The 72,089-nt window shown below is 37.7% G+C and overlaps 1 protein-coding gene across 1 annotated transcript; it reads left to right on the forward strand.

Annotated features, from left to right (window-relative positions):
• The first annotated feature begins 38,089 nt into the window (after positions 1-38,089).
• LOC125855859 (uncharacterized) lies at positions 38,090-38,476 on the forward strand. Its single transcript, XM_049535532.1, has one exon. It carries the CDS (start codon positions 38,090-38,092, stop codon positions 38,474-38,476), a length of 387 nt encoding a protein of 128 aa, XP_049391489.1.
• The last annotated feature ends 33,613 nt before the right edge of the window (positions 38,477-72,089 follow it).

Raw genomic sequence — 72,089 nt, forward strand, 5'->3', positions numbered from 1 at the left:
ACAGGTTTCACAGACCATGAAAGGTTCCATGGTCCGTTGATCGTAGTCCTCACTTGGACTCCACCAGGCCCAAGCGTCAGACCACGGTCACCTTAATGGGCCGTAGTCTTGACAACGGACCGTGGTGGCGTCCATGTAGAGTGAGGCAGTAGCCTCCCCAAGCCTAGCCCTCAGTCCCCCATTCCTAAGTGAGGACCACGAGGACCTTCACTGTCCGTGGTCCTCCATACGGGCCGTAGTGGCGTTCATGAAGGCCATCCACTAGGGCCCCTAGTCTTGCCTCAGACACCCCTTGCCCAAGTAAGGACCAAGGGGACCTTCACGATTGGTGGTCCTCACAACGGATCGTGGATGTCTGTGAAGGTTGGACCAGTGTGCCCCCTAGCCAGACTCCTCCAAACCACAGCCCAAGTGAAGATCATGGACACCTTCACGATTCGTGGTCCTTCACACGGGAAGTGGTAGTGCCCATGATCTCATACCCTCAGACCTACAGTCTAAGTGAAGACCACCACCGACTTCACGATCCGTGGTTTCTTTCACGGTCCATGAAAGTGGCCGTGGTAAGCCCGTCAGGTTTTTAAGTAAGGGTATTTCAATCTTTTCCTTTTTCATGGGACTTCTATATTATGTCGTTTTAGCCCTAAATTACATGGTTTTAGTCAGTTTAAGCCTAGAAAGATAACTAGAACTTACATAAGTCAAATCATTAATCAAAACCTAGAAAATTAGAAGCAAGAAAAGTGAAAAAGTTGACCAACCCTTGTTCAAGAACGCAGTAAGTTTTCATCGGTTTTAGCCCTGAAATAGAAATATTACTCCTTGGAATTCGTCACCAAGTATGTGGAATTTCAGTAATGGGTTCCTTTCACCCATTAGGTCTCTAGTTTTCAGTCAGATTCTTGATTCCCTTAATACTACCTAGACCTAGGGTTTCTTGAATGTTAGAATTGTTGGGTTTTAGTTGTTAGAACGATCCAAATTAGATTTGTATGTTATTACTCAGTTTATTGCATGAATTTCAGAACCCTGGCTATGCACTTCTTTAATTCTTGAATTACACATGCTAGGCTAGATATTTTAGTTATTTCAGATATAAATGCTCCAGTTTTGAATGTGTCATTATCAGTTATTACTGTGTATTCCCAGTCTGTATGTCATTTTGAGCTATCCAATATGTTACAAAAATTCAGTCATAATATGTTAATCACTTAATCTATTGGGTGTAACATAATATCGAGTTGGACTAGGGTTCAACGTACCCAAATAGTCCTAGAACTACTAGCCACGTAGGTTGTAAGTCCCCTTGTGGGCATCTTTTCAGTGATGATACCGGCATGCCTCTATACCTCTGGCAGGGTGTATTGGGTCCTCTCGATGGGGCATACACATCGGACTCCACATTTAGCTCATGTGGTTTTATTATCGATTATTAGTAGCTCCCACAATTCAGTCAGACTCTATTGCATTGACCATTTTCCGTACAGTCAGTATTCAGTCTCATCATGTTATAAATTGGTCATTGCATTTAGCTAGTTCAGTCTTCAGTAGCTATATCATGTTTAGATTATGCACTTGCTTTATTGCTTGTTTAGTTAGATGTTTATTTTTGCTTTACTCTATCCTGTATGTTCATTACCTTTCAAGTACTGACGCATATATTGTGGTACATCTTCTAGTGATGTAGGATCAAGTCCTCAGCAGTTAGATCACGCATAGATCGGTTCCTGATCTCCAGTTTAGCAACATCATTGGTGAGTCCTCATTCTTCGAGGACAACAGTCATGTTATCATTTCAGTATTTCAGTCTTTTAGTTTCAATTTTGCTAGATCTAGTTGGGTCCTGTCCCAACATTTCTAGTTAGTTAGAGTCTATTTTCAGATATAGTTAGATTCAACTTAGTATTTGAGTTTGATATTTCACTTGTATTAAACTCTCAAATTCCATATATTCAGTTATAGAATGGGTATTCCCCATCACTTTCATCTTCATGATTTATACGTTTTCGTGTCAGTTTTATTATTCATTTTGTCTCTAGTATGCTTATGATTATGCCAACAGAATTAGCTTGGAGTCACTCGTGATCCTAGGTCCCGTGTCTGTGTCTCGGGGGTAGCTCGGGGCATGATAGAAACATTCTTAACTGGAGCATGTATATCTGTTTAAACTGACCTAGCAAGTGTAATTTATAAACTAAACAAATCTACATAACTAGGGTTTTGTGTTTCATGCAAGGAACTAAGCAATGATTTCATGAAAACATGATAATCTGATTAGGAATACTCTAATAGCTAAATGACAACTAATATCTAATGTTTCAAAAACCCTAGGTCTATACACGATATATGAATCAAGATTTTGACTGAATTCTAGGGATCTAGTGGATGGAAGGATCCACCAGTGAAATCCCACATACCTGGTGATGAAATCTACAGAGAAATCCTTTGATTTTGGGGCTGAAACTTTGAAGAACATTGTTGCTTGTTCTTGGGAGTTTTGGTCAACTTTTCCTCTTCTTTTTACCTTAATTTTGGAAAATCTTAGGTGAATGAGGATTCTGGGTAAGTCTGACTAAGTTATTAGGCTTAGACTGAGTAAAACGACAAAGTTTAAGTGCCCAACGCATGGAAAAAAGACCTAAATGACCCAAACTTAAAAGATTCTGAAGGCCACCCACGTAGGGACATACTGGTTGTTGGTCGACCTACCAACCGTAGGTGGGGTCGTCAGTCAAGTCTGCCCGACAGATCTTTATTAAAAAGATCATATATTTTTACTTAGAGATGGGATTTTAGCAAACTCGGTGGCGTTGAACGGAGGATTCAATTATCTATCATTTGGTAGGTCATGAGCCACCTAATTCCTTTTGTGCTAAGGTTTATGGCCATTTGAAGTTGACCTAATATCACTTTCCCTCTAACTGGCTGCTGACCCTCACCTATGGTTCGTAGGTCTAACCACGGACCGTACTGGTCGACCGTAGGTGGGATCAGAGACCATAAATATTTGATCCTCAATGACGAACCCTACGTAAGGACCGTGTGTCAGACCACGAACCTCAGTGACTTTCGTGGTTCTTGAACCAGATCTTGAAAACTGCATTTTTTTATTTTCTCAAATCTAAGGTGTTACATTCCCTTATCGGAATCCAAGGTGTTACACATACCTCTTGTCACTCTTTCTAACTGGGTTGTGAGTTGATTAGATATTGTGGTTATTTCTGATTCAAGGTTGATGTTTACGATTTATGGATGTTATTTCTAGTTTGAGGTTGTTATTTCCACTTAAAGTTGATGCTTTTGGCTCGTGGCCATTACCTCTAGTTAGAGGCCATCACCTTGGGGTTTGAGGCCTAACATACACTTATTGGATCTGGATTGGAGGCATTTCACTCTTGTAGTCTTAGCTTTGTGTGTACCTATCGGGCTTATAGGGTTTGTTTGGGTTTTATTTAAACCCGCGCACGAGTCTACTTTATAGGATTATAGAGATCTAGTTAGGTTTAGTTTAGTGGTACTTATATTTTCATTTGGTATGCGTGTGTGCTCTCTTTCATATCCGCTTGGACCTCTGTTTGTGTCTATATTCTATCTTTTCATATTGTTTTTACCTTTCTTTCTTAGTCGACCTTTAATGCCTATTGAGTACCTTTATTTTGGTACTCATGCTACCCTCTGCATCTGTTTTGTGATGCAGATGCTAGTACCAACTACAAGCGGTCATTGTTCAAGCCATCTTTTACAACTTTTAGGGATTGAAGACGAGGGTGAACACTTGGTGTTCTGGATCAACTTGTCTCCTTCTGTATATATGTCTATCTAGTTTTTTTTCCTTTGAGATGACTTATTGTGGTCCACTTTTGGGACTTCTATTTTTCATATTAAACAACTTTGTACTTGTGATTTCCAAGGTTCTGGAGGGATTCTATTGTATATTGATTTTGTTTGCTTCCGCTTCTGTCTTTTTTATTATCTAGTGTTGGTTCTGCTTATTTCTACCATTGTACTCATTACTAGTCGCTCTAAGTACGAGTTTGATTAACTACTGGTGGGTTATAGTAGGTGCCATCATGACTTAAGGGATCAGATCGGATCCTAATAGTATTTTTCAGAACTTTTCTTAAACATCTCCATCTTAAATAGTCCCAGACCTGGAATTCAACTTCCAACCTTGAACAAAAGTATCAAGGAGTTTTTGCAGCATATTTTGATTGATAAGAACTCCACCTATTGTCCATTCAAGCTCTTTATAATTGCACCACGTTATAGACCCACTGAAACCTATTTCATTAAGTTCATTGTATCTTGCGGTCAAGGAATGACTTACTCTATTTTCTATAGGATTAGAAATACAATTAAATTCATCTATAGCCATTCAACAATGTCGCGTGTTGATAGAATAATTTTCAATTCATTTCAACTTATTGATAATATGAAGTAGTAATACATATGATGTTGCCAACATACAATTTATTTCTAACATTCTTAGGTCATTGTTAATCATCATACTTTAACATATGTAGGACACCCTACATGCATTTAAGATGATGTCTTACATACTGAAATACGTAAATTAAAAACTAAAATATCAATAGTCTATGATCTATTAAATGGACCAAAGATAAAGAAACTAGACAATTAAAAAAGATTATTTGTTATTGATTGATCAATCCAAGTTTCTGAATTCTTCCCCATTTAAAGCTTCATTGAGGAAAACATCATCTCATTCCCATGCATCATTCTCAAGTGTGTTTTCAACATGATATTCATTGTTTCCCATGGTATTCTCTTGATCATTGTGATAAAATATTTAAAATGAGTATTTGTGTGAATAATATAATAAAAATGAATTTATAAACAAACAAATAAAATTAATTACTCAATAATAATACAAATAGAGATTTGAACTAACCTCCATAGAATAGCTTAATTCATTAACATTCAGAGTTATTGCATCACTTTGAATTGAAGAGTGATCATTTTGTTGAATGATGTGATTGATGTTGTTGTTATTATTAAAGTTGTCATTCCAATTTGAATGGGCATACTCCAACCCTGATTGGAAGAGATTGTTCACTTGTGTACCCGTAGTGGACTCGAGTTAGGCCTGGAGATAGAAAGAGAAAGAGAGCGCGCTTAGCAATCATATAATGTTAAAAAAGAAAAATATCAACATACATAATAAAATATAATTCATTTGTCTCATTTTTTAGGATTATTACTATTTTAATAGTCTCTTTTTTATAACAATATGATCTCGTATAGAGTTTATAATTCTGATTTCATCATTCTTTTTAAATAGATAAAATATTATCTCTCAAATAATAAGATTATCTAATCAAAGCTTATCGAAAGAAACCTTGTAGCAGCGCAAATATTTTGCCAGGAGTTCATAATAGAGTTGTCACTACTTTCACCAAAAGTGACTTGTGCCTGAAAAATATATGACTTAACTAGTTTAGTACAAAGGATGGGAGAGGGGTGGGGGTAGTTTAACAAGGAATAATATTTCAAGAATATTAATCTACCTGTGGTTTTTCAAATGTTTCTGTCGAATTCTGCTGGACATCTATCACCATGTTTTTTTGTTGGCTCTATTGTGCAAATAAAAATAATTTTATAAAAAAATTAAAAAATATCTTGTTCTTTTTAAGAAGATCTTAGTTACTGCACATTAAAAAAAGTGTTACCTGAAATGGGCTATAAGGTGACAGGGACCTGTATGGATTAATCCAACTAGTAGTATCAAACTGCTAGAGAGTTGTTTGTTGGGCAGCAAATTGAACATCCATGTTTCCTTGTTTCTCCAATTCCATCTTATAAAAATTCATTTGACATTGATTAGGATTTTACGTAGTTTCTAAAAAACTAATTATTTTCTTAAAAAATGAGATTTCTCATTAATCTTTAATAATAAATCTAGAAAAAATTATTGGTGAAAGAACAAACTTTTCTAGCCTTGAGTTTTTGGAGAGATAGTTGCAAGTTCCTCTCACACCAAGAAAGTTGATGAAGAGAAGACCCTTGATCTGGTCCTGGTTCGTAATCCCTGCAGAAACATGTTGTTAGTGTTGAAGGAAGTCTGCAGACTGATGGAACATGTCGAAGGAATAGGTCCATCGAAGTAGGGTGACGAGTTAGAATTAGAGTCATACTAGGACTAGACTACTGAATCCTAAGTTATGTACGACTAAGCTACTATATCGTGTAGGAGTTTAAAGTCGACTAGGATATCATGTATATAATATATTTGTGTTGTAGTAGGATTCCTAATATAGCTAGAATAAGACTATTCTCCTATATAAGGAGCTTGTAACTCAACATTATTTTTTATCAATACAATCTTTGATTTCTCCATACTTACATGAGATTTCTACAGTTAGGCTGCATATATCGAAAACTTCTTTAACTTGTTAGTGTATTACATTTAGACAATTGAAATGGACTATAATCTAAATGTCTAAATGAATGTTGAAGGTAAAGTGGATATATTCAGCCAAGATGTTAGAATTAGGAAGAACTAAAAAGGAAAACATATGTGACACTAGATCAAATAACCTTATGTTAGCATCCACAATCTGCCATTCCAATGTGCTCTTCTTGATTTGTAGCACTAGATTCTGCATCAAAGAATTTCAAGTTAAAATGACTTTATCAACTTTCCTCATTGGCTCTAATAATAATAATAAATATTTCTTTATTAAGCTAAGACTATTCTTATTTTTTATTTCAATGTCTTCATTAACACAACACTAGCTAAAATAGAACGGATAGATTGAAAAGAGAAAAATGACTTATAATTCAATTTTAAACTTGACAATAAGAGAGACATCAAATTAAGTTTTGCTCACCTCAATCCTGTAGAAATTCAGGCACCAGCAACAACCATCCAAAGGCAACCATCATGAAAGAGTTTAATTCGTTAGTGAGAGTCAATTTTACTTAGTACAAAAGAAATCAAGTATGAGGTACTAGGTAGTATTTAACATTTTAATAAATTAAAATTGTGTAACGCTTATATAAATCTGTCCATGTCATGAGCTCGTTCACATTGCCGGTCTCAAGATAAGATAATGGAGGAGGATTGCCGATTATAAATAAGAAACAACTTCTATACACTACAAAAATAGGAATAATGTTACATACATCTTATTCTCCCGCGACTCTACTTTTAGAATTACACTCATGAGCTTGATTTTTTTATTGTTGGTGCAACACTTCTAGGTTAATGAACATTATACTAACGAATTAAAGCTAATGAACATAATACTAAATAATTAGTTTCTCGTCTATATTTTTCCCTAGTCAGAAAAGATTTTGTTAATTATGCTTTGGTTGACTTTCTAATCACTTTTCTTTATTATATTATGTAAGTGTAAAATACAAAGTATTATTATTATTATTATTATTATTATTTAATAATAATATGGATATGATTTTTAAGTTTATAGGCTCGCCAAATTAATTTATCTATATATTTGTAGTTAGTAGTCAAAGGCACTTATAAGCTAAGTGTCTATGAATCAAAATCAGCAAAAGTAATAAGTTGTCACCCACATTAATTTTTAAATTTTAATTTTAATAAGCACTTTTGATTTCAATAAGTATTTTATTCATTTTTCTGTAATAAATTTTTCTAATTCCCAAAGTAATCTTTTCAAATTTGAGCTCTTGATTCTCTCTTCATTTCATTTTTATCGTTTGTTAATCTCTTTATAAATATACTTTTAAAATCTACAAATTTTGATACAACTCTCTATCAATTATACACTTTTTGCCTTAAGTCAAACTTCTTGTCTTTAGTAAATTAAAATTAGTCATTTAATTTTGTGGTCATACATATCTTCCTCCCTTTAAGTTAGCTTTTGGTGTATGAGTTAAGTTCAAGACCTAACTTAACATATTTTTTTAAAAAGAGATTAAAAATAATTAAACAAACAATTTAAAATGGAAAGAGTATTGATTTTCTTTTCAAACTTTAGTTAGTTTCACATTCATTTAAAGATTAGTTGAATTAATTCACATTAATAGAAACAAGACATAATTTTAGAACATACAAATTCCTGCAAATATATATTGATATGAAATAGGTAAAAGTGTAACGTACCTGAACATTGGCCATGGGACTAACTGAAACACCTTGATTCCGTCGTTAGGGAAAAGCCAATGAGGAAAGAATTGGGGCTAGAAAACTTTTTCGTAGTAACTTGGAATTTCCCAACCTAGTCTAGATTTGGATGAAATCGGAGTCATTAAGGTGTAGGAAATCTGATAATTAATGAGAGATCTAATTATGATTTGGACCACGTAAGTAGATAGCTAAGACGTTAAGGAACCCGTACGACTTTACGAAATCGAATTTGGGCGAGTACAACTCCCGAAAATGATCTTTGCATGAACGAGTAACATTCTATCTCCATGTAGGTCGCAAGAGCGGGATTGGTGCCGCCAGAGCGGGGCCACTGTAGCGGGATAGGTTCGCCATGGCGGGCCAAACACAACTTAAGGTCGTTAATAAATCCCTAAACGGCTTTATTTGACACTTTTCGATTTTTAGAGCTAAAGAGCGAACACCAGGCTACTCCTACTTCTTTTTCACCATTCTTGAGGCTAAAGGTAGGCTCTTTACTCCCTGAATCCATTTTTCGCTTCGTAGAACGTAATATAATGGCTGAATATTGTTGGGGAAGAGTTTTCTTATACATTCTATGGTGGAAACAACCCTAATTTGGGTAATTGAGATCATGAGTTTGATCTAGGGTTCATAGAATTGTAAGTAATCTGGGTAATTAGTGATTGTTTTGATTGTTTGTAGACCAGGAACAAGCGGAATGAATCCGGAAAGGGAAGGATTAAGTTTCTTTGGTTTTCAAGCTTGTTTCGAGGTATGTGATTGTTGTGATTTCGTGTTGGTGTGATATATGTTTGTAATTGCTTCATTATAATGCATGTATGTATGCAAATGTTGCATTATTGATCACCCTAATCGTAAATGAGGATAATTGAATAATTGTATGACCTGAATTACCTCTTGTTGTATGATTGTGAGAATATACATTGTGATTGTGATTGTGGTTTGTTGAATGGGCGAGTGCCACGTTCCGGCACACTAATGGGATTGGTTGCTACGTTCCGGCATAAACATGGGATCGGTTGTCACGTTCCGACATAAACATGGGATCAACTGCCACGTTCTGTCACACTAACTTGGATCGGGTACCACGAATCGGTATGCTAACAGTTTGAGTTTGGGTTTCATCAGAGGACCATTGAATTGGGTTCCGTGAGAGGACCATTGAATTGTGTTGTGTATCTACTTGTGATGATTACGTTTATATCTAATAATGATTGATATTGGAAGACTATATGTTGCTCTAAATTGATAGGCAATGTGTATTATTGAGAATGTGGGATGCTACATTGATCTTGAAAAGATGACTAGTATTGTATATGTTCTGTATATGCCTGTTTTATAATGTTGTGGTTACTTGCATGTGTTTCACTTATTGGGATAACCGCGTGATCCTACCAGTACACTGTGGTTGTGTATTTATATTGCACTTGCTCTTTCTTTGTTGAGTACAAACATCTTCAGGTGGCTATTGATAGACTTTAGCTAGGTGACTAATGAGCGTGACCAGATTCAAGGGTTAGCCAGTTCTTTCAGGCTGTCATAGATCTTTCTTGTTTAAGTCCACTCTTTTTGGACTCAGACTATTTTTTAAGGGTGTTGTTCAGTTTCGGGGTTGTACCCTTTGCTCTTAGACTTTTCGTTAGTAGAGTTTTGCTACATTGACTTTCAGGTTTTAGGGGTTGAATTTCCGCATTAATTTGGTTAGTTAATTCTTTAAACCTTTGGAGTTTATGGGGACTCCATTTTTATTGTCATTTAAACCTGCTTCTATATCTTAAAATGCGTAATATTCGATTAATTTGTTTGTTTGGATTGTAGTAATGGTTCTCCCACTGGAGGGTTTGTGTGGGTCCCAATCACGACGGTCTGGGTCGTGACACTAACCTCAACAAAAGAAAAATAAAACTCATATGTTAGTGCTACATTATAAGTTACTAATAGCAAATTTTTTTTTAAAAAAATCAATTCAAGAAAATCTAGAAAAAGTTAATGTAACTCAATCTCCTCTCAACGGGAAGCTTAACATAGCATTGAAGAATGTCTTCAATTCGACAAAAGTAAAAAATTAGTTCAAAAATCAATAAAGCAAATTGTTTTATAGATTGTAACAGAATATTCATACGATATTTTTCAAAATCGTAAATGCAATACCTCTTTTGGCTACAAAATTTACTAAGTCGAGCAGCAGGCGAGAACGCGACAAACAACATGTTCACATAACAACAAATTGCAATCTCTTCCGCCTTCTTTAGTAAACTACTACGTCGCTTAGAAAATGTGACATGTCGTTCGTCATTTCTTCTATTTTTCTACCCATCTTGTAGATCTTTCAAGGGATTTCTTCTCTCCCTTGAAAGGAACAATAGCTTAGAGTGTTGTGTGAAGTGTATGAACAATGCAATGACCAGAAGAGAAAGCTCCAAAGAAGCTTATTTATAAGGTAAAAAAAGCTACAAGGGTCAAATAAGAAATAAATAAAAATTTGGTCAACCTCATCCAAACATGGTCGTGTGACTTTGTTGGTCAACCTCATCCAAACATGGTCGTGCGACTTTGTTGGTCAATCTCATCCAAACATGGTCGTGTGACTTTATTATTAAACGCTAAATTATCATCATGAATTTGAGATTTATCATCATCAATCTCATCCAAACATGGGAGTTCACCTTTCACAAATTGGAGCTCTTGTAGTATTTGATCCTGTACATTCTATTTTATCCCTCCAAAATAAACACGGATTTTGTCCACATTTGCCACCAGCCCTAATGCATTGGAAAAAAACATAAAGCACTTATATAAGCTTCTAACAAACTTGATATCACCCCTACAGAACATCAATAAATCATCTGCAAAACTCAGCTGGATAATTCTCTGTTTCTTACACCTTGGATGATAATGGAACTCATGATTTGTATGTAAGCTTGTTAGGTTCTTGGTGAGATAATCCATAGCCAATACAAATAGAAAAGAGGACATGGGGTCACCTTGTCTATCTCTGAGCTTTAAATGGTTTTGTTGTTCTTCCATTAACTTGAAATGAATAGGTTACTGTGGTGATACATTGCATTATCCACTTGATCACTTTAGCTTGAAACTTCAGTTCATATAATATTTCCTCCAAAAAACTCCATTCAATTGAGTCATATGCTTTCTTTATATCCACTTTTATCATGAATCTATTGGAAATACCTTTCCTATTATACCCTTTCAATATCTCATGGCTTAGGATAATGTTGTCATTTATAACGTTCCCTCGAACAAAAACTAATTGATTAGGATCAAGTAAAGAACTCATCACCTTCTAAAACCTTATAGTAATCACTTTTGAAATGATCTTGTACAATGTTCTGCAACATGAAATAGGTCTATACTCCCCAATTTTAGTAGGATTGGAAATCTTGGGAATAACAGTCACTAGTATACAGTAAATAGGCTGGTACATGTAACCTGTGTCAAAGAACTTCAAACTGCATTCAAGATGTTCTCTCCAACCACTGTCCAAGCCTTCTTAAAGAAGAAAGAATTGAAACCATCAATTCTCGGGGCCTTCATATCATGTATACTTTTGAGTCCTATTTCCACTTCCTCTCTTGTCACCCTAGCTGCTAGTAATACTTGTTGTTCTCTATTAAGGGCCTTACCATTCCTCATAGTCATAGCATTCACACTAGGTAACTTCTAAGCAACCTTACTAAGCAATTTTTTATAAAATGTACTCACTTCCAGCTCAATTTCTTCCTATGTCTAGCTATATTACCATTTGAAGTCTTGAGTTTTGTGATTGTGTTTTGAGCCACCCTATCTTCATGTGTGTATAGAAGTAAGCAGTGTTTGCAATCACCCAACCTCAACCACTAAATTCTGAACTTTTGCTGCATTGCACTATTCAATCATGCTCCATTTCTCTAATTGGATTTGCAGGTCCTTTTCTTGCTGTCTATTATGAGCTATTGCAGATGGATCCCTCATTATCTCCCGTATATTTTGCAATTTTCCCCAAATACGTTACAATATTCCTCACCCCTATGAATTCTTTGCTAGTACATTGCTTAAGGTTTTCTTTCACTTTCTTGAGCTTAAACCATACTTCTTGCAGATCCTTTATATGTCCACCTCTCTATGCTTCCTTCACCTTTGGTAAGAAATCTGGATGAGCAACAATACAATTGAAAAACTTGAAAGCCTTGTGATTACCTCTCATATTACTGTCCAACTCCAGATTCAATGGAGAATGATCAGATGTTTCTGGTTGCATAACACAAATCTCTACTTGGTTCATATTTAACATCCATTTTGCATTCACCATTGCTCTGTCAATCTTACTGCATATGCATCCATTTGACCAGGTATACCCTCTTCTTGTTGCCTTCAATTCTGTCAGCATCTATCATAAACTCATTAAACTCTCTTATTTCCATCACCTGAACTGGATTGCCATTAATTCTATCAGCACCCGTTAACACTGCATTGAAATCACCTATACAGATCAAGGGTTCTTGTGTATTGACTACTTTTTGCTTTAAATCTTCCCATATTTGTAGTCTATCATGAATAGTATGTAATCCATAGAGAACCACTAGACAAAACACCATGTTAATCCTTTTCACTACCACCCTTCTATGTATATATTGGTCTGATTTACTCAAAATCAAACAATCACTCACCTGAGGATTCCACATTAGCCAGATTCTACCATTATCAGTATGTTCATAATTTGCTTCCCATTTCCATCCATGTGCTATTTTTTTGTGATCTTTCCTGCTAAGTGTTCCTTTATTTTATGTTCTAAAATTGCCATAATTCCAACATTATTCTCCTTCATAAGCAATTTGAGTTCCTTTTGTTTATGAAGTTTATTTATTCCCCTTGTGTTCCATGTGACCAGCTTCATGTAACGATGTCTAGTAAATTTCCTCTATACCCTTCTCCTCCACTTTCATTACCCTCTATTACACTTGTTGAACCCTGTTCCATTCTTACTAATGTATCAAAGCCATTTGTCATCCTCACCTCTGGTGCATTTGTCTATGCACCTACGCTTCCTCTAGATATTATTATTGGACATACTTGTTGCCATGTTTCTACCTATTCACTTACTTGTTTCTTCCCCTTATCTTTTTCTCCATTTATTACTTGTGGAACTCTTGTCACATTGGTAATATCTTGCTTCTGAACCCATTTATTGACCATCTTAGGAGCTGCTTTATAATGAGGACTCTGTTTTGTAGTAGTTTTGTGCCCTACCTGCATATATTTAGAATAATATTCTAGGATCCATTCATACTTCACTTCTTGTTCAAAGCTCTCCCATTTGGATCTTCCACTTTGAGTTTCTTTGGCAATTCCCTTGCTACATCCATTTCGACTAGCACTCTTGCAAAAGAAATCTTGTCAACGTTAGTAGTGCATTCATCAACATACAATGGAACCCCTAGTCCACTACTAATTCTACTTAGCGAATCCATACTCCAGCAATTGAACGGTAGGTTGGGGTATTTCACCCAAATTGGCACTGTTTGCGAAACCTCCTTATTAAAGTTAAAATCAACACTCCAAACTTTAACTATAATAGGTTTGTTATTAAGCATATGAGGGCCAGGATACAACACTTCATTCCTATCATCCAAGCTAGCAAACCTAACTAAGAAGTAGCCATCATTATGGCAATATACTTTAGGTTTACTAACTGTATTCACCCGCAATGCAATATACCTCTCAATTGTAGCAATTCACATAGAGGATAAGAGCTTGCTTATATTCTGCTATTTCTTTTTCTACTTCTTCTTTCTTTAATTCAATGACCTGTTCTTCATTCCTCATTACTGGGTTAACATAGCTCAGGCTCATTCGTAGTTGGCTCAACATTCACGTCTAATTTCCTCTGTGTATCACCTTCTGTCTCACTTCCTTGCATCTCACCTGGTAGGTTCCCACTAATTTGAGCAGGAATTTCACTCCCCAAATTGCCTTCTGGCTAGTCTACTTCCTTAATGTTTGGTGTTGCCTCCCTTGATGGTAGAGGTGGCCACTGTTCCACTGAATCCTTCCCCTGGTTCAACTTTTTTTCCCCCAAAACTAATGACAAATTTTAATTATTTTTAGAACTTTAACCAAAATATTTTCTCTTACCATATATTTTAGAATTTCTTAATTTTTAAATTATATTTTCCTCTTACCATGTATTTTAAAACTTCTTAATTATTAGTTATTCTAATTGTCACACTCCTTTTTGCGCACGCGGGAGGCAGATAAGGTTTTTTCAATTTAAGTGATGGTATTGATTTAGGGATAATTTTTATTTTTCAGAGTCGCCACTTGGAATTGAGTTATGGTGTTCCAAGTCACCATTTTGTTTAATCCCTAATCAAAAGGATATGTCTCTTTGTTTGGTTTGCGAACTAGAAATTCGGGTAAGGAATTCTGTTGGCCGAGGGGAAGGTATTAGGCATCCCTCGAGTCTTGTGGTTCTAGCACGGTCGCTTTTATTGACTTATACTTGAAATTATTATTATTATTATTATTATTGGATAATTATGTTGTAGGCATGATTTGATTGCATTTTTTTTATTTGTTGAACTTTTATTTGGTCTCAACCTAGATGCGTAACCGCATTCTTGGACTTGACGTTTAGAGACATAGTTGTCTTCTTTGCATCACACTTATTAACTTTATCTAAAATATTTATTTTAAATTAATGAAATACAATTATATTTTTGGACAAGGTTCGTCACCGCATCCTTGAATTTATTTTAATGTCTTAAGAAAAAGATGTGTAACCACATTCTTAATTGAAACAAATATTTTTAATGGGGCATGTATCCATCCTAATGCTTAACTATTGATAGAAAAAGATGTCCTTTTCCTTTAATTTTTTGAGGAAATCTTCCACCTTTCTCAGAGTATCTTCTGACATAGTTTTTTCATCAGGTTGAGCTTCTTGGATATCATCGGTAGTGTCATCGCTTGTCTTACTTCTCATAGAAGTGTCAGATTATTCAATTTGAGTGAGATTTAGAAGCAATCTCCTCTTAACCTCTTCTAAATAGTTGTTGATAATCTCTTCTTTATCTCCCTCTTGAACAGAGATTTTCCTGCCAATATGCCTGACCGAGCTATCAACGATGATTCTCTTTTGGGGAGTAATACTATATTCGTGGATCCTTGTTGCAATAAGATCCAACAGTTCTTGCCCGTCTAACGTTTTTGTTTTGGGATCCTTTTTCATTAATTTATCCCAAAAATAATTGTAAAAAGTCCTATACAAACAAGGGATTTGTTCCTCGGTGAATCCCACTTCTGGGGTCCATTTGTGAATCCAAGGGATATAAAATTCAATGAAAAAATAAATCTGGTCTATTTTTTCCAGATAACAGATACGATCTGTATTGTATAACTCATTAAGATCTGGGGAGACTTTAACCCATGGTTTACATAATTTAAGAAAGGGATCCGACATAATTTTTGTAGTCAGGCCGTGGTATGACCACCAATTTAGAAACCAATTAGGAATTGGTCCTGCAAATATCTTTGCACATATTCTCATAAACCACATATGTTTATGTCTTTCGTTATTATAATAGAGGACTTTATCAAAGACTTGAGTATAGTCCCAGTATGTGAAACTCATAGCAATTTTGTTTAGGCTGATCTTCCTTTCTTTCATGGTGGAGATACCCCAATCTTCAACATATATAATATGCTTAATTATCATTTTCGAGAAGTTATAAACATTCTCACTTGTATTGTAGCCCGAAAAGTGTTGAAATTCAACACTACCCGTGCTTATCAGAATGGTTTCGTAATATGATCGGGTTTTGTATGACTCACCCGAGAAATATAAACCGTTTATTAGGTATTGCTGGAATATCTTCAAGGGTTCTTCTTTTCTCTGTATTTCAGAGTTTTCTAAAAAAATATCATTTATTTTTTGATACCTTTTCATAAGACTTGATATCATGAATGTCTTCTTTGGCTATTGATGCAAAAGTATCATTTTTCTTTTGTGACAGATAAGCTTGTAGTTGTGCATATAACGGGCTGTCTTCTGGAATATCTTCTAGATGTACTGAAGATGATGCTTCACTTTGGGAGATTCTTGAGTTTATCAAACTCCTTCTTCCCATTTGTATAACTGAGGCGTTAGAACAGGATCCATAGGATGATCTTCCCCTTCCTCTTGTATTATTTCCCCTTGCTCTGCCCTTGGTTACCCAAGGAGGGTCCATCCTGCAAACATAACACTTGACTTTATTCAGATGTATCATAATAGTCAATGTAACAATTCTCTTCATCGATATTGACAATTTCTTCATAATCATGTATAGAGAAATCTTCTCTAATAATATCGTTGATAATTTCACATAAAATTAGTTCCTGCAAATCTTTATTAAGAGGAATTATTTTTAAAATAGTAACTAAAGTTTTCTCTTCAATGAAAGTTGTAGAAAAACTCATTACGAATTTAAATATTATCTAGATAGAAAATCCGGAAGAGAGTTATCACTTCCCTTTTTATATTGGATCTCAAAATCAAAAGGAGCTAACTGGGCCTGTCACCTAGCAAAAATTAATTTTGATGCATCATGTTTAAAATCTTTGCTAAACATATGCTTAACAGATTGAGCATCAATTTTTATCAAAAACTTGTGATAATATAAATCATCTTGAAATTTTCACATGCATTTAACGACGGTTAACATTTCATGAGCCACCGTAGCATATTTCTTCTGTGCCTCGCTCCATTTCCCACAATGAAATCTGATCAAATATTCATTTTTGTTGTTGGGACTAATTTATTTTAATATCCCACCATAATCAATATTAGACGCATCTATCTCAACATTTCTTTGCCAAAAAGGGTTAGCAAGAGTTAAGCATGGTAAAGATTGAACACGAAGTTTAATATCTTTTGCCAAAGTGGTATGACTATCAGTCCAAGGTGATTTATGATCCTTTTTTAGCCTGTCGTATAAAGGGGTCAAATCATGAGATAATTTTTTATAAAAATGACTCAATTGCAAAGGATTTTAGGGAGTTTACATTACATATCCCTATCAGTGATAACATCAGGAAATTTTGATGGAAAGTCGATTGATCTTCGAATCGGAGTAACTTTTCCTTGACAAATATGATGTCCTAGAAATAGAACACCAGTTTGGGACAAATTCATTTTTTATTTAGAAATGACCAAACCATTTTGTATAACAATTTTCTTAAAGATATCAAGATGCTTAATATGCATTTCAAACGTTTTTGAGAATACTAAAATATCGTCAATATAAACAATGATGAAATCCAAATATGGATTGAAAATATCGTTCATGATTTTCTGAAATTCAGATGGAGTATTTTTCAAACCGAATGGCATAAAATTCCGTTCATATTGTCCAAATGGGACATTAAAAGATGTTCTATAAGCATGCTCTTTAAATATTTGGATCTGCCAATATCCTGATTTTAAATCAAATTTTGAAAATATATTGGCATCATGTAATCTAGACAATAAATATCTTTTATTGAGAATAGGATACCTAATCCATTTTAAATATTTATTTAAAGTTTTATAATTGATAACCAATCTAGGGACGCCACGTTCCCTTTCGGCAGCGTTATTAACATAAAATGTAGGACAAAACCAAGGTGACTTTGAAGGTTTTATCAAACCCTTTTGCAACAAATTATCAATTTCCTTTTTGTAGAATTACACCAATTCGGTGTTCATCTGACAAGGACGGGACTTAGTAGGAATATCATTCTCAGAAAAATCATCTTCAAAAGGAAGAGTAACAATATGCCTTTTTCGATTCCAAAAAGCACTAGGATGATCGGTACAAATATCAACTGTAATTTGTTCATAAATTAATTTCATTTTTCCTGTACTTTGGTGGATTTCAAAGTATCAAATATATTTATGCTAAACAATTCTAGTTGCAAATAGTCAACATGCTTTTGTTTCATATTAATCAAAGCATTAATATCACGAGAAATAGGGTCAGTGAATAATTTTTTCTCGAAGATCATTATCAGTGACCTCCTTTAAAAGTTCTATCACATTATCAGAAGTAATGGTATTTAAATTCAAATCTTGAAATTGAGATTATAATTTATAAAATTCATCATTTCACAAGAACAAATATCACCATGACAAGAATTGCAAACATTTATTTTATCATGTTGATTACCATCAGAAATATCAAGCAAATCAACTTCTTCTTCAGAACCTGAATCAGAATCATAATCAGACTCAGAACCAGAAATGTATAAGAAACTATAAACCTTATCATGAACTTCTTCATCAAGTTCTAGGGATTTCAAAATTTCAAGCTTACAATTCGGTGATATATGAACGAAATTTCCACATCTATAGCACTTGATTTTAACGAAATCTCACTTGGACCTATTCTTGGTAAATCTATTAGACTTACGAAAGGATTTTCTAGCGTTGTGTTCTTCCTTAGATCTATATCTAGACCTCTTTTTCCTATAAGGTTTATCAAGATTGGAGCCTCTAGAATCTCTATGTTTCTTCTTCTTGCTATTAGCAAAAGTATCAGGTAAACCGAACTGGGAACAAAAGTCTCCTAGCTGAGATCTTTCTTTAAGCTTATCTGTCTTAAGTTGTCTAGATAACTTCAATTCATTGCATAAATTTATTCCTTCTTGAGTGCAAACTCCTATCATCTTACCATAAGTATAATCCTTATAAGGAATTTTACCATGACCAGTCCTCAAAGCTTTTTCTACTCTTTTGGCAAACAAAGGGGGAAGGCCATTTATAAACTTAGCTTTCCAATGGTCATTACTATTTTCGGGTAATTCCATCACCCTACTCGTATAAGTATCTTTATACCATCTAAATTCTCCTAAGGTTCTACATCGTAGACCATTTAACAGGGTACGAACAGTCTCATACTGATTGGTAATTCTACCATTAACATGTTCTAAAATGGTTAAGACTAAAGTATAAACAACGTCTTCTCTATTTTTCACTAAAGCCATGCCCAAGTTATCAACACCTTCATTATCAACAATAACATTTATCACCACTGCTTTTTGCTCAATACTAATATAATTATCCCACCAACCTCTGAGTTGGCCAATAAAACTTGCAATAATCATTTTGCAAATATTTCTATCTGTATTTTAAACATTATTACAGATAGTTGAATACATAAGTATTTTATGAACAAGAATAGTTAACTGTCTATCAGTCAAACCATCAAGATTCCATTCATAAATTTTAGACCCACTATAAGAGGTATTAGTATGATTCCAGTCTCGTTCCTTTATTAACACATCTTGAGGAGTTGGTCTAGAATAATAATAGGTATGCATGCTAAGTTTATGGGCATACTTAGTACTACTTGTAAGATCCCGTACTATTTCTCTAATCGTGCATAATATATATAGCGTAGTATGACATGGTTATATGAGGTATATATGACTTTGTATCGTACATTGGAGATTATGATTGCAAGTAGGTGTCAATATCAAGGAACTAAACTAAAGTTTTAGGTCAAAGGGACCCCTCAAACAAATTTCATGATTAAAGAAATGACTCGGGTAGAACTTCGCCCGTTTGAAAGGTTTAACTTGTCCCATACCTTGTGGATAAGCCTATGATTGTAAAAAATTCTAATAATAGTGTGTTATGAGGTATTATAATAGCATAAGGGTCATATGCTAAGTTTGGAAGTGAAGAAAAATAGTGAAACTAAAGTCGGCAAAAGTTATCGAAGTTTCTCTAATAATATTTTCTTAACATTTGGTCAAATTTCTTGAATGTTTTCTCCCAATATATAAAGAGTTAAAAGTACTATCACCCATTAAATCCATGGCCTACGAGTCTAGTTTGGAACACATAAAACCCCGTATCCAACTGACATCTGAGTAAAAAGTTATGAGGGTTTTACTACGGACTGCCGGGGTAGAATCTGGGTAAAAAATGTGGTATGTCGGCTTACTCAACGTTTTAAGCCATGAAAACATTTCATTTTACTTCCAAACCAGAAATAAAGCTTAAGAGAGGGTTCCTATGGAGTACTTGCATGATGAAAGTCCATTTTTGACGATTTCTACCATTAAAGATTGACCCCGTGCCTAGAAACGTGATCTCTACACATGGCAATCATTTTCCCCTTCTATTAGCTGTGTTTGGAGCAAGTTTTTGAAGATATAAATTTGTACTTATTGGTGTTTCTTCAAGATTTACACTTGGTTAACTAAGGTAATCATCTCGGGACTCTTTTAAGATTTTTTTAATGAAGTTCTATGGAGATTTTGTCAAGTTGACGCCATTTGGCAAATCTGCCGATTTAAGAACAATTATCAACTGTTTATAGGTGTGTACCAGCTGTGTATATATAGTGTTTGCGAAGTTTAGGACGTAAGGAACAACTTTTGTCAAGAAGCTACGGCCATTCGAGCGTTCATTGAAAAGGTATGTTAAGGCAAAGCTACGTCCCTTATTTTAGCACCACTCCTGGGAAATTCCTAAAACGCCGAATGTGATATTTTGCTATTCTCTTGCTAGAAAGACCTTCAGTGAAAAGCATTGGGATCTCAGCTGAATTATTTTCATGATTATGTTATTTTGATATCTCACTAGTTCGGATAAATAGAGTGTTCGACATCTACATGTCATTTTATGAGTTTCCTTGATTATATGTCCGCACGTATGAATTCGTATTCTTCCTTGGGTGATGTGAATTAAAATGTCACGCGAGACCCTTACTACTTGTGACCAGCCCTCTTTCTCCACTAAGGTTATTATTAAAAATAATCTTTAAAGTAGCTCACAACCTTCAAAACTCTCAAATATAATTTAAATGTAAACTATTAGAACACTTGGTTTTTGAAATATTTCTTTTATAAATTATGTAGGAACAAAATTAGGAACTAAGTAAGTCACCTTAAACTTGTTATGAATATCAACAAGGTTAGGTNTGCGAAGTTTAGGACGTAAGGAACAACTTTTGTCAAGAAGCTACGGCCATTCGAGCGTTCATTGAAAAGGTATGTTAAGGCAAAGCTACGTCCCTTATTTTAGCACCACTCCTGGGAAATTCCTAAAACGCCGAATGTGATATTTTGCTATTCTCTTGCTAGAAAGACCTTCAGTGAAAAGCATTGGGATCTCAGCTGAATTATTTTCATGATTATGTTATTTTGATATCTCACTAGTTCGGATAAATAGAGTGTTCGACATCTACATGTCATTTTATGAGTTTCCTTGATTATATGTCCGCACGTATGAATTCGTATTCTTCCTTGGGTGATGTGAATTAAAATGTCACGCGAGACCCTTACTACTTGTGACCAGCCCTCTTTCTCCACTAAGGTTATTATTAAATAATCTTTAAAGTAGCTCACAACCTTCAAAACTCTCAAATATAATTTAAATGTAAACTATTAGAACACTTGGTTTTTGAAATATTTCTTTTATAAATTATCTAGGAACAAAATTAGGAACTAAGTCACCTTAAACTTGTTATGAATATCAACAAGGTTAGGTTATCCTTCTAAAATTCGAATTAACTTTTCAAGGATATTTGGAAGAACATATCAAGTTCCATGCGAATGTTATATGTTATACGAAAGTTTTTATGGGGTTATGAGAACAAGACTACAAACGGGCCAATATTGGCAACATGACAACAATAACTCATAGGTGTTATAAATCTATGACATGACATGCTATGCATTCTACTCCCGAGCTATAATCGGGAGGTATGGGGCCTATTGCCTAAATTTATACGTATGAGACACAAATGGCCACAAGTTGGCGAATATAATGCGTGTTCGCTACCGGAAAGCACCACAATTGCTAGAATTTGGTTGTGTATGTCATGCATTTGCATCTATATATACATGTATTCACGACATAAGATTATACGAGCATACCATGCATATTTAAGTAGTAGGGGGCTAAAGGTCAGCCATGGACATTATTTGGGTTTCAGTTTCAGGTGGTATTTCTATTACCCTTTTACAGTAAATGTCTATGATTTTACTTTTCACTTTACATACTAGTGCATTTTTATTCGTACTAACGTCCCTTTGCCTGGGGAAGCTACTTTTTGTTTTTGTTTTGTGCGAGCAGGTACAGGCAGGGACTCTAATCAACCCACCCGTTAAGATTCAGGTTCAGCTGTGAGTTGGTAAGCTCCATCTTATCCTGGGGCTATCAGAGGATGTTTACTTTTGTTGTACAGTTTGGATATAGTCGGGGCCTTCTCCTGACAGTGTGATACGCTCAAATTACACCTCCATACAGAAGTATAAGCGATCGTTATCAAGTAAAGAACCCAACTTGTAGGTTGGGGTCGATCCCACGAGGAAAATGGTTTAGACTTTACTTTAACCAACAATTATATTTAATTAGTCAAATTACTTCCAGAAGCAGATAATTAAAGGGGGGGTTCTGTTTGTGTGAAAGAAATAGTAAGAATTTAATAAGTAATCAGTAATCAAAACTCAACTTTGGTTGTTATCTAGATGGGAGAAATAACTAGGGTATAAGTGTTCCCCACAAGCTCATAACGCAATAATCTTAGTAACCACAATCCTTTCCTAGTGTATTACATGCAAAGTGATAAGTTAGGTATCTCTAAATCCTTGGTCCGGCATCTCGAGAATTTCACCCCGCACCTTGGTCCGGCTACGTATGTATAATTTACTAACACTTACCTTTACCTCATATATAGTAGACATTATAATCGATGTTTGACTTAGTTATTACTTCGCACCAATCGACTCTAGCCTATTAGATAGTATCACACTAAATCTATGTTGATAATTCTTTTCTTGTTAATTACCTCCTTGGTCCGGCAAGTAGTAACAAGGCAAGTTCTAACGTTGGCCACCGTTAAAAAGACTTCTAAACGAAAGAATTATCAATGCATGCAAAACATTACTCAGGAATTGCTTATTTACTATTCATACATTGTTAATCGCTCAGGGTTCCCACAACCCTAGTTGTGAATTTAGTTACCCATATTAGCAAGAGCACAATTCATAGTTTTAGATAAAGAAATCATGAACTTACGTAAAGAGAATAATAAACCAAAAAATTCAACTTGAATTGCAAAGCCAAAATTTTCAAAACGAACTTAGGAAATCAATAATTGTTAGGTTTTCCAATTAATCTCCCAAGTGACAAAGTAAAACTAGAATAATAATGTCTAACCCTTAAAAATGAGGTTTACATGCCATATTTATAGAAAACAAATCCTAAATTAAAAGGGAAACAAATTAAGGAAAGTTTGTTCAGGCACGCGTCTTCTTTCCACGAGACTGACTTACGGACCGTCAATGGATCTACGGTCCGTAAGTCCCTTCCGTCAGCCAGGACTTAGAAAATATTTCAGCTTCCAAAAATCAGCTTCTCTGAAGCAAACGACGAACTTACAGTACAAACCGTAGATTGATCTACAGTCCGTCAATCCCCTTCGTAGCTCCACACTTAGAATCATCAAAAATCAGGTACTGGAACCCTCGCAGTATCAATTTACGGATCAATCAGTACGGTCCGTAAATCAATCTACGGACCGTCAATGGCCACCGTGGTTCCACAGTTGGTCAGATTTCCCTAATTTGTCTTCCATACCTTGCCTGCGAATCTATGGTCATCACCTACAGACCATCAATGGACCTATGGTCCGTAGATCACCTCCATGAATGCCCTTTTTCTGCATTTCTTTCAGCTGACTATATACTTCAGCGCTTGAACATCTTTCCTGCAAAATACAATAAAAACACATAAAAACCAATACAAAAAGGCCCTAGACACACACAACTTGTAAGTGAAATGTATTAGAAATACCGTAAACTTATGGTGTATCAACACCATCAACTTAAATTCGTTGTTTGTCCTCAAGCGACGCACTACGACTCTAAACGACACTTGTATAGAAGCAAGCATTTCAGGCCCAAGCAATCAAATGGCTCTCTACCCCCTTCACTTTTCAGGTGCAACTTCGGTTTCTTAGACTCGACAAGCTAATCCATGCAGATCAAACCATGACACAGATCGACCAACTGACACACAACATACACCTCTCACTGTCAGCAAGGTACCAACTTTCCAACAATGTAACTAGTGCCCTTACTTCAAATGAAATCCCCTTTTCACAAAAAATGAATGTCATTCATGGTACAAGGATTTATTCAACACTCACGCTCAAAAGTAATTTCAAATGCACTTAGTGCTTAATGCCATAAGCTTGCCCTTATTTTCACTGCTTAGACTCTCCAAACTAGACTCTAGGATCACTATAGGACTTTATTGGCTTGTAACGTAGGCTCAGGGTCAGGTGTGGTACATTTGGGTACTGCTTAGTGACTTTCTTCCCTCCTTGACATTACACTAGGCTTTTAACCTCTTTTTGCCCTATTTTTGTCATACTATCGCTTTACCTTCTTTCCCATAATTTTCTTCAACCATGGATGTGACTTTAGACTTTGTAGCTCTTTTTACTTTTATTTTATTTTTCTTTTAACTTTCAACAAGTCACATCCTTTCCTCATGTTTTCTCTTTTTTTTTTCACATCACTCTTTTCATACCCATTTTTCTTTAAGTTTCCACTTTCATAGCCACCCTCAACTTATGGATTTTCCGTTAGTAGAGGTGCACAATACCCAATGTCGAGTCAGGGCCAAGATTGAAGTTACTTTTTACATTAGCCACCCTCAACTTAGACTTTTGGCCTAAGTCAAAGTGCAAATGTCCAAGGAGGGACCAGGGCCAACATAGTAGATTATGGGAAGGTGAGTTCGGGGTTTGGAAAGAAATGGTTTACTTTTAGGCTCAAAGTTGGATCAAAGAGAGCATTTATTTCATTTGGTTGGATCCTTCTTTTAGGCAATTTGTGGACTTTACAGAACAATGGCCTATGATCACTTCCTAACCTCTAGATTGAATTGTCTTAGCAGGACTAACCAGGCAAGTTCTAGTTTTGCACAAAAATTGTTTGAACACTCAACGATTCTCACCCACTCTTGGCACAAGTTTTAGCTCAAGTCATGCCATCGAGTTGATTCGTTATTATGTCATACTCTAAGCCAACAAATTCAACTAATCGTAGCCTACAACTTCTAGCATACATCCCAAAATCTGACGGGTATCATTTTTCATAGGCCATCATGCTTCTTTCTTTATCATGCTTCTACAAATACAATCCTAAGACATGCCGGTTCAACACAAATTAAACAGTCTCTTGGGGGAAAAGAACACAGGCAAGAAAACCCCAAGAGAGGATTCATGAGTTGGGCTATTCAAACTTCACCCTATCACTCACATTCCATTTACCCCACCCCCAACAAAAAATAGATGCACTTGTCCCCAATGAATATAAAAATAGTAAAAGAAGATGGATTGGGTGAAGCAAACCTGTGGCGCAAAGCGTCGGTGAATCATCAACAAACAGGGGGGTCCGATTTCCCGGAGCCCGCTGGAACAATAGTTGGGGCACCCTCAGTAGTGCCACATCAACAATCATAGCACCCTCAGTAGTGCTCTCTATCAATCTCACCGCGCCATCAGTGGTGCTCACAACGTCCCCCAAAATAGGCTGGACCTCTACAACTGGGGCAGAGCTCGATGCCCCTGCAAATCTCTCACTCACCCTTTGCTGGCGCAACTCTTCATCTAAAATCGAAGCCCTTCTTTCCTCCTTCTCCTACCTACGCTGTCTCTTGTGAGCTTTCTACTTCTCAGTGCGATGAGAACGGTGCTGCTTGCCTTTGGCATGTGTAGGCACAAGCCCTTCCTCGAAGGTCCCACTGAATAGAGCATCCAACACTGTATCATCAGCCAGTGTAGTAGGTGCAACCTGAGGCTCAACTGAAGGTGCGGCAAAAATGACATCAACGTCAGTACGGAGGCTGGCTAAGTCAGCCTGCAAAGAAAATAGATCTATGGTCGGGGCTGATCGCTCTATGACTCGCAATTCAAAGGCATTAAGATGCTTATTAACAGCCTGGACCTTTCGGTCCATCATCCCCTCCATCTTGCACTTCATTCTAGCCTCAGACTCGGCTATCGACTTTTGCATCCACGGCTGAATGAGATATAACAGGGTGGCCATCTAAGCTTCTAACTTCTGTACTCTGGCCAATGGGACAACAATAGCTCCTTACTGTGGTGTGGATGGGAAGAGCTAGGAGCCATACTACCTACCTGAGATGAGGAGCCCAGGATAGTATCAGTGTGATCTGGGATGCTGAGATCACCGCCATGTGCCTGCCCCATTGTGTCTGCAAGATCGGCACCCAAGGGAGGTACCTCAACCTGAGGCTCTTTGCGAGGTGCTGCCACATTTGCCTCATCTCGAATGAGGCCAATGTTCAATGCCCCTGTAGAGTGGACTAACTTGTCATAATGCCAGATCAGCACTCCAGAGTCCCTGCATAAATGAAAAATTAGTCATGGGAAAGGGTAAGTAGTGGAGGTCCTGAATGCCCTCTCGTGAAACTCTCCCAGCAGCATGCAGACAAAGTCAAGCTCCACTCCTGCTAATAATGCCGCAACCATGACCGCTCTATCCCACGTGACTTGGTTGTCAGCTTTTGTAGGCGACACTCTGTTACGCACCAGCAGCCAGAAGAACTTGGCCACTAAATTTAATGTGGCCTTTCGGATGCCCAACCGTGGAGCGGCGACCCATTCCACACGCTCGCCATCTGCAACAATGTACCTGGCCAACCATAGTAGAACAACCTCTCGCTACTCAGCGTTCCTCTGGAAAGTACCACTCCGCACGATATCCCATCTGTAATCAAACTCTGCTTTGTTGAGAGACCAAGAGTGACCCGTGGTAGGACCATAGAGAAAACGTCTGATCGTGGCAGGTGATATGTCCACCGGACAACCTTGAACCAAAGTGGAAGTGAGAGGATCTTGAGCTAGGGGCTTTGACCGCTTGGAAATCGAACCTCTGAGAGTGGCAGCATAGGAGGCATAGAATTCCCGCACAATCTCCTCGCTATACGTCCCTGAGTCTCGAGCCATCCAGTCACACTTGTGAAGGTTGAACAGCTGGTGAATGTCCAGAACAACGTGCAAGCTCCCCGTGAGGACTCTACGCTCCTCTGTTATTAGTCGGGCCATCTTTTGTTTGTCGTTTACCATCTTGGCATCCCGATAAATTTGCCATTGGCCTTATACACACCACATGTTTAGCTTGCTAGCTACTGGAGTGGGGTCATCATTGCGTGGTGCAGGTTTGAACTTTGAGCTAGTTGCCTCATAAGACGAGGCTGCTTGGTCATTCTCACCGGACCCTATGGCTGATTTAGCACTGGACCCTGCATTATGGGCATACTCGGATCCTGAAGAATGGGCAGACTCAGAGCTTGAAGCATGGGAAGACTCAGATTCGAACATAGACCCCTCTGAACTGGAAGCCACCCCAGTTGGTGATTCGATCAGTGTGTGCTCTTCATCAGACTGGGAGACAGTGACTACATCGGGAAACACCTTTCGGGAGGTGCCTCTGGTGACTCGAGGTGCAATGGGAGAAGTCCTAGTGTTGAGAGGAACATATGCTGGATCTGTGTCTGTGTCTGTGTCCGTGTCCTCATCGATTAACCTGAAACTAGGGGCAACAGATTTTGACTTGCCCTATTTTGAGTAGGTGACCAGCTTCTTGGGTGCCATCGTACCTGCGGAAGCGATATTAGTGCCCAAGACTAACCATAAATAAACAACAAAAACTTGTAGAACTATAAACGAACAGTGACAAAGTCCTAGGAAAATTTCAGACAGAGGGTACAGTGGTCATCCACGGAGGAGACCTACGGTCTGTAGACTGATCTACGGTCCGTGGATCTCTTTCGTGGATCAGGGAACCAACAATATAGGTCACAGATGAAAACAACGGATGTGCAAAACGGTTCGTAGATTAATCTACGGACTGTAGTCCACATCCGTGGTTTCACACTTGGTAAATTTTTTATGTGCATCCAGTTAGGAACCTCATCTACGGTCCGTAGATGGATCTACGTTCCGTAGATGGGGTATCGTGGATGCCATATGTGCCAGGTTTCAGCCATTCTTTACTTCTGATCATACATATTTGGCCTTATTTTTCAACATTAACGAAGTCTCATCATGCATTTGAACATTCAATTATGCTAGTTCTTCATTCTTAAGATTCCGAATGATCATTTTACCAAACAATTTATACAAGTTTTGGAACCCTAAGTCGAAACTTACATATAGACTTACAATCACATACAATAAGGCTACACAACCACTATCTATCGTTCCAAGGGCATTGTAACTTTCAAGTTTATCATGCAATTTCATCTAACAATTACCCAAGGTCAAGACCCAACTCCCGACTTTCTATATTCAATCTATGAATCAAAATTCAAAGTGAGGGGAAAGTCTATTATCTTACAAGCAACGAGGAGTGGGGGTGATTGCGTGACGACACTAAGCTTAGCAAGACCAAGGAATCGTCTTCTTCGTTACTAACCAAACACCGGACCCTTGTTGTGGAATATGGAATGAGTTGTATTTGAAATGGAAGGGAATTTGGGAATTATGGAAGGGATGATATTATGGGGGAGTTATGGAGTGATTTAGGGAGGTTATGGGATGGTGGAAACCATTTTGGGAGTAATGGAGGGAAGTGGAATGGTATAAAACATGGGGGTTTTTAAATAGGGGGGTCCGAGTCGGGTCAGATAGCCTTAGGGTTTGGACTCGCGAGACCCCGTCTACGGTCCGTTAATGAATCGACGGACCGTCGATGGGGTCCGTAGACCTCTGCAGCAGACCATTTTCTGAAGAATTTTCATGGTGTACGTACATACGTAGCAAACATTAGGCTATTCTTTTTACATTTTCTTGACACTTTTAGACACGGACCCTATACTAATTCTAGCTAACACTAAGAACTAACACACTAAGAAACCTACCTAAATTGATACAAGGAGGAATCTCAATAATATCCGCAATAGTCCACCAAATAGCTCGCTTGAACCTTTTTAACACAATCACCAAGCACTCTACTTGTCTCGCATTCAAATCTGCCGCTCTTTGCCCAAGTATACATACCTCAAATGCGGTGGTAGAGCCTTAAGCTCCAATTTCGGTGCCTCCACAATAGATGGTCTTGCGGGTGAGGACTCGCGATTCTTCATGTCTAATTCATACTTCTTTGGTTTGGGCCGGTATTCACACATATCGAGTACGGCTACCAATTCATCATACTTTTCAATGCTATCACTATCAAAATTCATCATAACTGCTGCTAGTACCTCAACACCTAGTCGCTCTTCAATTTGCACTTCTGTCCCACTCTCCACTCTGTAAGTTATAGCAGATACTGTTTGGAGCTCACCATTCTGCTTCATGGACCTACAGATATTGAAAGTTGCTTCTTCATTGTTCATTCTGAACTTCATCTACCCCTTTTCCATATCAACCAACGCACGCCCTGTGGCAAGAAATGGTGTCCCAAGGATGATGGGAACCTCAAAATCAACCTCACAGTCAAGAATCACAAAATCCGCCGGAAAGATGATAGATTCTACTTTCACTAGCACATCATGGAGTACACCAATGGGCCTCTTCACAGTTCGATCGGCCATTAGTAACCGCATTGCAGTGGGCTTTGGGTCCCATAGACCCAACTTCTTGTAAATAGACAAGGCCATGAGGTTGATGCTAGCATCAAGATCACGCAATGCCTTAGCAAAGTGTAACAACTCTATAGTACATGGGATCGTGAAAGCACCAGGGTCCTCCTTCCTCTGCACCAGAGATCTTGTAGCAATAGCGCTACAATGCTACAATGTATCATCATCTTCAAAACTCACAGACCTTTCCTTTGTCACCACATCTTTCATAAACTTTGCATACCCAGGCATTTGCTCCAAGGCTTCTATCAAGGGAACATTGATAGAAAGTTGCTTCAACATAGTAATAAACCTGCGATATTTACCATCTTCAGTCTTGTTCACTAACCTGTGTGGAAAAGGTGGTGGAGGTCTAGGTATGGGGACCACTTTCTGAGATATCTCCGTTTCTTGCTCTATCGCAGTCTTAGACTCTTCTCTAACTTCCAGCACATCATCTTCTCTTCTAATCTCAGCATCCACCACAGACGGCATAGGTGGATCTATAGTTTGCTTACCCCCTCGAGTAGTAATTGTCATACAATGACCATTATTCTTTGGATTTTGGATAGTGTTGCTAGGAAGAGTGCCAGGTTGACGCGAGTTCACTGTAGTAGACAAACTGAGTCATCTGCTGCTGTAGATGCTTTATTGACACTGCATGGGCATCAACCTTTTGACCAATACCACACAAGTTGTTTCTCATCTCCTTCATATTCTCATCAGTTGCATCAAACCTTCTCATTATCTTCTGCATCATATCTTCAATACGCGCCATATTACCTCCAACTTCCCTAGCACCTAATTCCCAATTTTGAGGAGGAGCATAGGGTCGAACCTGATCGTTTCTGTTGCCATAATTGTTCTTGTTGTAGTTGTTGTCGCGATTGGAGTTCCCATCTCGGACATATTGACCCTCTCTGTTGTAATTTCCATAGTTTCGACCTTGGTTTCCTTGACCTTGGTGCCAATTTTCCATGTTGGATCTTTGGGCATTTGGTCGAAAACCCCCCGTCTCATCATTCACACCATAAGCATCCTCTTCATAGTAACACTCTTCAACTGGTGGTGGAGTTTTAGTTAAGTAATTCACAACATTTACCTTTTCTACTCCTCCGCTCACATGCTTTAATACCAACCCCAATTCGGTCCTCATCTGGGACATCTCCTCACAAATATCATCTGTAAAACTGATATTTGTATTATGAATGGCAAATGTGTTTCTTCCAGTATCTGACCTCCTAGTGCTCCATGTTTTATTGTTGCGAGAGATCCTCTCCAGTTTCTCAGCAATCTGTGCATATGTACAATCACTATATGAACCTCTGGCAATAGGGTCAAGTACTTCTTTATTGTTATCATCCTGTCCTCGATAGAAATATTCCTTCAGCGACGCATCATCAATACGATGATTTGGGACACCTCTTACGAAGGAAGTGAATCTGTCCAACGAGCTACTCACAGACTCTCCAGGTAATGCCACAAAATTGTTGACCCTATCTTTCTGATTGATCTTCTTGGACACTGGATAGTACTTTTCTCGGAACACCTCTGCCAGTTAGTCCCATGTAAATATTGACTTATAAGAAAGCTCAGTGAACCATACTGCAACATCGCCTGTCAGTGACAGAGGGAATACTCGTAATCCAATGACATCCATATCCAAGTCTGGTCAACCTACACAACTTTTCCAAACCACCCTTAGCTTGGCTAAGTGAGCATGTGGATCCTTGGATGGCGATCATGAGAATAAGCTTCTTGCTGTAAGCATCTGCTTCAAGCTACTAGTCGCCACAAATGTGTGCCCTGGAGGTAGAGGAGGTAGGCTAATAGGTCCATCAGAGTATGCTATATTGATGTTACCCCGATAGTTGTCATGTTGTCGTGGGCCTGGTGGACCATGCACCCGCACTGCATCTCCCAATTGATTTTCAGCTAGACCTCGGTTTTCCTCACCAGCTACTCTTGGCTGTTGTAACTCAACCGCATCACCAAGATTTACTCCGATAGGATTAACTGGAAGTCCTTTATTGTTCATTCTTCGCAAAGTTCTGTTCAACTCTGGATCGTACGGAGTAAGTGGTTTGCCCTGGCTCCGTGTACTTGGCATAAACTAGAGTCAGAATCTGAGAGAGACAAAAATAAAAAGAAAAAGTAAAATTAGGAAATATTTGAATAACGTTCAATAATGTAGTTAAAATAAATCTAAAAGCCAAATTCCCCGGCAGCGGCGCCAAAATTTGATACGCTCAAATTACACCTCCCTACAGAAGTATAAGTGATCGTTATCAAGTAAAGAACCCAACTTGTAGGTTGGGGTCGATCCCACGAGGAAAATGGTTTAGACTTTACTTTAACCAAAAATTATATTCAGTTAGTCATATTACTTCCAGAAACAGGTAATTAAAAGGGAGGGGGGGATCTGTTTGTGTGAAACAAATAGTAAGAATATAATAAGTAATCGGTAATCAAAACTCAACTTTGGTTGTTATTAAGATGAGAGAAATAACTAGAGTATATGTGTTCCCCAAAAGCTCATAACGCAGTAATCCTAGTAACAACAATCCTTTCCTAGTGTATTACATGCAAAGTGATAAGTTAGGTATCTCTAAATCTGTGGTCCGGCATTTAGAGAATTTCACCCCGCACCTTGGTTCGGCTACATGTGTATAATTTACTAAACCTTACCTTTAGCTCATATTAGACATGATAATCGATGTTTGGCTTAGTTAATATTTTGCACCAATCGACAGTAGCCTATTAGATAGTATCACACTAAATCTATGTTGATAATTATTTTCTCGTTAATTACCTCCTTGGTTCGGCAAGTAGTAACAAGGCAAGTTCTAATGTTGGCCACCGTTAAAAAGACTTCTAAATGAAAGAATTATCAATGCATGCAAAACACTATTCAAGAATTGCTTATTTACTATTCATACATTGTTAATCGTTCATGGTTCCCACAACCCTACTGGAACCCTCGCAGTATCAATCTACGGATCAATCAGTACGGTCTGTAGATCAATCTATGGACTGTCAATGGCCATCGTGGTTCCACACTTGGTCAGATTTCCCTTATTTGTCTTCCATACCTTGCCTACTGATCTACGGGCATCACTTACGGACCGTCAATGGACCTACGGTCCGTAGATCAGCTCCGTGAATGCCCTTATTCTGCATTTCTTTCAGCTATCTCTATACTTCCGTGCCTGAACGTCTTTCCTGCAAAATACGATAAAAACACATAAAAACCAATACAAAATGGTGCTAGACACACACAACTTGTAAGTGAAATGTATTAGAAATACCGTAAACTCACGGTATACCACAGTGCTTATGTCACTCATAGAAGCTATTGCGGACACAATATTCTGGGTTTTCTTTTTTTATGTTTCAACCTCCAGCCAATAGTCTTGGCATGTGTATATATGTCTGTGTAAGTAGGTATGTTTTTGGTTGTGGCCTCGTCGGCTAGATAGTACATCTTTATTTTTTTTCGGTTTGTCTACCATTGTTTGTATGGTTATTCCCTTTTAGGTTATGACCTCTGGGTCCAGGCTTCACTTTTTAGAGGTTGTGCTGCCCAATAGTTTTGCCTCACAAGTTTGGTTTAGCTAGTATGTTTCAGTGGGTAACTCGATGTATTAGTTACACCCCCTATTTCAGGGCATGACAAACTCGGTATTAGAGCAAGTCGTATCCTAGGGGGTCCACAAGCCATGTCTAGTAGAGTCTTATTTATGGGTGTAATGTGCACCACACTTATAATCAAGAGGCTACAGGGCATTTAGGAATTGTTACATTTAATTAAACAGATAGATTGTTCTATAGTGGAAAAGTATAAGAACATTTGAAATCTAAATCGTTCTTTATGTTTCTTATCCAACAGGCTACACTTGCTCTGGATATGGCAGATCGAGAGATAGGTATGGATCCAAGGGAAGGTACTAGTCTTTCCCCACCGGGTCAAAGAGATAGATTTCCCTTGGAGGCACGAGGTGGATCTCTAGTACCCCAAGTACCAACCTCCCCTACACCTGTTAAAGCTCGAGGAGATGTTGTACCCCCATCCTCACCAGTTCCATTGGTACCTGAGAAAGCTACGGACACAGGACCTCCAGTACCTATTGTTCCTCCACCAGAGATCTCTGGGGAGCAGGGGGTGAGAGAGGTAGTTCAGTTACTGACTAGGATAGTTTCTATTCATGAACGACAACTGGAGTTAGGAGTAGATATTCAGAGAGACCGCTTGAAAAGTTCGAAGGTATGAGAGTTTCTTTATTTGGACCCTCCGTTATTTACAGGATCTAGTCTTATTGAGGATCCCCAACACTTTATAGACCATATATATAGAGTATTGAGAGTGATACATGCCTTCGTTATAGAGGCTGTGGAGTTGGCTTCTTTTCGGCTACGTGATGTAGCCATCCTTTGGTATGAGGCATGGGAGATATCTAGAGGACCTAATGCTCCGCCAGTAGAGTCGGAGAACTTCTCTGAGGTATTCCTTGCCCACTATTTGCCAAGGGAAGTTCGAGAGGCCCATCTTGACTAGTTTATCAATCTGAAGCAAGGAACCATGAGTGTGAGGGATTATAGCCACAGGTTTAATTCTTTGGCAAGATATGCACCAGATATTGTATGTACCATGAGAGCCAGAGTTCATCGTTATGTTGATGGTTTGGCAGATCATTTGGTCAGATATAGTAGGGTAGCATCCTTATCAGATGATGTAGATATTTCCCGTATACAGGCTTTCACTCAAACTACAATGGATTCGTGATACCCACAGGGATAGGGAGCAGAGTAAGACGGCCCATACTATGGGGTCTTATAGGGAGCCACATGGTGATTTTAGGCCCCCTTTCCATCGATATCCAACTCGGCCAGCGGGTAGTGTCTCACCACAAGTGCAGGGACCGCAGTTTGATCGTTATAGTTAGTCAGTACCAGGTCAGAGCTCAGGCTAGCCTGAATGTCGTCGATAGGATCGTTTCGTACAGATAAGATATCTCACTCCTCAGTGTACACAGTGCGGTAAGCCACACATTGGGCAGTGTAGACAGGGTTCAGATGTATGTTATCATTGTGGGCAGACAATACATTTTATTAGTCGGTGCCCGATGTTGAGTAGAGGTGATCTAGCTCAGCCTTCAGGATCCACAACAACGTATTCACCCTCAGTCCGTCCCCCATGATCAGGAACGCAGTCTACTAAGTGTCGTGGTATAGAGAGGTTAAGGAGATACAGGCTCGAACGGTAGTTAAAATCCCTTTTATGCACTCACAGGACGATAGGATTCAGAGGCATCCCCTGATGTTGTTACAGGTATATTGACGATATCTTCTCAAGCTGTTTACGCATTGATAGACCCTGGCTCTACATTTTCACATATTAGTCCATTTATTGCTTATAAGATTGACATGAAATCTGAGTTGTTTCCACAACCAGTTGAGGTGTCTACACCGGTTGGCGATTCTATTTTAGATAGTCATGTCTATCGGGGTTGTACGGTATTAATTAATGATCGTCCAACCTCCGCTCATTTATTTGTATTTATTATGCTAGATTTTGATGTTATCATGGGTATGGATTGGTTAGAAGCTTGTTATGCTAATATTGATTGTCGTGTAAAGATAGATTAATTTTACTTTCCAGGTGAGCCAGTCCTTAAGTGGAAGGGTAATGCAGCCAAACCTAAGGTCAAGTATATTTCATACCTTAGGTCTCAGAAGTTGATTGCTAAAGGTTGTATATACCATATGGTTCATGTACATGATATTGATAAGGAGCCCATGACTCTTCTGTCAATTCCTATCGTGAATGAATTTCCAATCGTATTCCATGATGATATTCCAGGAATTCCCCCCAGAAAAGGAAATTGATTTCTCTATAGACTTGCTTCTTGATACGCAACCTATATCCATTCCTCCCTATAGAATGGCACCTGCAGAACTACGAGATTTAAAGGAACAACTGAATGACTTGCTCGATAAAGGCTTTATTAGGCCAAGTACTTCCCCATGGGGTGCCCCAATGCTTATTGTTCGAAAGAAATATGGATCCTTGCAGATGTGTATTGACTATAGACTACTAAATAAAGTCACTATAAAGAATAAATATCCTCTTCCATGGATTGATGACTTATTCGACCATTTACAAGGTGCCAAATGCTTTTCCAAGATTGACCTGTGGTCTGGTTACCATGAATTGTGAGTCAGGGAAGTTGATATCCCAAAAACAACATTTAGGATGAGGTATGGCCATTTTGAGTTCCTTGTCATATCTTTCGGGCTTATAAATGCCCCAACAACCTTTATGGATCTTATGAATTGATTCTTCAAACCATTCTTGGATGAATTTGAGATTGTGTTTATTGATGATATTCTTATATATTCACGGTCGGAAGCAGAGCATGAAGACCACTTGCGAGCAGTATTGTAGACTCTCCAAGATTGCAAGTTATATGGTAAATTCTCTAAATGTGATTTTGGCTTACCTCAGTAGCTTTTCTTGGTCATGTTATTACAAGTGAGGGTATTAAGGTTGATGGACAAAAGATTGAAGCAGTGATGACTTGGCCGAGGCCTTTGCATCCGACGGAGGTTCACATCTTTTTAGGCTTGGCGGGGTATTACCGACAGTTTGTGGAGGGATTCTCATCTTTTTTTGCACCACTGACAAAATTGACACATAAGGCAACAAAGTTTCAGTGGACCGAGGCATGCGAGTAGAGCTTTCATGAACTAAAAAAAAGGATTACCACTGCACCTGTCCTAACTCTTCCATATGGTAATGAGGGCTATGTTATTTATTGTGATGCCTCAAGAATTGGCCTAGGTTGTGTTCTTATGCAACATGGTAAGGTTATTGCATACGCCTCTAGATAGTTGCGAAAGCATGAGCAAAATTGTCCTGCACACGATCTTCAATTGGCTATAGTTGTCTTTGCCCTAAAAATTTGGCAATATTATCTATACGGGGTTCATATAGATGTGTTCATCGATCACCAGAGCCTTCAATATTTATTTAAGCAGAGGGAGTTGAACCTATGACAAAGGAGATGGCTAGAATTATTAAAGGACTATGATGTTGACATTTTATATCATCCCGGCAAAGCTAATGTTGTTGCTGATGTGCTCAGCTGGAAGTCCATGGGTCTAAGTCACGTTGAAGCAATAAGGCAGGAATTACAAAAGACATATGCCAGCTGGTTAATTTGCCAGTACGCTTGGTAGATGTAGGAGGAGGATGTGTTGTCATTAAGAATATGGCAGAATCTTCCTTTGTGATTGAAGTGAAAAGGTGGCAACATAAAGATCCTAATCTTAGGAAATTAAGGGAAAAGATTCCAAAGCAGCAACACCCTTTATTTGAGCTAACTAGAGATGGAGTCCTTAGATACCAAGGTCGCTTATGTGTACCGGCAGTTTGGAAGCTCCGTACAAATATTCTTTTAGAGGCCCATTATTCTAGAGATGCATTTCACCCTGGAGTGACGAACACGTATCAGGACCTTCGACAGATCTATTGGTGGAATGGCATGAAAAAAGATATTGCGGAGATGGTAGCTGAATGTCCCAACTGTCAACAAGTTAAAGTAGAGCATCAGAGACCTGGAGGCCTAACCCAGTATATTGAGCTTCCGTTATGGAAATGGGATATGATAAATATGGACTTCATCACTGGTTTGCCTCGCACTTCATGAAGGTTTGATTCCATTTGGGTAATTATCGATAGGCTGACAAAATCTGCTCATTTCTTGCCAGTTAGGATGACATATTTAGTTGAAGATTATGCTAGGCTTTACATTCAGGAGATTGTTCACCTTCACGGAGTTCCATAATCTATTATCTCAGATTGAGAAACTCAATTTACAACACATTTTTGGAGATCATTTCAGAAAGGTCTATGCAATTAGGTAAATCTTAGCACCACTTTTCATCCACAAATTGATGGACAGGCAGAACGTACTATTCAGACGGTTGAGGATATGTTACATCTTTGTGTGTTGGATTTTAAAGAAAGTTGGGATCAACATCTACCTCTTATCGAGTTCGCTTATAATAACAACTTTCAAGCTAGTATTCAGGTGACCCCTTACAAAGCACTATATGGGCGGAAGTGTAGGCCCCCATCCGGTTGGTTTGAGCTCAGGGAAGCAAATTTGCTAGGTCCTAATCTAGTCCAACAAACGATTGAAAAGGTTAAGCTTATTAGAGATCAGCTTTATACAACACACTATCGATAGAAGTCTTATGCAGATGTTCGCCGACGGAACTTAGAGTTTGAGGTAGAAGATTGGGTTTTCTTGAAAGTATCGCCTATGAAGGGAATCATACGATTCGAAAAGAACGGGAAGCTCAGTCCTAGGTACGTTGGATCGTATAAGATTATTTGGAAGATTGGTACGGTGGCATACGAGCTTGATTTGCCTTTAGAATTGGAAGCCGTTCATCCTGTATTTCATGTTTCTATGTTGCGGAAGTGCATTAGAGATCCTTCACGTATTATGCCCATTGAAAATATTTGTATCACTGAGGATTTATCTTATACAGAGGTACCAATAGTGATTTTGGATCGGCAAGTAAGAAAGCTTCGAAATAACGATGTAGCTTTTGTGAAAGTGTCATGGAGAAATAACGTCGAGGAAATGACTTGGGAAGTGGAAGAGAAAATGAGGAAGGAGTACCCCCAACTGTTTACGACTTGAGGTGAGTCACATTTTAATTATTGGAAATTATTTCTTCACAACGACTTAGTTAGATTTTAAGTAGCTTGAAGGTGAAATTTGTATGTCTTCTTACGAGATAGCTATGCAAAATTTAGTAGTAAATTTTTTTAGAACTTGACTTCAGGTTTGCGACTTTAACAAATATAGAATCGTAAATAAAGTACTATGAGAAAACAAAACTAAAATACAACCAAGGAATTGTCTAGATCCATTCGCGGGAGAATGTTCATAAGGGGGGGGAGAATGTAAGATCCCATACTTTTCTCTAATCATGCATAATATATGTGGGGTAGTATGGCATGGTTATATGAGGTGTATATGACTTTGTATTGTACGTTGGAGAATAAGATTGCAAGTAGGTGGCAATATCAAGGAACTAAACTAAAGTTTTAGGTCAAAGGGACCCCTCAAACAAAGTTCATCCTCGGGTAGAACTTCGCCCTTTTGGAAGGTTTAACTTGTCCCATACCTTGTGGATAATCCTATGACTGTAAAACATGCTAAGAATAGTGTGTTCTGGGGTATTATAATAGCACAACGATCGTATGCTAAGTTTGGAAGTGAAGAAAAATAGTGAAACTAAAGTCGGCAAAATTTATCGAAGTTTCTCTAATAATATTTTCTTAACTTTGGGTAAAATGTCTTGGATGTTTTCTCCCAATATATAAAGAATTAGAAGGCCTATCACCCATTAAATCGAAGGACTGCAAGTCTAGTTTGCAATGCACAAAACCCCGTATCCAACCGACATCAGACTAAAAATTTATGAGGGTTTTACTACAGACTGCCGGGGAAGAATCCGGGTCGGATCCGGGTAAAAAATGTAGTATATCGGCTTACTCAACCTTTTAATCCATGAAAACATTTCATTTTACTTCCAAACTAGAAAAAAAGCTTAAGAGAGGGTTCCTATGGAGTACTTGCATGATGAAGGTCAGTTTTTGATGATTTCTACCATTAAAGATTACCCCGTGCCTAGAAACGTGATCTCTACACGCGGCAATCATTTTCCCCTTCTGTTAGCTGCGTTTGGAGCAAGTTTTTGAAGATATAAATTCATAGTTATTGGTGTTTCTTCAAGCTTTACACTTGGTTAACTAAGGTAATCATCTCGGGACTCTTTTATGATTGTTTTTATGAAGTTCTACGGACATTTCATCAAGTTGAGGCCATTTGGCAAATCTGCCGATTTAAGAACAATTATCAACTATTTATAGGTGTGTACCAGCTGTGTATATATAGTGTTTGCGAAGTTTAGGATGTAAGGAACCAATTTTGTGAAGAAGCTACGGCCATTCGAGCGTTCGTTGAAAAGGTATGTTAAGGCGAAGCTACGTCCCTCATTTTAGCACCACTCCTGGGAAATTCCTAAAACACCGAATGTGATATTTGGCTATTCTCTTGCTAGAAAGACCTTCAGTGAAAGGCATTGGGATCTCAGCTAAATTATTTCATGATTCTGTTATCTTGATATCTCACTCGTTCGGATAAATAGAGTGTTCGACATCTACATGTCATTTTATGAGTTTCCTTGATTATATGTCCAGACGTATGAATTCATATTCTTCCTTGGGTGATGTGAATTAAAATGTCACGCGAGACCCTTACTACTTGTGACCAGCCCTCTTTCTCAACTAGGTTATTATTAAAAAAAATCTTTAAAGTACCTCACGACCTTCAAAACTCTCAAATATAATTTAAATGTAAACTATTAGAACACTTGATTTTTGAAATATTTCTTTTATAAATTATGTAGGAACCAAGTTAGGAACTAAGTCATCTTAAACTTGCTATGAATATCAACAAGGTTAGGTTATCCTTCTAAAATTCCTTCTAAAATTCGAGTTAACTTTTCAAGCTTATTTGGAAGAACATATCAAGTTCCATGAGATTGTTATATGTTGTATGAAAGTTATTATGGGGTTATGAGAACAATACTACAAATGGGCCAAGATTGGCAACATGACAACAATAACTCATTCGTGTTATAAATCCATGACATGACATGCTATGCATTCTACTCCCGAGCTATAATCGGGAGGTATGGGGCCTATTGCCTATATTTATACGTATGAGATACAAATGGCCACAAGTTGGTGAATATGTGTCGGTTCGCTACCGAAAAGCACCACCATTGCTAGCATTTGGTTGGGTATGTCATGCATTTGCATCTATATATATATATGTATTCATGACATAAAATTATACGAGAATACCATGCATATTTAAGTAGTAGGGTGCTAAAGGTCAGCCATGGACATTATTTGGGTTTCAGTTTCAGGTGGTATCTCTATTACCCTTTTACAGTAAATGTATATGATTTTACTTTTCACTTTATATACCAGTACATTTTTATTCGTACTGACGTCCCTTTGTCTGGGGATGCTGCTTTTTGTTTTGTGCGGGTAGGTACAGGCAGAGACTCTAATCGACCCATCCGCTAGGATTCAGGTTCAGTTGTGAGTTGGTAAGCTCCATCTTATCCTGGGGCTATTAGAGGATGTTTACTTTTGTTGTACAGTTTGGGTATAGTCGGAGCCTTGTCGTGACAGTGCTTATTTCACTCATAGAGGCTATTGTGGACACAATATTCTGGGTTTTATTTTTGTATGTTTCAACCTCTAGCTAATAGTCTTGGCATGTATATATATGTGTGTGTAAGTAGGTATGTTTTCGATTGTGGCCTCGTCGGCTAGATAGTACATCTTTATTTTTCTTTTCAGTTTGTCTACAATTGTTTGTATGGTTATTCTCTTTTAGGTCATGACCTCTGGGTCCAGGCTTCACTTTTTATAGGTTGTGCTGCCCAATATTTTTGCCTCACAAGTTTGGTTTCGCTAGTATGTTTCAGTGGGTAACTCGATGTATTAGTGTATCGAGTGCCAGTTACGCCCCCTATTTCAGGGCGTGACATTACTATTCTTTTTGGGATAAGTATGGAGTTTATTAACTTCTAAGGAAACATGATTTTTCAAATCAAAAGTTTTTTCCATGTCATCTACAAAATTGTTTGACAAATCAATAGGCTTTGCACCAAATTCAGACAATTTTTAACCAAGAACTTCTTCAAATCATAAATTGATTTAAATTTAAAATCCCGAATCTCAGGGGGACTTTTGCATATGAGTAGCAACAATCTGAGCTTCCAAATTACTTTTAGAAGTAAAAGTCGTATCAGAAGTCTTTATCTAATTTTTAATCGAGAGAAGTAATATGTTCACCCAAAACTTTAACATAAAGTCCCAAATAATTATTTTGAGAAATTAAATTATTTATTTCATTAATGCTGACTGCAGTAACATCTTCTTCAACAAATTTTTGAAAGGTAGTAAAGGAGATACCTGTATTATTTGGTAAAATAAAATATGACTGAGGAGGATAAACAACCTTAATAATATTACCATATCCATCTTTATAAGATCGTTTAAGAATGTTGATGAATAAAGGTAAATAAGTGGTTATAAACCAGGGACAAAATACATAATTTGATTATGTAGAGAACAAGTTTCATAAAACTCTTGAGAAATATTATTCAAATCATTAGCACTATAACTGTCAAAAAATCATGTTTTAAACTAGTTCCATTTATCACCCAAAAATTCATTCTGAATGTACTTTCTTGCTAGTGAACCTGGACTAAAATCTATTTGGTGTACACTCATCATTAAGTTTTATTAGGATCAAAATCCATTTCGGATACATAAGGAATATCCTTATCAGAAATATCAGAAGAATTATCATTAGCTTGAACAACATTCGATCGAGGATCAATTTTTATTTGATTGACAAGTCTATTACGTTGATCCACAGATGGCTCTCGGGTNTCATCATTAAGTTTTATTAGGATCAAAATCCATTTCGGATACATAAGGAATATCCTTATCAGAAATATCAGAAGAATTATCATTAGTTTGAACAACATTCGATCGAGGATCAATTTTTATTTTATTGACAAGTCTATTACTTTGATCCACAGATGGCTCTCGGGTATCCAATCAATTAATCCCGCAAACCCCAGACAAAGAGCCAGTAATGGTCGCCTCTCCCTTATAAAGCTCTTTGTCTTGGGGTAGCCCGACGAGAAGGACCGAAATAGATCTCAACAAACCCCTGCTTCTGGATGACGACACCTGTCGAGGAGAACTCGAGTATAATAGAAGGTATGATATGTAAAGAAGCAACACGATTTCGAGCCAGGCCATACACAGGTCCAATTGGGGAAATATGATGAATAGCAAGCAATCTTCTATCAGAAAATGAATGTCTACTATAAGGAATATAATTAAACTTCATGCAAATCCTGTTATTAGGATTTTATGTAATATGAAAATCTCAGAATTAGTGACAACATTTGTAATTTGACTAGGGGTTATAACAGAATCTAATGTCCAAGTATCTTGGGGCTGTAATCCAAGGAAGTGGTGACATTGACGATGATGTTACATATCGCATAGGGGCTGCTTGGATGAAATGGAGGCTTGCTTCTGGAGTCTTGTGTGATAAGAAAGTTCCACCTAAACTTAAAGGTAAGTTCTACAGAGTGGTAGTTAGACCGGCCTTGTTGTACGGAGCGGAGTGTTGGCCAGTCAAGAACTCACATGTTCAAAAAATGCATGTGGCGGAGATGAGGATGTTGAGATGGATGTGTGGGCACACTAGGAGCGATAAGATTAGGAATGAGGTTTTTCGGGAGAAGGTGAGAGTGGCCCCTGTGGTGGACAAGCTGAGGGAAGCGAGACTGAGATGGTTTGGGCATGTGAAGAGGCGGTGCGCAGACGCTCCAGTGAGGAGGTGCGAGGGGCTGGTGGTAGAGGGTACGCGGAGGGGTAGAGGTAGGCCTAGGAAGTATTGGGGAGAGGTGATTAGACAGGACTTGGCTTAGCTTCACATCACCGAGGACATGACTCTAGATAGGAAGGAGTGGAGGTCGCGTATTAAGGTTGAAGGTTAGTAGGGTTAGCGTGTTGTCTTTCCTTGCGAGGGTATGGGTTGGTAGTGTTTGTAGTAGTCCTAGCCTGGCACTTGTAGTTCTTGTCTATGATCCTATAGCCACATGTTGTTTACTGCGATTCGCCTCTCACAGTATTTTCTTAATGTTATTGTCTCCGTTGTTGATTATGCACTAGTTTTCTTATTGGATGTTATGTTTTATATAATGTTTCCTCTTCTCTTACTTGGTTTGGATGTACTTGAGCCGAGGGTCCACCGGAAACAGCCTCTCTACCTCCACGAGGTAGTGGTAAGGTCTGCGTACACTTTACCCTCCCCAAGCCCCACTTTGTGGGATTTCACTGGGTATGTTGTTGTTTTTATAGTTTCTACTAAAATAGTCTGATCAACTGTATCATGTAACTTACATCTCGGGTTTAACGTCGATAGCAATTTTTAATAAATTCTATAAGATAAACAAATTAATTCAAATCCAGGTACATAATTATAACCATGCGTTTTAACATTTAAAGTTAAAGCATCAAGAATATTAGATCAGTTAAAGATAATTGCAAATTAGGCTGAGTATTAAAATATACCGGGCCATATACCACGGTGGAGTCAATCGAACCCATCAAAGAATGTCTAAAATTTAAATATCTAGCATCACGAAGAGCAGCTAAAAATGTCTCAGGTAACCTTTAAGAGTTAAAGGTTTAAAAGCAATTTGAACCATTCCAATATGCAATAAATTATATTATTTTTTTATATATCACAATATCTCATTTATTTAATAAACGAATAGTCTATTCAGATGAATTTAATGGCAATGATTGCTCAATTGTTTTTATTAATTGTTTATGAGATATTTCATCAAACCAACCATAATCATAAATGATTTTAATATCAATTTTTGGGAATTGATTATTTGTTTAACAAATCAAGGTTCTGAGGTATATCTACCACTTCCAATCTAGTACTTTTAGTACTTACTTCTCCTAGATCCATGTTGAAAATAACATATCTATGTCGTATACTTCTCATCAATCTCATATTTACCATGAAAGTTCTTTGGCTCTGATACCAATTTACAAGATCTCTGAAGACTGGCGATAATCCGCACGGTAAACTATAATATAATATAATATAATATAAATTAAATATTTTCAAACAAATAAAAATTAAGGAGCTAATAGAAAATTATAAAATGAAAATATTACTAAATTAAAATAAACATATATATTTGTTATTTTCAAATGTTTTAAAATAAACTTACTACAATAAGAAAAAATCAAAATATCTAACTTCTACATAAAAGAAATATTTAAGGAATAAAAATAGTATAAAATTTTATGTTTGGTCAAAAAGTACGTGTGTCACGACTTGAATCTACACACTGGACGTGGCCGGCACTCGAAGACCATTGCTGGTCCCCAAACGAACCCTCATCCTGGCTGACTATAAGTGGAAAACTAACTGTAGCATGAAAAAGCTTAAAAATTGAATAAAATTTATGAAACTTAAATAGAAAGATTTAACACAAAAGAAACTGAATAAAATAAACTATTCAACTCTCCATAAAATAGGCAACTTAAGTCTTTAAGACATTTAATAAAATAAATAATACAGACTTCTCATCTATGTTGACTATGTATGAAGCCTCTAACTGATCAAGATGGAAGTCGAGACCAGACCCATGACATTCTAACTAAACTAAAAAGTATATGAAATCCCCCGAAAACAAGGAGGCTCACCATAGCTAATTCGAACTCCCGGATGTATCAACGAGCTCCTGTTGATGATCCTAAATACCTGCGTCTGCATCATGAAAAGATGTAGGCCAAAGGGCTCAGTACGTGAAATGTACGAGCATGTAAAAGGAATTGTAAAGTATAAATATAAGCTTGAAACTTTATAAAAGGAAAAATACTTACCTCTTCTTAACTCACTCAACTCGACTCAACTCAGGAATAAGATACTCAACTCAAAGATAAAATATTCAACTCAATAATAAGACACTCGACTCTTGGTACTCAAACTCTGGATACTCAGCTCAACATAATTGAACTTATTTCAATAAAAAGTCATTTTAAAACAAATGCAATATAAAGAAAAGTTGTTTAAAACGTAAAGTCAACTCTGTGCGTATGCAAAGATACACTAAACTTTGAAATGTATGTAAAAATACAAATAACTGTGTATATAAGAATACAAATAACTTCTGTGGAGTTTCTTTACTGACAACCATCACTTAAGAGCTATAGTGATGATACAATGTGTTTGCCAAGGCATCATATACCTTGCCGAGGGTATAGGACCTAAACTACTAAGTGGATCCACTAATCTATGCTAAAAAGCACTAAGGGTTCATCTAAAAAGTATGATCATTTTTTACTCGTGATGGCTACATGGTTTATGGGGGTTGTGGGTTCTCTGAACGCTCCCCCATATCGATGCTCAATACTACTCCCAACATATAATACTAGTTCTTTATGTCTAAAAACATACTTCTTCTGTGATTTGAGATTAGTGCTCAAAAACTTAGCTTATAGGCTATCTTGGAAATCAAAGTTCCCTCTCTTACTTAATTGTGAAAGCATTTACTCTTTTCTGAAACCTAGCTCAAATGCTCTTCAGAAATCAAAGTTTCCTTTTCTTTTATAAATGTGAAAGCATTTTAAACTCTTTGGGAATACACAGCCTCATATAATCTTTTGAAGAAACTGAACTTACTTTTTACTCTTACTCAACTCAATGCTCAAGTCTTAAAATAAGTTTAAAATATTTGGAAAAGACTTCTTAATATGGTTCATATTGAATTATGGACATGAATGACTCAATACGAGGTTTTGAATAACCATAGATAGAACTCAATACTTGGAACTCAAGAACTTCAATGATACTACTGATTTCAAGAATGGTCAACTCAGAGGGTTCATACGGAATTATGAGCATGAACTACTCGACCCAAGGACTCAAACATACTTCTCATCTCAAGACTGTTCGATTTATAGGGTTCATGCAGAATTATGGGCATGAATAATTCAACTCAAGGACTTTATGGGTAACATGTAACAGTCCAATGATTAGAAATATAATCTCAAAGGGAATTAGGAACTCAATACTCAAGACTTAGAACTTGAAGATACTACTACTCTTAATGATGCTCAATTTATGGAGTTCATACAGAATTATGGGCATGAACGGCTCGACTCAAAGGTATACATAACTACATAGATCTCATGTATATGACTCCTCTCATTCTCTTACTTACTTCCTCAAAACTTAACTCAAATTGATGATGGATCTCAAAGTATTCACAATTAAACTCAAAGGCTTCCTTGAACTCTACTCTTAACTCTCTCTTGAAAGTGAATTATGAATTCAAGAGTCATGGTTCATGATATGAAGGATATCGCTGATAGTGTAGACTCATGAATACATTATCCTCACTCTCATGCTCACTTACTTGATTCTTGAAACAAGTTACTAGAAATCGTAGAAGACTCCGCAAAAGGACTCAAAGAAACTCTCTCAAAATGATCAGAAGAACTCTCAAGACTTAACTCTTAAATTTACCTTGAATTTGAATTATCAATTCAAGGTTATGATCATGTTATGAATGATTTCTAGGTGTTTGGAAGTAATTTAAAGTGATTAGAATCAAAGGGAGTGAAGGTACACTTAAAAGGGACTCAAACGGGACAACTGACGGAAAATGAGTGGGGGCAGGTGACCCTGGCGCGTTCCGGGCATGGGGCGCCAACCACTAACTTCAAAGACTACATATGGGCGCACTGTAGGGGCACCGCCCTATCCCCTTGGGTGTATCTGGGGCGCGCCACCCCAGCCTTTCCCCAGGTCAAGTTTGACGAATTTCGCTTCTCGTTTTCTCATCCTAAATCACTTTTAATTGATTTCTTTTCTAAAGTTTTCCTTAGATTCAATCACCCAACCTAAGTACACACTAATCCACTCAAAACAACACTCAAACCAATCACTTTAATTTAAAGATATTATCAAAACCCCAACAAAACAAGATTTAGAATGAACACCTGTTAAGAACTTAAATCCTTCAACTTTTTGAGAATGAAACTATAACACCCCGACTTTCCAAAACGTCTAAATTAACTCGTATCTTCATGGAAAGACAAGGAGGGTGATTAATAAATTAAAAATGATGTGTTATGTCATATTTGATGTGTTCAAGGATTGTATCTCAAGTTTTAAAGTTAAGTAAGTGGCAAAATAAAAGTTGGCGAAAGTTATCGTAAGTTCCTTTTTAAAGATTTGTCTAAAATTTGGGTCAAATGTCTTGGATGTTTTCTCCCAAAATATAAAAAGTTAGAAGGCGTATCACCCATTAAATTGAAGGTCCACGAGTCTAGTTTGCAACATACAAAACCCCGTATCAAACCGACATCAGAGTAAAAAGTTATGAGGGTTTTACTAGGGACTGCCGGGGCAGAATCCGGGTTGGGTAAAAAATATGGTATGTCGGATTATTTAACATTTTAAGCCATGCAAACATTCCATTTCAGTTCCAAACCAGAGAGAAAGCTTAAGAGATAGTTCCTATTGAGTTCTAGCATGATGAAGGTTAGTTTTTAACGATTTCTACCATTAAACATTTCCCCCGTGCCTAGAAATGTAATCCCTACACGTGGCAATCATTTTCCCCTTCTATTAGCTACGTTTGGAGCTGGTTTTTGAAGATATAAATTTGTAGTTATTGGTGTTTCTTCAAGGTTTACACTTGGTTAACTAAGGTAATCATTTCGGGACCCTTTTATGGTTGTTTTTATGAATTTCTACGGACGTTTCGACAAGTTGGGGCAATATGGCAAATCTACCGATTTAAGATTAATTCTGAACTGTTTATACGTGCGTACCAGCTGTGTATATATAGTATTTGTGAAGCTTAGGATATAAGGAACAATTTTTGTGAAGGAACTACGGTCTTTCAAGCGTTCATTGGAAAGGTATGTTAAGTCTATTCCCTACTTACAACATGTTTCCTTAAAGATTTGGAGCAATGTAATTGGGTTGTTATCCTTGTTACACTTGTAGCCATTATTGTTGATTGTTGGCTGCTCGAGTTGATATAATCCTCTCTTATCGGGATTCTTATACAGTTAGTAGCGTCCGTGTGTTGGACACGACTTAAAGGCTATTTGTATAGGTTGCTCATAACTAAATTGTTCGCTTTTAGCGATTGGATTGTTATTGTTGCCCGTAAGGCTAGTGTGGTTAGCTGTAGAAATGTGATCTATGCCTAAAAGGACTATATTCTACCTACAGGGTTATATGGATGCCTAAAAGGGGTATGAGTTGCCTACAGGGCTAAATTGATGCCTAGAAGGGCTATGAGTTGCCTACAGGGCTATATTGACGCCTAAGAATGCTATGTGATTCCTACAGGGCCATATTGTTGCCTAAGAGGGCTATGAGTTATTTATAAGCTATGTTGATGTCTAAGAGAGCTATGTACTGCCTATGGGGCTTTATTAATGCCTAAAAAGGCTATGTGACTGCCTACGGGGCTAGGGGACTACTGATAGGGGTATATAGGCTGATTGGCACCTTCCATGATTATGGGGCCTGAGTAGGTGGTCTTGTGTGTTGTTTGTACCTCCCGAGCTTATGGGGGCTTGGGTAGGTTGTTGTTTTATTATTTTTGATAAGTTTAGATTTATGAACAGGTCGGTACACTTATCTTATCCTTGATTTATTTATCATATTATTCGAGTATATGAGGATACCTCATCATAGTCTATTGCCTTTCATACTCTGTACATTATTTTGTATTGACCCCCATTGCCTTGGGGGCGCTGCATTCATGCATGCAGGTCTTGACAGACGACCGAGTAGAACTCCTTAGCAGCAAGATTGACTTTTATCCGGTTGGCTAGCCCTTTCCTTCGGATCTTCTAGAATTGGGAGGTTTGTTACCTTTTGTTGTATATATCTTTATAGGTAGGCTTGGGCCATGTCTTGATAATCTTTACTACTCTTAGAGGCCTGAAGACTAGTGTGTGGGGTGTGTAGCTATGTTATGGCCATACTAGCCTATGTTTTTGGTTTGCTAAAGCTTGTGAGTTGTTTGATGTATTGTAATGATATATACTTGCTTTTAGTTTTGGCATAGATATCATGGTGGCCTCGACGGCCCAATCATGACTTCTGTGGTGGTTGGCTATTTTATTTATATGATCTCCTGGAAGTAGCTGTTTCTTTTATATATTAGTTGACAGGGACCTTGCCGACCGAGGGCTTAGTTTTAAGCCGAGATATACTTGTTTGTTTTCTTGATTGTGTGTGGCTTCCATGTACTAGTAGCAAATGGTTCAACAGGGTCGGCTCGGGCTTGAGTTTTGGCATTAGGATCCAGTTGCGCCCATCGAGATTGGAGCATGACAAACTTGGTATTAGAACAACGTCGTATTCTAGGGAGTCTGCAAGCCATACCTAGTAGAATCTTGTTTATAAATGTGTTGTGCACCACATCTTATAAGCAAGAAGCTACCGGGCATGTTAGATGACTATCCTTCTTTTTCTCACCTCGTGCTTCACATCGGTGTCTTAAGGGTTGAGGTTTCTGGCTTATAATTGATACTTGTATGCAGATAGAGATGACTGACACTAGATAGACCACAACTAGCCAGGGGCTTGATACAACTGCAAGCGAGGGTACCGACAAGGTACCACAGGTGGAGGTAGCCTATTTTGAGACCCAGGGGGAGACATCTTCTCAGCCCCCTATCGCTTCTCCACCGCCTCAGGAGCCTCCCAGGGCTACAGGACTTCCGGCTCCACCATCAATACCACCTCTAGTTCCTCCTATTCCATCTTCATCAGGATTTCAAGAGTGTTGTATGTATGTTAGCACAGTTAGTAGCTGCACATTGCCAACCAGTTGCACAAGATGTTGCCAGACCTTCTAAAGGGCCCAGAAGTTCGAGAGTTCGTAAATTTCGTCCCTTGAATCCTCCACAGTTTACAGGGAAAGATGGCAGAGAAGACCCTCAACACTTTATTGATCAGCTTCATAGGATCTTTAGAGTCATGTATGCCTCAACAACTGAGTCAGTTGAGTTAGCAACATTTTGATTGCGCGATGTTGCAGTATTGTGGTACGAGAGTTTGGAGAGATCTAGGGGAAAAGATGCATCCCTACCCACTTAGGATAGCTTTATAGAAGCTTTCATAGCTCATTATTTGCCTCGAGAGATTTGGGATAGCCGGGTGGACCAGTTTCTGAACCTCCGACAGGGCAACATGAGTGTCCGAGAGTACGGGCTGAGATTTGATTCATTGGCTAGATATGCACCAGCATTTGTTGATACGATGCATGATAGGGTGTGTATATTTCTGGGAGGGCTCGACTTACACTATATTGATGCTTGTTTTACCGCTGCACTAAATGATAATATGGATATCTCGCAAATTCAGGCGTTTGCACAAGGTATAGAGGATCGCCGACATTTATAGTATATGAATGAGAGGGTCAAGAGAGAAATACGGAAGAGGGATAGGCCCGCTGGTTCACAGGGAGATTTTTAGGGTGGTCCTAGACCCCGATATTCTATTAGGCCACCTAGACCTCCACCGCAGTATTTCCAGGGTAGTAGAGTTAATCGTCAGGAACAGTCAGGCACAGGTGAGGGTTCACGAGCATCAGGCTCACAACAGCAGAGGGGTTCAATCCAGACTAAGACAGCCCCACCGTGTTGCTCTACTTGCGGTATGATGCATTTCGAGAGGTGTAGACAGGGTTCCATATGTGGTTATTCTTGTAGACAGGAGGGGCATGAGTGGAGAAACTTCCCTACCATAGGTCAGGTGGTATAGGTCAGTCGACCAGGTCATTAGTAGGTTCTTCCTCATCAACACAATCTACAGGGCGTGGACCCCAGACTTCAGCACGTAGAGGTAAAAGCGGAGGCAGAGAGGGAACATCTAGTTCTGGTAGTGGACATAATCATACGTATTCATTAACTGGCCGACATGACTCAGAGTCATCACCAGATGTTGTGATAGGTACATTGATTGTTTGCTCCCATTGTGTTTATTCATTGATAGATCCTGGATCTACTATGTCTTATTTTACTCCATTTATTGTGGGGAAGTTATATATAGTAGCAGAGTCATTACCCTTTATTGTATCTACACCAGTTGGTGAGTCTATTGTTGGCAGTAGAGTCTATTGAGGTTCCACAATAGAAATTATCGATCGTCAGACCTTTATAGATCTCATAGAGTTAGAGATGGTTGATTTTGACGTTATTATGGGTATGGACTGGTTAGCGTCTTGTTATGCTAATGTTGAGTGCCGGACAAAGATTGTTAGATTCCACTTTCCAGGAGAGGTAGTTCGGGAATGGAAAGGTGATACAACAACGTCGAAAGGTAAGTTTATTTCCTATCTTAAGGCTAGGAGGATGATTACCAAGGGTTGTATTTATCATCTTGTTCACGTTCATGATATAGATACAGACCCACCAACTCTTCAGTCTATTCCGATAGTTAATGAGTTTCTAGATATATTTCCAGACGAGCTCCCTGGTATCCCTCCAGAATGGGAAATTGATTTTTCTATCGATATGCTACCAAGTACACAACCCATATCTATCCCTCCTTATAAAATGGCTCCTGCTGAGCTAAAGGAGTTGAAGGATCAGCTGAATAACTTGCTGGATAAAGGCTTTATTAGACCTAGTGCTTCACCATGGGGTGCACCAGTATTGTTCGTAAGGAAGAAAGATGGCTCACTAAGAATGTGTATCAATTACCGACAGTTGAATAAGGCAACTACAAAGAATACGTATCCCCTTCCGNTTCACCATGGGGTGCACCAGTATTGTTCGTAAGGAAGAAAGATGGCTCACTAAGAATGTGTATCAATTACCGACAGTTGAATAAGGCAACTACAAAGGATACGTATCCCCTTTCGAGGATAGATGACTTGTTTGATCAGTTACAAGGTGCTAAGTGTTTCTCAAAGATTGATTTAAGATCAAGGTACTACCAGATACGAGTACGGGAGAAAGACGTTCGAAATACAGCTTTTAGAACTAGATATTGACACTTTGCGATCTTGGTAATGTCTTTTGGATTAACTAATGCCCCATCACTGTTCATGGACCTGATGAATAGTATATTTAGGCCATATCTAGACTTGTTTGTGATTGTATTTATTGATCATATTTGGGTGTATTCACATTCAAAAGATGAGCATGAAAATCATCTGCCAGCAGTCCTTCAGGTTCTTCGAGACAAAGAACTCTATGCAAAGTTTTCTAAGTGTGAGTTCTGGTTAGACTGTGTAGCTTTCTTAGGCCATATTGTATCAGATGCAAGCATTGCGATTGATACACAAAAGATTGATGCTGTAAAGACTTGGCCCAGACCCATGATTCCGACTGAGGTTCGTAGTTTCTTAGGGTTAGTTGGGTAGTACATAAGGTTTGTCAAGGGGTTTTCTTTAATTTCAGCCCCATTAACGAAGCTAACTAAAAAAACAGCTATGTTCCAGTGGACTGAGGCTTGCGAGTATAGTTTCTAGGAGCTGAAGGATAGGCTGACATCAGCACCAGTTCTTGTATAGCCAGACGGTATAGAAGGCTATGCGGTGTATTGTGATGCTTCTGGTGTTGGGTTGGGATGTGTTCTAATGCAACATGGTAAGGTTATCACATATGCTTCAAGGCAGTTGAGAAACCATGAGAAGAACTATCCGACCCACGATTTAGAGTTGACTGCAATTGTGCATGCGCTAAAGATCTGGAGACACTATTTGTATGGCGTTCATGTTGACATTCTTCACAGATCATAAAAGCCTTCCATATATCTTTAGACAAAAGGAGTTAAATCTGTGACAACGTTGATGACTTGAATTACTGAAAGATTACGATGTGGACATTTTATATCATCCTGGAAAGGGGAATGTGCTAGCTGATGCCCTTAGTCAAAGGTCTATAGGTAGTTTATCATATTTAGGTGTTGATAAGCGTGGGCTAGCGCGAGAGTTTCATCAGTTAGCTAGCTTGGGAGTCAAATTGTTAGAGGAAAAAGATAGTGGGGTAACAATTTAGGACACAACCGTATCATCTCTAGTTGTAGAAGTAAAATCACGGTAACAAGAGGATCCTAGCTTAGAGCAGGTCAAAGACAAGGCTCAAAATCAACAGACTTTAGCATTTGATATATAGCATGAGATGTAGTCCTTATATATAGTGGTCGATTGTGTGTTCCAAATGTTGCAGTGCTTCCGCATCAGATTATGGAATAGGCACATCATTCCCGTTATTCATTCAACCTAGTTCAATGAAGATATACCATGATATTAAGGAGATCTATTGGTGACACGGGATGAAGAAGGACGTTGCTGAGTTTGTGGCACAGTGTCCTAACTGCCAATAAGTGAAGGTTGAGCACCAAAAGCCCTCTGGGCTAGTTCAGGAGATAGCCATTCCTTTGTGGAAGTGGGAAGCAATTAATATGGATTTTATTATAGGGTTACCTCGATCGTGTTGCAAGTCTGACTCTATTTGGGTAATAGTTGATAGACTAACAAAATCAGCCCACATCTTACCAGTTAGGGCTACTTTTACGGCCGAAGACTATGCAAGGGTCTATAATAGGGAGATTGTTAGGCTACACGGTGTCCCAGTATCTATTATCTCTGATAGAGGAGCACAATTCACTGCTAACTTCTGGAAGTCCTTCCAGAAAGGACTGGGGACACAGGTTAATCTTAGTACAACCTTTCACCCTCAGACAGATGGCCAGGCTGAGCGCACAATTTTGACACTCGAGGATATGCTACGGGCGTGTACGCTACACTTCAAGGGGAGTTGGGATGACCACTTACCTCTTATAGAGTTTGCATACAATAATAATTATCATTCCAGCTCGGGATGGCACCTTATGAGGCTTTGTATGGGCAAAAATGTAGATCCCCCATTGAATGGTTTGAGGTAGGTGAGTTAGGGTTGATTGGACCCGACTTAGTACAGCAAACAGTGGAGCAGGTGAGGCTCATACGGGAGAGGCTGCTAATAGCTCAAAGCCGACAGAAGTCATACTCAGATGTGCGACGAAGGAACTTAGAGTTTTGCGTCGATGACTGGGTATTCTTAAAAGTCTCGCTTATGAAGGGGTTATGAGATTTGGCAAAAAAGGAAAGCTTAGTCCAAGATTCATTGGGCCATACCGGATCCTTCGGAGGGTAGGATGAGTGGCTTATGAGTTAGAATTGCCTTCGGGGCTAGAATCTGTTCATCCTGTTTTCTATGTATCTATGCTATGGAAGTGAGTAGGAGACCCTTCTCGGGATGTTCCAGTTGAGGATGTTCAGATCACAGAGGAGTTGTCCTACGAGGAAACTCCAGTTGCCATATTAGATTGGTAGGTCCGTAAATTGAGGACCAAAGAGGTGGCTTCGGTTAAAGCATTGTGGAGAAACAAGAATAGACATGAGGTGACCTGGTAAGCTGAGGATGGCATGAGGTCCAAATATCCTCACTTGTTCCATATCCAAGGGTGATGACATATCAGTTTATATTGGTGCAGTGAGGTAAGATACCTATCTTATTTTTTTTATACTATTGCTTATTATTATTGTTGTTGTCATTGCATATTTACTCGCTCTGTTATTGCGGAGCTATAGTGCTTAGCAATTTAAGTCGTCATGTGAGACGCCTAGGTTATACTTTTTGCATTTTAGGTTCCTGGATAGTGACAAACTTAACCCCGTGACTTAGATTTTTTTTTCATTCGAGGACGAATGTTTCTAAAGGGGGAAGGATGTAAAACCCCGACTTTCCAAAACGTCTAAATTAACTTGTATCTCCGTGGAAAGACAAGGAGGATGAGTAATAAATTAAAAATGATGTGGTATGTCATATTTTAAGTGTTCAAGCGTTGTATCTCAAGTTTTGAAGTTAAGTAAGTGGCAAAATAAAAGATGGCGAAAGTTATCGTAAGTTCCTTTATAAAGATTTGTCTAAAATTTGGGTCAAATGTCTTGGATGTTTTCTCCAAATATATAAAGAGTTAGAAGGGCTATCACCCATTAAATCGAAGGCCTATGAGTCTAGTTTGCAATGCACAAAACCCCGTATTAAACCGATATCAGAGAAAAAAGTTACATGGGTTTTACTAGGGACTAACGGGGTAGAATCCGGGTCGGGTTAAAAATATAGTATGCCGGCTTATTAAACGTTTGAAGCCATGAAAACATTCCATTTCAGTTCCAAACCAGAGAAAGCTTAAGAGAGAGTTCCTATGGAGTTCTAGCATGATGAAGGTTAGTTTTTGACAATTTCTACCACTAAACATTGCCCCCGTGCCTAGAAACATAATCCCTACATGTGGCAATCATTTTTCCATTCTATTAGCTGAGTTTGGAGCTGGTTTTTGAAGATATAAATTTGTAGTTATTTGTGTTTATTCAAGGATTACAGTTGGTTAAGTAAGGTAATCATTTCGGGACCCTTTTATGGTTGTTTTAATGAATTTCTACGTATGTTTCGACAAGTTGGGGAAATATGAAAAATCTGCCGATTTAAGATTAATTATGAACTGTTTATAGGTGCATACCAGCTATGTATATATAGTATTTGTGAAGCTTAGGACATAAGGAACAATTTTTGTGAATGAACTACGGTCTTTCGAGCGTTCATTGGAAAGGTACGTTAAGGCTATTCCCTACTTACAACATGTTTCCTTAAAGCTTATGAGCAATGTAATTGAGTTGCTATCCTTGCTACACTTGTAGCCATTATTGTTGATTGTTGGCTGCTCGAGTTGATATAATCCTCCCTTATCGGGATTCTTATTCAGTTAGTAGCGGCCCTGTGTTAGACACGACTTAGAGGCTATTTGTATAGGTTTCTTATAACTAAATTGCTCGCTTTTAATGATTGGATTGTTATTATTACCCTTGGGGATATTATGGTTAGCTGCAGGAATGTGATCTATGCCTAGAAGGGCTATGTTCTACCTACAGGGTTATATGGATTCCTAAAAGGGCTATGAGTTGCCTATAGGGCTATATTGATACCTAGAAAGGCTATGAGTTACCTACAGGGCTATATTGACACCTAAGAAGGCTATGTGCTTCCTACAGGGCCATGTTGTTGCCTAAGAGGGCTATGAGTTGTCTATAGGCTATGTTGATGCCTAAGAGAGCTATGTGCTGCCTACGGGGCAATATTAATGCCTAAGAAGGCTATGTGACTGCCTACGGGGCTAGGAGACTACCAATAGGGGTATATAGGTTCATTGGCACCTTCCGGGCTTATGGGGGCCTTAGTTGGTAGTCTTGTGTGCTGTTTGTACCTGCCGAGCTTATGGGGGCTTGGGTAGGTTGTTGTTTTATTATTGTTAATAAGTTTAGATTTAGGAGTAGGTCAGTACACTTATCTTATCTTTAATTTATTTATCAGACTATTCCAGTATATGAGGATACCTCATCATAGTCTATTGCCTTTCATACTCTGTATATTATTTTGTTCTGTTGCCCCATTGCCTTGGTGGCACTGCATTCATGCATGCAGGTCCTGACAGACGACCGAGTAGACCTTCTCAGTAGCAGGATTGACTTTTATTCAGTTGTCTAGCCATTTCCTTTGGAGCTGCCAGATTTGGGAGGTTTGTTACCTTTTATTGTATATCTCTTTATGGGTAGACTGGGGCCCTGTCCCGCTAATCTTTACTACTATTAGAGGCTTGCAGACTAGTGTTTGGGTTGTATAGCTACGTTATGGACATACTAGCCTATGTTGTTGGTTTGCTGAAGCTTGTGAGCTTTTTGATGTATCGTAATGATATATACATGCTTTTAGTTTTGGTATAGATATCATGGTGGCCTCAACGGCCCAACCAAGACTTCTGTGGTAGTTGGCTATTTTGTTATATGATCTCCTAGGAGTAGCTGTTTCTTTTATAGATCAGTTGCAAGGGGCCTTGCCGGTCGAGGGCTTAGTTTTAAGCCGAGATATACTTGTTTGTTTTCTTGATTATGTGTGGCTGTCATGCGCTAGTAGCAAATGGTTCAGTAGGGTCGGCTCGGGCCTGAGTTTTGGAATTAGGAGCCAGCTGCGACCCTCGAGTTTGGGGCGTGACAGAAACATCGCTGAAAATAATATGTTTGGTGTCTGGGTGAACAAACCTAACACTATGGTAGCTTACATACCTCCTAGAGATCAAACCTATGGAGACAATCCGCAACAACTCTCATGAATTTCGACGAACGCTTCGATCCTTTTGTCTTTTGTCCTCTTCTCTCTTCTTCTTTTCTCTTCTCGAACTCTCAACTAAAACCCTAGGTGTAAACTAGGATTATAAAACTGAACCTAATCAGATTAAACCCCTAAAATATTACTAAAAATGAATTAAACCTGATTGGGTAAGGAAAAGACCAAAATACCCCTCTAAAATCCAGTTTTGACTTTCCTTATCTAGACAACCCAACTTCGAATAGACATATCTCCCTCATACGAACTAGAAACTGAGCAAAATCGGTGGCATTGGAAAGATAATTCAAAGGTATTCTTTACAATATCTGGTATCATACCTAAATTATCTTGAGCTAGAAGTTATGGTCGTTTGAAGTTGACCCAAAAATCATACTTATATTAACTTGCAAAATTTTAGATTTTGCAATTCCCAATTTAATTCTTTTTGGAACTCAAGGTGCTAAATCTAGTGACCTAAACACTTGAGAAATTTTAATTCCTTCAACGAAGAATGGTTCGAGTCTTAGTTCGAAAATTTCTCTGGGGTGTTACAATATCTACCCCTTGGGATCATTCGTCCTCAAATGACGACTGGACTGGGTATGGAAAGGGGTTACTCTTACTATGATTCGAGTCTAATGGTATGCTCTCACTATATTCAAGCTTAAACCAAATCCTTAAGTTCGGATTCTATACCTCTCTCTATGGAATCTCCAAGACTATTACTATTTAACACCACATTCAAGAATAGTATTCTAACAACCCTAGGACTCCTACTAACCAACTTCTTTGAATCCAACTAAGGGGTCTCATTTAACTACTTCTCATAGTAAAACCTCATCCTCCTCTTTCATAACCTTTGATGGAATTACCACATCACAACTATCAGGAGAAGAACATCAACTTCGTCTTTCTAACATCACTCCATTAATAAAAGGACCTCTAAATGATATCCCCCAAACTCTTTGGATTCATTACCATCTTAATCTGAAACACTTGATTCGATTTCTCATCTTGTCATCTCCCCCTTAGGTCTAAAGCTAACACTTGAATGCTATGGACCTATTCCACATCTCTAACTGGTCTACATCATCTTTTACTCTAACAATCGAGAGATGTTTATCTCATCACTACTGAACTCTCTATAAGCGGGTACTAAGACCTCTTTCTAAGGTGTTTCGCTTAACCTCTTCTGATTACATACCCTCTGGGTACACCTCTTAATGCTCTTGTTACTCTTGTGACTTAGCAACACTTCACTGCCCTTATTTTAAGGTTAGGGTCCCTCACTTGTACTACTTACATTCATTGCAGCAACCATATCAAATTATCACCTACTCTATGTGAAGTCTACCATAACAAATATCAATACTAACATCATCACCCTCATGTTGCCCTTATTTTGATCATGACACTCATCTCAAATTCAAGTTTAATGTTTATTACTAACCCGGATATCAATACGATCACTCACCTACTACACTATACTTCATTACTTGATCAGTTCAACAACCTTCTAAACATCATGACCCTCTAAAGCAAATCATAAGTCTATATTAGATCTATCACTTCATAAATACCTTGCTCTCTTATTAAACACATGACTTTAGTCTCCTCTAATACGACGGCACATCGACACCAATTCTAGTTTGGTTGACAAATATATACTCTATCTCATCTTGATTAGAAACTCTTACTCTACCCATAAGGCAAAACTCCTCATCAATAACTTACTGGGTGCATGCAATAATAACATAGCTTGCCTCATCACTGTCACCTTTTCTAAGATTACTAAACCCTGCATACTTTCCTCTAACTCTGGGCTCTTTCACTACTGCTGCTCTTGATCTCGCAACTCATGTTACCTTTTGGGTGGAAATATTACCCAAGCTCTAAACATACCTCGTCATAAGGATCTTAGCTGAAACAAGGCTTAAGGAAAAGAGTACAACTCATGTTTAGCTCAAATGCACGATTCATATAATTATGGGTGCATTCCTCTAAAACTGAACACTTAATTCACTCATGGGCTTGTATCAAGCCCCTCTACAGTCTCGTGAATTTCTCTAGATTCTTGCTAAGAACTACTCATCGATAAAGGATTGACTCTGTTTTTCAATCACCTCTAGTATGACGTGTAGTCGAATGAATCTGAGAAAGACACGATATGAATAAATCTCTATGACATAGCTTTTTTGCATGATTAAGAATATGAAAGAAACGAAACTTTTCTAAAATGTCTATAGTCCCTCATTTATAGAAGTAGGGCCCTCACAACCATAAACAAGATCCTACCGACACGGCTTCATAGACACCCAAGGATAGTTGAAACCTGGCTCTGATACCATATTTTTCACGACCCGAGTCTACACCCTAGACGTGGCCGGAACTCGAAGACCATTATTGGTCCCTAAGAGAACACTCATCCTGGCTGACTACAAGCGGAAGACTAACTCAAGCATGCAAAAGCTTAACAATTGAATAAAATTCATGAAACTTAAATAGAAAGATTTAACTTAAAAGAAAACTTAATAAAATAAATTATTCAACTCGCCATAAAATAGGTAACTTAAGTCTTTAAGTCATTTAACAAAATAAATAATACAGACTTCTGAACTATGTTGACTATCTATGAAGCCTCTAACTGATAAAGATTGAAGTCGGGACAAGACCCAAGACATCCTGACTAAACTGTAAAGTAAATGAAATCCTCCGTAAACAAGGAGGCTCACCATAGCTAACTCAAACTCCCGGATGTATCAACGAAGATCCTATTGATTATCCACCTGCGTCTGCATCATGAAAAGATGCAGGCTAAATGTCTCAATACGTGGAATTTACGAGCATGTAAGAGGAATTCTAAAGTATAAACATAAGCTTGAAACATGATAAAAGGAAACATACTTACTTCTTCTCAACTCACTCAACTCGAGAATAAGATATTCAACTCAAAGATAAAATATTCAACTCAATAATTAGACACTCGACTCTTTTTACTCAAATTCTTGATACTCAACTCAACATAACTGAACTCATTTCAATATAAAACGGTTCTAAAACAAATGAAATATAAAGAAAAGTTGTTAAAAACATGAAGTCAACTCTGGCTGTATGCAAAGATACACTAAAACACTTAAATGTATGTAAATATACAAATAACTGTATATATAAGAATACAAATAACTTTTGAACCATCACTTAATGGCTATAGTGATGATACAACGTGTTACCTCACACTGTCAAGGCATCCTATACTTTGCCAAGGGTATAGGACCTGAACTACCAAGTGTATCCACTAGTCTATGCTAAAAACAACTAAGGATTCATCTAAAAAGTATGACCCTTTTTCTACCCATAATGGCTACATGGTTTATAGGGGCTATGGGTTCTCTGAACGCTCTCTCATATCGGTGCTCAATACTACTCCCAAAATATGATACTAGCTCTTTGTGTTTAAAAACATACTTCTTCTCTGATTTGAGATTAGAGCTTAAAAACTTAGCTCAAAGGCTATCTTGGAAATCAAAGTTCCCTCGCTTGCTCAATTGTGAAAGCGTTTACTCTTTTCTGAAAACTAGCTCAAAAGCTCTTTGAAAATCAAGGTTTTCTTTTCTTGTTTAAATATGAAAACATTTTAAACTCTTTGGGAATACATAGTCCCTATATAACCTTTTGAAGAAACTTAACTTACTTTTTTCTCTTACTCAACTCAATGCTCAAGTCTTAAGACAAGTTTAAAGTATTTGTAAAAGACTTCTTAAAATATGGTACATGTCGAATTATGGATGTGCACTACTCAATACAAGGTTTTGAATAACCATAGATAGAACTCAATACTTGGAACTCAAGAACTTCAATGATACTACTCATTTCAAGAATGGTCAACTCAGAGGGTTCATGCGGAATTATGAGCATGAACTACTCAACCCAAGGACTCAAACATACTTCTCATCTCAAGACTATTCGACTTATAAGGTTCATGCGGAATTATGGACATGAATAATTCAAGTCAAGGAATTCATGGGTAACATGTAAGAGTTCCATTATTAGAAATATAATCTCAAAGGGAATTAGGATTTCAATACTCAAAACTTAGAACTTGAAGATACCACTACTCTCAATGATGCTCAATTTATGGAGTTCATACGGAATTGTGGGAAAGAACGATGCAACTCAAACGTCTACATAGCTACATGGATCTCAGGTATATGACTACTCTCATTCTCCTCACTCTCATGCTCACTTACTTGATTCTTGAAACAAGTTACTAGAAATTGTAGAAGACTCCTCAAAAGGACTCAAAGGAACTCTCTATAAATTATCAGAAGAACTCTCAAGACTTAACTCTTAAATTTACCTTGAGTTCTAATTATGAATTCAAGGTTATGATCATGTTATGAATGATTTCTAGGTGTTTGGAAATATTTTAAATTGATTAGAATCAAAGGGAGTGAAGGTACACTTAAAAGGGACTCAAACGGGAGAATAGACAAAAAAAGAGTGGGGGCAGGCGACCATGGTGCGTTCCGGGCGCGGGGCACCAACCCCTAACTTTAGAGACTGCATATGGGCGCACTGCAGGGGCGCCACCCCATCCCCTTGGGTGCATCTAGGGCGCGCCACCCCAGCCTCTCCCCAGGTCAAGTTCGACAAATTCCGCCTGTCATTTTCTGATCCTAAATCGCTTTTAATTGATTTCTTTTCTCAAGTTTTTCCTTAGATTCAGTCACCCAACCTAAGTCCACACTAATCCACTCAAAATAATCACTTTAATCTCAAGATATCATCAAAACCCCAACAAAATAAGATTTAGAATGAACTTCAAGAACACCTATCTAGAACTTAAATCCTTCAACTTTTTGAGAATGAAACTTCGCTGAAAATAATATGATTGGCATGTGGGTGAACAACCCCAACACTATGGTATCTTACATATCTCTTAGGGATCAATCCCATGGTGACAATCCGCAACAACTTTCAAGAATTTTGACAAACTCTTTGATCCTTTCGCTTTTCTCCTCTTCTCTCTTCTTCTTTTCTCTTCTTGAGCTCTCAACTAAAACGCTAGGTGTAAACTAGTATTATAAAACTGAACCTAATAAGATTAGACACCTAAAATATTACTAAAAATGAATTAAATCTGATTGGGTAAGGAAAAGACCAAACTAACGCTCTAAATACCAGTTTTGACTTTCCTTATCTTGACAACCCAACTTTGAATGGACATATCTCCCTTATACGAACTCTAAACTGAGCAAACTCGGTGGCGTTGGAATTATAAGTCAAAGGTGTTCCCTACAGTATCTTGTATCACACCTAAATCATGTTGAGCTAGAAGTTATGATGGTTTGAAGTTGACCCAAAACTCATACTTAGCTTAACTTGCAAAATTTCAGATTTTGCTATTTCCAATTTAATTCTTTTTGGAACTCAAGGTGCTAAATCTAGTGACCTAAACACTTAAGAAATTTTAATTCCTTCAACGAAGAACGGTACGAGTCTTAGTTCGAAAATTACTCTGGGGTGTTACAATATCTACCCCTTGGGATCATTCGTCCTCAAATGACGACTGGACTGGGTATGGAAAGGGGTTACTCTTACTATGGTTTGAGTCTAATGGTATGCTCTCACTATATTCAAGCTTAACCCAAATCCTTAAGTTCGGATTCTATACCTCTCTATATGGAATCTCCAAGACTATTACTATTTAACACCACATTCAAGAATAGTATTCTAACAACTCTAGGACTCCTACTAACCAACTTCTTCGAATCCAACTAAGGGATCTCATTTAACTATTTCTCATAGTAAAACCTCATCCTCTTCTTTTATAACCTTTAATGGAATTACCACATCATAGCTATCATGATTAGAACATCAACCTCATCTTTCTAACATCACTCGGTTACTAAAGGACCTCTAAAAGATATCCTCTAAACTCTTTGGAATTCATTACCATCTTATTCTCAAAAACTTGACTCGATTTCTCATCTTGTCATCTCCCCCTTAGGTCTAAACCTAACACTTGAAATCTATGGACCTATTCCACATCTCTAACTGATCTACATCATCTTTTCCTCTAACAATCAAAAGACATTTATCTCATCACTATTGAACTCTATATAAGCGGGTACTAAGACCTCTTTCTAAGGTGTTTCTCTTAACGTCTTATGAATACAAACCCTCTGGGTACACCTCTTAATGCTCTTGTTACTCTTGTGACTTAGCAACACTTCACTGCCCTTATTTAAAGGTTAGGGTCTCTCACTTGTACTACGCACAATCATTGCAACAACCATATGAAATCCTCACCTACTCTATGTCAAGTCTACCATATCAAATCTCAATACTAACATCATCACCCTCTTGTTGCCCTTCTTTGATCATGACACTCATCTCAAATTCAAGCTTAATGTTTATTACTAAACCCGAATATCAATACGATTGCCCACCTACTACACTATACTTCATTACTTGATTAGTTCAATAACCTTCTGAACATCATGACCCTCTCAAACAGATCATAGGTCTAGATTAGATCTATCACTTCATAAATACCCTGCTCTCTTATTCAACACATGAATTTAGTCTCCTCTAATACGATGGCACATCGACACGAACTCTATTTTAGTTAACAAATATATACTCTTTCTCAGCTTGCCTAGAAACTCTTCCTCTACCCACAAGGGAAAAATACTCATCAATAACTTACTGGGTGTATGACTATAAGAACATAGCTTGGCTCATCACTATCTCCCTTTCTAAGATTACTAAACCCCTGAATACTTTCCTCTAACTCTTGGATCTTACACTACTATTGCTCCTGATCTCGTAACTCATGTTACCTTTTGGGGTGGAAATATTACCCAAGCTCTAAACCTACCTCCTCATAAGGATCTTAGCTGAAATAAGGCTTAATGAAAAGAGTACAACTTGTTTGAAGCTCAAACGTATGATTCATATAATTATGGGTGCATTCCTCTGAAACTGAACACTTAACTCACTCATGGGCTTCTCTCAAGCCCCTCTGTAGTCTCATGACTTTGTCAAGATTCTTGCTAAGAACAACTCGTCTATAAAGGACTAACTTTGCTTTTTAAACTCCTCTAGTATGACGGGTTGTTGAATGAATCTAATTAAGGCACGAGTATGAATAAATCTCTATGATAAAGCTCTGTTCCACGATTAAAAATATGAAAGAAAGGAACTTTTCTTAAATGTCTGTAGTCCCTCATTTATAGAAGTGGGTCGNCAACTCGTCTATAAAGGACTAACTTTGCTTTTTAAACTCCTCTAGTATGACGGGTTGTTGAATGAATCTAATTAAGGCACGAGTATGAATAAATCTCTATGATAAAGCTCTATTGCACGATTAAAAATATGAAAGAAAGGAAACTTTTCTTAAATGTCTGTAGTCCCTCATTTATAGAAGTGGGCCCTCACAACCATAAACAAGATCCTACCGACACGGATTTATAAACACCCTAGGATACTTGAAACCTGGCTCTGATACCATGTTTGTCACGACACGAGTCTACACCCTAGACGTGGCCGGCACTAGAAGACCATTGTTGGTCCCCAAGAGAACCCCCATCCTAGCTGACTACAAGAGGAAGACTAACTCAAGCTTGCAAAAGCTTAAAAATTGAATAAAATTCATGAAACTTAAATAGAAAGATTTAACTCAAAAGAAAACTGAATAAAATAAATTATTCAACTCGCCATAAAATAGACAACTTAAGTCTTTAAGAAATTTGATAAAATAAATAATATAGACTTCTCAACTATGCTGACTATCTATGAAGCCTCTAACTGATAAAAATGAAATTCGGGACAAGACCCACGACATCCTGACTAAACTGAAAAGTAAATGAAATCCTCCAGAAACAAGGAGGCTCACCATAGCTAACTCGAAATGTCGGATGTATCCACGAAGCTCCTGTTGATGATCCTGAATACCTGATTCTGCATCATGAAAAGATGCAGGCCAAATGACTCAGTACGTGGAATGTATGAGCATGTAAGAGGAATTCTTTAGTATAAACATAAGCTTGAAACTTGATAAAAGGAAACATCCTTACCTCTTCAAAACTCACTCAACTCGACTCAACTCAGGAATAAGATACTCAACTCAAAGATAAAATATTCAACTCATTAATAAGACACTCGATTCTTGGTACTCAAACTGTGGATACTCAACTCAACATAACTGAACTCATTTCAATATAAAGCCATTTTAAAACAAGTGCAATATAAAGAAAAGTTGTTTAAAACATGAAGTCAACTCTGGGTGTATGCAAAGATACACTAAAACTCTGAAATGTATGTAAAAATACAAATAACTGTGTATATAAGAACACAAATAACTTTTGTGGGAGTTTCTCTAACCGAAACCACCACTTAAGAGCTATGGTGATGAGATAACGTGTTACCTCACACTGGCTAGGCATCCTATACCTTGCCAAGGGTATAGGACCTGAACTACTAAGTGGATCCACTAGTCTATGCTAAAAAGCACTAAGGGTTCATCTAAAAAGTATGACCCTTTTTCTACCCATGATGGCTACATGGTTTATGGGGGTTGTGGGTTCTCTGAACGCTCCCCCATATCAGTGTTCAATACTACTTCCAAAATATGATACTAGCTCTTTGTGTTTAAAAATATACTTGTTCTCTGATTTGACACTAGTGCTCAAAAACTTAGCTCAAAGGCTATCTTGAAAGTCAATGTTCCCTCTCTAGCTTAATTGTAAAAGCGTTTACTCTTTTCTGAAAACTAGCTCAAAGGCTCTTTGGAAATCAAGGTTTCCTTTTCTTGTTTAAATGTGAAAACATTTTAAACTCTTTGGGAATACGTAGTCCCCATATAATCTTTTGAAGAAACTGAACTTACTCTTTACTCTTACTCAACTCAATGCTCAAGTTTTAAAACAAGTTTAAAGTATTTGTAAAAGACTTCTTAAAATATGGTTCACGCCGAATTATGTACGTGAAAGACTCAATACAAGGTTTTGAATAACCATAGATAGAACTCAAGACTGGAACTCAAGAACTTCAATAATACTACTCATTTCAAGAATGGTCAACTCAGAGGGTTCATGTGGAATTATGAGCATAAACTACTCAACCTAAGGACTAAAACATACTTCTCATCTCAAGATTGTTAGACTTATAGGGTTCATGCGAAATTGTGGGCATGAATTATTCAAGTCATGAACTTCATGGGTAACATGTAATAGTCCCATGATTAGAAATATAATCTCAAAGGGAATTAGGAATTCAATACTCAAGACTTAGAACTTTAAAATACTACTACTCTTAATGATGCTTAATTTTTGGAGTTCACACATAATTATGGGTATGAACGACTCGACTCATAGGTCTACATAACTTCATGGATCTCATGTATATGACTCCTCTCATTCTCTGACTTAATTCCTCAAAACTCAACTCAAATCGATGAGTGATATCAAAGGATTCATAATTTAACTCAAAGGCTTCCTTGAACTCTACTCTTAACTCTCTCTTGAATGTGAATTATGAATTCAAGAGTCATGGCTCATGATATGAAGGATAAAGGTGAGAGTTTAGACTAATGAATACATTTTCCTCACTCTCATGCTCACATACTTGATTCTTGAAACAAGTTACTAGAAATTGTAGAAGTCTCCTCAAAAGGACTCAAAGGAACTCTCTCAATATGATCGGAAGAACTCTCAAGACTTAACTCTTAACTTTACCTTGTATTTATATTATGAATTCAAGGTTATGATCATGTTATGAATGGTTTCTAGGTGTTTTGAAGTATTTTAAAGTGATTAGAATCAAAGGGAGTGAAGCTACACTTAAAAGGGACTCAAACGGGACAACCGACGTAAAAGGAGTGGGGGCAGGCGACCCTGGCGCATTCTGGGCGTGGGGCGCTAGCCCCTAACTTCATAAACTGCATATGGGCGCACTATAGGGGCCTGACCCATCCCCATGGGAGCATCTAGGGTGCGCCGCCCCAGCCCTTCCCTAAGTCCAGTTCAACGAATTTCACCTGTCGTTTTCTGATCCTAAATCGCTTTTAATCGATTTATTTTCTCAAGTTTTCCTTAGATTCAATCACTCAACCTAATTACAAACTAATCCACTCAAAACAACATTCAAAACAATCACTTTAATCTCAAGATATCATCAAAACCCCAACTAAACATAATTTAGAATGAACTTCATGAACACCTATCAAGAACTTATATCCTTCAACTTTTTGAGAATGAAGCTTCGCTGAAAATAATATGTTTGGTGTGTGGGTGAATAAACCCAACACTATGGAAGCTTTCATACCTCATAGGGATCAAACCCATGGCGACAATTCGCAACAACTCTCAAGAATTTCGATGAGCGCTTCGATCCTTTCTCTTTTCTCCTCTTCTATCTTCTTTTTTTCTCGTCTTGAACTCTCAACTAAAACCCTAGGAGTAAAATATGATTATAAAACTGAACCTAATCATATTAGACCCCTAAAATATTACTAAAAACGAATTAAATCTGATTGGGTAAGGAAAGGACCAAAATACCCCTCTAAAATCAGGTTTTGACTTTCCTTATCTAGACAACCCAATTTCGAATGGACATATTTCCCTCATACGAACTCGAAACTGAGTAAACTCGGTGGATTTGGAAAGATAATTCAATGTTCTTTCCTACAGTATCTCGTATCACACCTAAATCATCTTGAGCTAGATGTTATGGTAATTTGAAGTCAACCCAAAACTCATACTTAGTTTAACTTGCAAAATTTTAGATATTGCTACTTCCAATTTAATTCTGTTTGGAACTCAAGGTGCTATATCTAGTGACCTTAACACTTAAGAATTTTTTAATTCCTTGGTAAAATCTCACTCACTATGAAGAACGGTTCAAGTCTTTGTTAGAAAATATTTCGGGGTGTTACAATATCTCCCCTTTGGGATCATTCGTCCTCGAATGATGACTGGACTGGGTATGGAAAGGGGTTACTCTTACTAAGGTTTGAGTCTAATGGTATGCTCTTACTATATTCAAGCTTAATCCAAATACTTAGGTTAGGATTCTATACCTCTCTATAGGGAATCTCCAAGACTATTAATCTTTAACACTACATTCAAGCTTAGTATTCTTACAACTCCATGGACTCGTACTAACCAACTTCTTCGAATCCAACTAAGGGTGCCTCCTCTTTTATAACCTTTGATAGAATTACCAGATCATAACTATCACGATAAGAACATCAACCTCATCTTTCTAACATCACTCCATTACTAAAATGACCTCTAAAAGATATCCCCCAAACTCTTTGGAATTCATTACCATCTTAATCTCAAAAACTTGACTCAATTTCTCATCTTTTCATCTCCCCTTAGGTCTAAAGCTAACACTTGAAAGCTATGGACCTATTCCACATCTCTAACTGGTCTACATCATCTTTTACTCTAACAATCGAGAGACGTTTATCTCATCACTATTGAACTCTCTATAAGCGGGTACTAAGACCTTTTTCTAAAGTGTTTCTCTTAACCTCTTCTGATAACATACTCTCTGGGTACACCTCTTAATGTTCTTGTTACTCTTGTGACTTAGCAACACTTCACTGCCCTTATTTAAAGGTTAGGGTCTCTCACGTGTACTACACACATTCATTGCAGCAACCATATGAAATCCTCTCCTACTCTATGTCAAGTCTACCATATCAAATCTCAATACTAACATCATCACCCTCATTTTTCCCTTCTTTCGATCATGACACTAATCTCAAATTCAAGCTTAATGTTTATTACTAAACCCGAATATCAATACGATTGCTCACCTAATGTACTATACTTTATTACTTGATCAGTTCTATAATCTTCTTAACATCATGACCCTCTCAAACAAATCATAAGTCTAGACTAGATCTATCACTTCATAAATACCCTGCTCTCTTATTCTATGCATGAATTCAGTCTCTTCTAATATGATGACACATCGACACAAACTCTATTTTGGTTAACAAATATATATAATATCTCAGCTTGACTAGAAACCCTTAATCTACCCATAAGTAAAAAGTCCTCATTATTAACTTATTGGGTGTATGACTATAAGAACATAGCTTGCCTCATCACTATCTCCCTTTCTAAGATTACTAAACCCCTCCATACTTTCCTCTAACTCTGGGCTCCTTCATTACTACTGCTCATGATCTCACAACTCATGATTTAATTATGTTTTTTTTATAGATATATTGATTATTTTATATAATTTTAAGTTGAATTTCTCAAGAATCCATAAATTACCCTATTTTCCCACATTGGATCTTAAAGTGTGGGTATTGATCGATGCAAGTAGAATGTTATAGAATTATGAATGTTATGAATTGATTACTTGAATCATGTTAATATCCATGCCTGTTGTAGTAATTATAGGTGAGTTGATTGAATGTGATATATGGTCCGTGAAGGGAAAATTATGAGAATTATGTATGATCATGATAGTTATGTACATGTTTTATAAATACTTTGAGAATAAAGTGATTATGACTATGATGTAATTGTGGTGTTATTGAAAGGCTATTCTCTCTCTCAAACACATTTATGAATGAAGTATGAATGAAGTTTCAATGATTATGATTATGAGGATGTGTTGATTGAAAGGATATTCTCAATTATACACCTATGAATGATGAACACATGTTGTGAAACGTTTTCTTAGGATATGGGGATTCTTAGGTTGAAAGGCTATTCTCGCCTACTTAATCTAGGAGCTATCTTATGAATGATATTGGATTGGGTGTGATACATTCTTCCATAATAATGAACTCAAGTAATGAAATGATAAGTACTCCGTGGGAAATAATGCTTAGCACTAAGTGGATATTGATATGAGATGGAAACCCTCATGTGAGTTGAGGATGGGTTTCTAGTAGCAATCTCTTGAGATAGATTTCCATACGTGAGTTAAGGTGGGGTATCTAGTAGCAATCTCCTTATCCCATAACTATGTGCCCTCATAGGTCTTTAGCTAGTGGATCCACCTAAAAACTATATTAATGGTTCTACCTTAGGCAAGTAGGACACCCTTTTTGGTGTGGATAACACTGGATCCCATGATTTTCTCACATGGTCTATGTCGGTTAAGGCTTACCCCCACAACAAATGATTATGAACTATGGCTCCTCAAGAAGCACTACTTAGTGTGGGTGGGGGTATGGGACTTCATATATGCATTGCACAAGTAGGCTTTGAGAGTAGTTATGGTGTGTTCCTTTTATGTTATGCTGGTTTATGAAATGAAGTATGCTTAATGTGGATTGTTGCTATGAGTTGCTTTCCTTGATATGACTTATTAAAGGTAAATGTTTCCTTGTCTGTGATTATTAATAAGGGATGATATCAAAAAAGGGTAAGTATGATTATGGTGGCCTAAAAGTGGTATTTAGTACAAATGGGATTATGGGATCTTATCTATGCATTTCATAAGTATAACTTAGGGTTGCTTATGAGATGGTTCTAATATGCTATGATGATCTATATGTTGGATATGCTTGTGACTTATGCTTTTATACTAATGTGCATGATGATTCTCAAACTTGGTAAAGTGCATGCTTTTCAACGAAAATGTCCTTTTTAGCATGTTTTGAAGATTTTTATGCATGGCTATCATACTTGGTGTGTTTTTGTACTAACCCATATTTTCCTACATTTTTCTCCAAGTGTAGGGATTGGCACTCAATTTAATTCCCTTTGTGGCTAGAGCTTGGAATTGCTCATCCTCCTTGCTAGTTGGTGAGTCCTCATGATTCAAGGACGTATGAGTCATTTGTAGTTTCTTTCTAGTTATTTGATTTTCAGACTACATTGTAACGATTGTGTCCCTATTTGATTCAAAGATTGTGTTAAATGGTTAATTGAGACAAGTCTAGACTTCCTCTTACTATTGTAAAAGACTTTGATTGTATGGATAAAGTTTTAAAATTTCCGCATCATTTCTCTTATCTTATGTTATGATATGCCAAGGGCTTGTATGAGACCCCTTTGGGCTCAAGTACGCCGTGTTACATCTATGGTGTACCTGTAGGTCGTGACAAACTTAGTAATTAGAGCATAAGGTTTAGAATGATTCTAGGATGATGTCTCGTACAAAACATCTAGTAGAGTCTTGTTCATAGTGTGAAGCACACTACATTTATGAATGAGAGGCTATAAGATGTTTAGGAAATGTCACTTCTTTCATTACTCTTAAGTCGTGTCATAGAGTTTAGCTCTATAAAGTCCCTCTCCTAACCCTTCTCTTGTGTCTTCAAGATATGAATACATGAAGGGCTAACACTAGAAGAATGGAGGGTGACAATGTGAATGAAGAAGCTCCTCAAGTTAACCAAGCTCCGGTTGATCTCATGGTTGAAAATGTGACCCTTG

This window comes from Solanum stenotomum, chromosome 2 (assembly GCF_019186545.1).
Source record: "Solanum stenotomum isolate F172 chromosome 2, ASM1918654v1, whole genome shotgun sequence".
Taxonomy (NCBI): domain Eukaryota; kingdom Viridiplantae; phylum Streptophyta; class Magnoliopsida; order Solanales; family Solanaceae; genus Solanum; species Solanum stenotomum.

Coding starts and splice junctions, on each gene's coding strand:
- LOC125855859 (XM_049535532.1), top strand. CDS start 38,090: ATGAAGGGAATCATACGATTCGAAAAGAACGGGAAGCTCAGTCCTAGG.